Consider the following 72,089-nt stretch of genomic DNA (forward strand, 5'->3'; position numbering starts at 1 on the left):
ATGAAACACCCACGAGTACCAGGCACTTTTCCATTGCTGCTCTGTGCAAAAAGAATATTAATAACGTTATTAATAAAGGTGGGAAGACTGCAATAAAATGTCTCTGTGCTTAAAACAAAGGAGCATCTTGAGGAACTCAGCAGATTTTCTGGTTTATGCAGGTTTGATAACACAAATATGATTAAAATGTTCTCTGCTAGTAGATTAGAAATGCCAATTTATGTAACAGAAACTGCCTAAAGTGTAGGCACATTTGTTCAAAGAGATTGCGTTCCCAGTTGGTTACCGAACACTTGCTTCATTGCCCCAAACCCCTTCTCACTTAAGCTGCTGCAAATCAGAATGGAGTAAATGCTGTTGTGGTCTTCACCACTGAAAACCTTATGGAGCTAGAAAATATAGGATCTATGGAGAACATAGGTCCCTAGTGCAGAACCAGAGATGTAATCTTGGCACTATGCCAGAAGCTGCACTGCTAAAATCTCAGCTTGATTTGTCCTCTCACCAGCTGCAGATCATGTTGATCCCACAGTACCTTTGAAAACGTGCTCACATGATCTAGTTATAATTGATGACAGGCATAATACATATGCTACACAGTGGATTACAAAACCATTCCAGTATTGAGGACTTATGGAAACAACTGGAACAGTGCTAACATATTCTGACACCTTCATTTGGGGTGAGGGGGTTCACAGTTTTTAAATACTGCAGGTTGCCATCAGGAAAATAACTAAAAGGACATATTAAATTCATGCTTCACAGTCTACACATAGCATTTTATATCTCTCCACAATGCCAGAGGACACATTAGCTCAGGACATCAGAAGGAATTTATTTCACCTTATATGTGCTCTGTATTTTGCCTGGACTGAAAAAAACATTTTAAAAGCCTGAATGGCAGCAGGAAAAGGTTTAGAAAGTGCTTCAGATTTTAGCTTCAGCTGTATACTTTCCCTGAACAGCTGTGTACAGTGAGGAGTGACAAGGCTTCATCTAGGACAAGGACAGCTATCCTCACCTACTATCAACTGGTTTGTAAGAAATTCCATAGAAGAGGTGGGAAAACAGGAGTCAAGCCCAGAAAAAAGGTAATAGTGGGTGCTGCCCAGCAGTAAAATCGCAAAGGAAGAAGAAGAGGTGAAGGAGGGAAAAAAGGGAGTGCTGCTGCTTTCCTGCCTGAAGAGGAAGCCTGTTTTGTAGGACAGACATGCATCTTTCTGACTCGCCCTGATACCTACAAATTGCTTTCCAAATTGCTGACTTTTCTTATTCACTGCTTTACTTTCTTTTCATCCTATTCTTTGTTGTTAGGGCTTCTAAAATCCAGCCACTAAGATTTGTTACTCTGAATATGAGCCTGAATTAGGCACCACTAAGCCTGAATGCTTGAAAATCACTGGAGTCTTATTTATACTGTGCTGTCTTCTCAGTAATAGCTTTTAACACTTGTGGTGCAGAGTGTGTCACAGTTTTAGATCAATTACTGTAAATATATAATTTATCAAGTTCTCTGTATAGGCAATCTTGTATCATATATATATATATATACACACATGAAGCACACAGCAGAAACAGAGGAAAAAGGAGGTGATATGGCTCGTGATCTATTACTGCATCCTATGCATGCTCTTACAGCTGCTCTGCAGATTCTGACTTCAAAGCCACATTCAATCTTTTCTCTTTTCCTCCTCTGAACCATAGTACAACCAGTGCACAAATCCCTCGTGTATTCAAGTCCTAGGGCTCAGAGAGCAGAGGTGTGAGATCAAGACTCAGAAACACACAAGAGAGAATACACTGCTGGCCCCTTTCATCGCTCCTCTCTGCAGAGCAGTCTGTGGGTTACATGTATTTGTTGAATTTCTGCTTGGGTTGTTAAAAACATTCACAATATGGCCTGGCAGAGTCCATCTAGGACTGTGGACCCCTTCAATACTGTCATACAAATAACAGTAAGGACTGACAATCCAGCAGTGTATGTCCAAGGCCAAACTCCTTCAAAGGTGCTTACAGTGAAAGAGGATGAGCCTCTGTAAGTCATGGAATCCAGTTTGTGTTGCAGACTCCCCCGTGTGCTGTGTGCTGACAATACTGCTAGGCTTTGCTGGAGGTCAGTCATAATGCAGTCCCTACCTGGACACTTCGTGCCAATACCTAAGAAAGATGGTTGATAACTCACTGAAGAACAGCAACCTGAAGGCGGGTGCCCTAGAGCAAGACCTATCCCAGCTTAGTGCCTTAGCCATTAAGTTAAAATCAGTTTCTTTGTTTTCTTTCAGATCCCCCTGATCTGAACATGCAGAACAGGCAGAGGCTATCCCAGAGCCTGGTAAGGAAGCCACTAGCTCGAGACATTACATCAAATATCCCAACACCTCAAAGGGCTGAATAAAGCCTAAAGCTCAGCTTTTCCTCTTCATGGGCAAGTGCCTAGTCCCAGTTCTAATGACTCTGTCCTAACAGGTACTATTCCTATGAAACTGAACAGCTTTAACAGGAGAGAACAAGAAACACCAGCAAATGCAAGAGATGGAGAGATTTGAGAGTCTAAGATTCAGGAGACTGCAATTCCAGCCCTCATACCAGATCAAGCATAGCATGGACGTGGTCCCAAAGCCACCTATAGTCCAAGCAATTGCTACTCTGAAATTCAGCCTCAGGAAAATTGCTTCTCACATAGCTTGATTACCAATCCAGAGCTAAAAACTAGCAACCAGAACATCCTAATCCATCTGGCCTTGGAGCACAGCAGGCCATTTGCTCCACAGAGCAAGGGCTAGGTGAAGCTGTTCATGTCCTTTTCTCAGTTCCTCATGAGACCGTTCAAATGAATGAGTAAACATTTGTGGGAGGTTTAAGGCTTTGGATCAGAGAGCCAACAAATCCCACAAGGAGAAAACTAGCCCTTTCAATGACCATCAGGTTCCCCAGTCATCTCAAAATGTCATGAAATGGTACTCACAAAAATAAATGTATGCTAGCAGCTTCTAAACATCGGTTGTGTCCCAAGCTCTGACAGACTGTACCCCAGAGGCCAGGGCCCTCAGTGTGCAGCACTTTCTGAAATGACTTCATGGGCAACATATGAACGTCTCCTAGGGAAAAAAAAAAAAAAAAGATTTCTCAAGAGAAACGTACTGATGCGGGAAGAGTATTTCTGACATCAGTTCAGGGCCATTCAGAAGGAGAATGATAGTGTATAAAAAGGGGGGGATTTTACACTACCACAAAAAATGCAGTACACAGATGAATGAGTGATATTGCTAAAAACAGTACAAAGCTCTGAAGCTCTTAAGGGTAAATGTAACCAAAAACACCTGGGGGAGCTGAAGTTTCAAGTGGGAGCTGGGGAGAAGTGTTCCCGCAAACAGATAAACAGAAGTCTGAAAGATAAGCTATATATGTCTGAGCGACTTACATTTTTAGTCAAGGTTGTCAATCAGGCTGGGTTAAAATACATGTAAAGGCTGTAAACTGCTTCCAGAAATGCCTGAGAGTCCACTGCATATCTTAATAGCTCATCTGATTTAAGGACTAGAGAGCTACCCTTACCCCCTAAACACAGTAAACAATGCAATTCAATGAAATATTAACCGCGTACAAGTCATCTGCAAACATTATGTGTTCAAACTGCTATGATATTCAATGAATTACATGAGTAAGTGACAGCATACACATATGGAATAACAGTGAGCTAAAGGAAGACCCTGAGAATATTCTGAATGTATGGAAGAATAATAAAAAACTGCTTTAGGGACCGTTGCTTGCTGTTCAATATAAACATTGGACTGGTGAATACTTGTTACAAAAGCTGTACACTTGTAGACTTCACCACACTGAACACAAAGGTTCACAGCCACAGAGGAAGCATTAAAATCAACAACACAGAGAAATGTCTTCAAAGTGCGAGAAAGTCTCTTGGATTCTTACAGATTGCCTAATGACTTCATGTGAAGCAAAGCAAGGCACAGGAATTTCTTGCCGTCCACTTCATTGAGGAAGAAACTCTTTCGTATGACTGGGTTCAACATTCGTGGACACAAATATTTTTTTCAGAAGTATTTCTTGTAGGTAAATATGTAGACGGCATGGCAACTTTACAAAATATATAGGTGTGTATGTCTATGCACAGGAACACAAGCTGGAAGAAGAGAGACTGTTTCCTTTCAACATGGCGAAAATAAGAGCCTGACTTGATGCAGATTAATTTCTAAGTAGCACAAAAGCTTCTGGGCAGTGTTAGTTAAATGGCTCTTACTGTGTCATCATGACCAAATTACAAAGCTCTGAAAGCATAAATAGCTTTGCTAACTTGTGTTAACTGAAGACGTTCACAATGCTTCTCCAAGCACTCAAAAATGCAGCAATAGATGCCAGAGAAATTCCATTAAATAACACAAGAATCTGTAGGTACTCAGAGTTAATAATCTACCTTGTCAAAGAAGAAAAGATGCCAGATCTAATACAAAGTGGCAGAGAAAAAGCTTTGCAATAATAGTAAGTTTTTAAGAAAAGATTTGTACATTATAAAATCAGATGGATTGTTATGATCATCTGATCTGACTTCTTGTATACCAAATACCGTCAAACCCAATCCAGTTATCAAGCCCACAACTTCCCAGTGAGCAGTGTAGCTTTCTGAGAGACTTCAGGCTAGATTTAAAAACATCAAGAACAAAGTTCATGATAATTAGTGTTATTTATATTTTTTCTCCTGTCTCTGATTAGCTATGGCATCCTACTATGCTTTTTTTCAATAGATCAAAGGAACTTTTGCTTCTGAGTTCTCTTCTTTGTGTAAGTACTTCTTGACCTTGGCAAAGATAAAATCAAATTTCTGTAACCTCTTCTTGAGAGCAGGTTTTCTAGGACTGATACTATTCTTACAGCATTTTCCTAATTCTGTCCAGGATCTCAACTTCCCTTTGAAGTGTTTCAGTGTTTTGTGAGTTTTGTTAATGCCAGAGAAGAAGAAATAACACCTTCTTATGTATCTACTCGATGTTTCCCTGCTTTCTAATCAAAAGACCATGAGCATTTTTAACAACTGCAGCATCCTGAAAATTCCCTATGAGAAGAGGAAGCACCATTTTTACAGAAGAGTGTTCAGGAAGACACAAGGCCAAGAGCAGGAGGAAATGGCAGTGTGTCGCTCTTTCTGATACAGTGTGCTTGTCTCCTCCTTTTCTCCATTTCTTATCCTCCCTTTTCAAACCCTATAATCTCTCTGAAACATTTGGAAAAGTGTCCAAAGTGCATGCAATTTGGAAAATGGCAGTAGCCTTTCTAATGTAAGGCTGTAACTCAGTGTCATGATCAAGACGGGCTTGTTTTCCTCCCCGATGCTCATATACTTTCTGCCTCTGGATTACTCTGAACATTCCCTTTCCCACACTTACATGCAACTGCATCATATTTAACACTTCTACTAGTAATTTTCTTTCCCTTCTACTGATGTGTAATTTCATCCAAAGGAATTGTCTGTTTTTCTGAAATACCTCTCACATAGAGGTCTTTTTTAATGATCCCCAGCAACTTCCTGAGAGAGACATTCTCCCTTTTTTACTTTTCTGTTATTGTTCTTTTCTGCAATTGCTAGTATCTCTTTTTAACTTGTTGTTTCTTTTCCTCAGTGTTACCCTCTCTTTACTTCAGCTGTTCTTTGCTTTTTCTTTAAACACTTAAGTCTTCAAATTAACTTCGATCTTGGGGGGGGGGGGGGGGCTCCTGGATAATACTGCTTTTTATCTCTGTTGTATGTCTGCACCTTTTTCTCCATTAATCTTCCAAACCTATAAATTACTGCAGAACATATTTCTATTTTCCCCTCACTTCTTCCAGCCACAGAGAATTTACACTGACTTTAGACTTACTACTTTAAATTGCCCAAGACTTTTATCATTCTCAGCTTTTTGAGAAAGGCTGTTAATATTTTAGGGCTATATTTTGACCTCAGAGAAACACCTGTAACTCCAAGTGTCTTCAGCAGGAATCTGTAGGCATCTTTCAGGGACGAGTTTGGCCTTCAGTCCACAAACTAAGTTAAAATGTGTTCCAGTGCACTAAAATGTTGTGTCACATTCTAGGACATGGGGAGCCACATCTTCTTGCAAGTTAGGCCTGTGAAACAGCAGAAGAGCCATTTCCTTAAAAGATAAAAATTCAGGCAAAATCTTATTTGGAATGTCTAGAAATACAAATAAAATATAAATAACAAACACATCAAACTATACAGCATAATTCTTTTATCACTTCGCATTTTAAGAGTGTGGATGAATTTTGGAGTAGTGAGAACATAAAAGAGTTGAATTCTTCAGCCTGGGCTCCATTGGGAGGCAGAAGAACCGCTCACAGCCTTGATCATTTTTGATACATGAAAACATCCTTCTCATCCACAAAGCCCTCCAGTGATTTAAGGTGGGAGAAATATCTCTTGGGTGTGCATACAGCACTCTGTGTTACAGTATCTGAGGGCAGGTCCCACTACAATGCTAGCAGGTATTGAGCATTGATCCGTGCATAATTTCAAACCCCTACCAGATAAATGTTTACGTATGTTTGATTTACTTGTTCTCAGCTGCGTGTTAATGTTCTTCAAAAAAAAGAGGAGGTCACATGGCACTACTAAGAAAAAGGGGAGATAGATAGCTTTTTTTTCTGAGAAGTGCATGGGTTCAGATGGAGCAGTCAGTCAGTCCTCAGACCTCGGAGGCGGTGGTAAAGAGTCCTCATCAGGACCAGAAGGGACAGTACAGAGTTTGCTGCAACACAGAAAGTTTCTGGGTTGGATGAATGTAATCCTGAATGCAAAGACTTGTAGCAGGCAGAGATATTTTTATTGCTAGTCACTTTGAGATTGTGTTACTTAAAAAGCGATCCAAGCTTGTATTTCTAATATAATTCAGCTTTGGAGGCTTAAAGGCTTTTGTTTGGGAGCTCACTAGAGGGAAACTTCTAAGTGGATCCCCTTCAAAGTTCTGGCCAGTTCAAGGTCCCTGCTGGAAAATCTCTCCCTTCACCACTCTACATGTTTTATTAGTGTATGACAGCATGTGAAAGAGGAGCCCCACGTCCAACAAGCTGGAAAAGCCGAGTTAGAGAGAATTTAGGGTCTTGATTCCCTATGCATCAAAGCACTAAGGCACGATGAATGTAGCACGCGGGTTTGCAGCTCACTGACTGCACAGGCATAGGCATGGGCACATGTCCCACATTCAGTTTGCCTCACCGACCTGAGGTCTCAGCTCCTCCTGATCTCTGTAAGAAGTGTTTCTGCTCTGTGATGGCCTCCAAAGCCTGAGAGTCAGGACTATCTCAACTTCTCCATCTGATGACTTCTCCAGGGAAAGAACAGATTCACCAAAAACATTCAGTTTGGGATTTGTAGTGCTCAAGAGCACTCCAGACAGCGGCAGGACTATTTTTCACAATTATCCAGTTACAGACATGGCCTTAATATTAAATTATGTTTTCCTTGAAGAGAAAAACATTGTTTTATGCTAATTGTGACCATAAAACAAAGGGAAGGCACTATAATGTGAGAATGGATTCACATGCAAACATACTTTGAAAATAAAAGTGCTAAATTATGCTTTATGACATTAGCTAACTATGTACAATGCAGTTTTTATAACAATGATACATTGAATTAATACAAATTTTCACAGGCTTGAATGAATTCTGTGCTGAATCAGGAAGGCACTTTGCTATTTTCTAAAAGTAACTGAGCTGCTGGTCTCTTCATTAAGAAGGCAATTAATACTCCCCTGATTTTTTCACACAATTAAAGGATATTCCATACATAAACAAATTCTTTTCATTGATGTAAGGATAATTTTACCCCATGTTTTCTCTATATTCTAAGACAGCTTGAATACAGATTGCTTGAGACAATAACCACATTTCAAGAAAACCTCTAAGCAAGTTTGTACTAGCAAACATCACTTAATCTCCAAATCCATTTACTTTGCGGGGGGGATACACATACTGTTTATCAAATGCCACGGTTCAAGATTATTTCTCTTCACAGTGGACTTCAGAGCTCAGGATATCCATTTCTCTCAATGTTGGAGTGTACATTCTTAGACCAGGCTCAATCTTCATGATGTCAGATAAAAGTTTGTTTTATTCAATTATGATTTGGGATTCAGGAGAGACTGAAAAGAATGCTAGTCATGAGTAAATCCTTTAAATTGTCAGATTATGCTTGTTTTGTTGACATCTTTAATAAATTAGATAGGATATTTACATTTTTCTATACAGAATGGAAACTATTGAATATTTAAGAGATCTGTGTTTGCACCTTACTAAAATTCTATATTAGATAAATAAAGCATAATCACCCATTCCCTGTGCCAAAGCTGACTTTATCGTTACCACATGAAGAGATATTGTACAGGGAAAATAATAGTTTCTTGGCTATACTCCTGGTTCTGTAGTAACATTTCCTAAAAGTAAAATTGATAGCATTTAATTTTAAGAACAAAAGACAGATTAATCATAGTTTGAATGGGACATGAGCTCCTTTGAAATTCTTGCCACAGTTGCTCAGTCCTTGTAAATCAGTCCTTGATTTTTGAAATGTTTATTACTCTCTCCAACCTAGCCACAGGCCCAAAAGAGTTGTTTTTAATAATAACAATAATAATTTCAACACAGTCCCCCTGTTTTCCTCAATGTCTTGTATACTTTTGAACACAAAACAGAAACACAATTAAATTAAAATAATGAATTTTTTTTTTTTTTGCCTCCTTGAGATAACAATTCTATTAGTATAGGAGGAAATAAACCTCAAAAAATACCATTTTGGTATTCAGTTCATAAAAAAATTATTTTAGTCACTAGCTCACTTGGTTTTGTTCATACAGACTTTGAAATCAATTTGAGGAAACAAACATTTATCTATGGTCAGCTGGTAGGGACCAGTTTATATTCACATTGTCCAGACTATCGTACTGTTCTGCTGGCATGGATCAGGTATATCCATGACGTGCATCAGGTGGCACACACAGTGGCACAGGATTTGTTAGCCCATAACCTTTAGCACCTCATTACTAGAAGGCCCTCTGATACGGACCATATGATCTCTCTCTACTCGTCTATTTAACACATGGCATCAGCCTGCTCATATTCCTGCCTGAGGCGACCGCCCTCTCATGCCAGTCTTTGGAGAATATTTACCATATATTACTGAAGCATATTGCCTGCTGCCATTTTTCCAGTCAGTACCTGTTGTTCAGAAAGCCTTGGCATGATGTGGTTTATCCTTCAGAAAAGGGTTCAACTAAATCAGAAAGGGCTTATCAGCATACAAAAAAAGTCCAGGGTGCTGGCTCTGACAGTAGCCACAACCAGATACAACCAGAGAATGTGAGAAATTAACAGCTAGTAGCACTTCTCAAAAATGCTTTCCTCACCTGCAACAAAGGGGACATCATTAGACAAAGCTGATTATATCTAATAACTTTTGATGGATTTTTTTGCTAATGTGTCCAGTTGCTTTTGAAAGCCATTAACATTCACAAGATTCTGTAGCAAGGCATTTCACAGACTAATTACCAACTATTTAAAGAATGCCTGCCTTTTATTTACCTTGGGCCTACCATTTTCCAACTTCATTTCATTCCCGCAAGTCCTTGTATCGAAAGAGACTGTGATCAGTGACTATCTATCTACCCTCTCAGTATGACTTTATCACACAGGCTCCTAAATAGTCTTCCTCACTTATCTCTTTTCCATCTAGAAGAGTCTAGGTCCACTTAGTTCATTCTTATACAGAAGCTGTTAATTGCTGGAGGAATCAAATCTACTACCAGCAAGAAATGGAGGACATCTTTGCTGGGGATGTTTCCCAGCATCTCATGCTTTTGGTCATGGTCACAGCTCTAAGAAGTTCACCTTTCCTTTTTCCTGAGGACTGGAGAAGTAGTTCCTATGTGAGGAAGTACACTGTGACACACAAGTAGGAGGGCAATCACTGGGTGCAGGACTGTCAGTAGAGCAGCACAGTATCACTGAGCATCACTCAGGATCCAGTGGTTGCAGTAATGATGCATCCCACTCTTAGTCACCAGGGAGGTGACCTGGAACAGAAGGGCTGCTGCTGAGCAGAGCATGGCAGTCCTAGCTCTATGCCCCTTGCACATGGGTGGTGAGGTGTAGCAGAATTGGGATGGGGTGGCTCTGGAGCTTGTCTCAGCCTCTTGGTGCTCTGCTCTTGTGTTACAGAGGCATACACAATCAAATCCAACAGGTGTTAAAAATCAGATTTATTCTTCAATAAAAAAGTTAGTTAGAACTCTGATAACATTAGTGAACAACAGGATCAATGATGTAAGGGAAATGAGTAGTACATAGCCGACTTAAGAATTCTTAAAGTTTAGAAATGACGACTCAAAATGCGCATATCACTCACCTAAAAGATGAGGGCTCTCAACCTCGAAGAGTTACCTCAGGCAACGTCCCGACCCAAGGGGAGAGGCCCCGACTGCAGACCCGCTGCTCTGAGGAGGACTGACTCAAAATGTCCTCCGGTGGGGCCCCATTTATACCCTCTTTGAATCTGACCTGTGGTCATTTTAATACCCATTGGCCAAAAGGTCAACAGTTCCGTGTACCTGGTGCGTGTTAGATTGGTCAGTTCGGCTTCCAACCTGCGGCCTCAAGGGTTTGGGTTTTTTCCCTCTCCTCCCTGCCCGGAGAAGCTTTGCTTTCTGTTGGGGCGGGTGCACCTGCCACATCTTGCAGTGCTCATGTCCTGTCCACTAAAGGCTGTTCCCTTGCATGATCTCCGTCCTTTAGGAAGGTGTCATGGGCTCCCTTACATGGCCTACCGAGGTATTATTGCTGGAGGACTCTCTCAGGTAGGAAGAGTGAGACACAGTGCACTGTCTGCAAGGTGCACCCTGTGGAAGGAGTTATTCTCTGTTTCACAACCACATTTTCCTGCCAGCAGATCTACTTGTATTGTTCAAGCAGAAACTGAGATGAAACTAACAAGTCTGTGGTGTGGACATCCAGGACTAGAGTCCTGCAGAGAAACAGAAAGAAAGACAACATGACAGTGAGAATGAGCCAGCCTTGTTTCAAAATGCTACAGAAAATCAGATAGACTGGCAGTTACATGATCTTTAAGGCAAGTATTTGTGTGTGGCAAGAAGGTCTGTCTCCTAAGACCAAAAAGGCATTGACTTCTCCGGTACCCTCACAAGCTCTCTGGCTTCTCCTGGGGAAATGACCACCCATCAGTGAGCACATCTGTGTAGTTCCATTTGCACTTTAATTTTGTCCACCTCCTATCCTGTTTTTACTGCCTCTGCCTTTTATCATGCTCAGGTTTTCAGAATCAGAATAGGAGACAGAAGAGTGCTAAACGCTCTTAACTGCACACACAGGATTAGGGCCACACAACAAAACACAGATCTATGAGCTCATTACAATCCTGTAGGAGGTCATTTGATAATTTTTCTAGTGCGATTACTCTCATTAAATGGGCAATGATTTATCTGTGTGTTTAGATAAGAAGAGTTTTCCCTCCAGTTCCCAAGAATTAATGTGTGGGTGTGCAGGGAAGGAACACTCCCTTAGATGTGGCCAAACAGGAATGTTTCATCAGCTGCATCAGAGCCAGTTACTGTCAAATACTTCTGATGGAGACCTATGCATGTAAAACAGAAATCAAGAGGCTGAATGGCCCCAACAGCCTTCTTGCACTGAGGTTGCTAGCTTAAAGCAAGTTCCAGTCAAGAATAATTGAACTCAGTTCAAATTAGATTGTTGCTCCTTAGCTCTGTGAAATGAGGTAGATTATCACAGTCCGTTTCCCATTAGCCTAACTGTCTGCTTTACTAAAACCACCTGCACAATTGAAACTAATTGGTGCCCTCAATAGCAGTATCAACAGAGAGGATACAATTAAATAGTAACGGATTATGAACTATATCCTCCCCCTAAAGACACGATACCTTTAGACACTGGCAGTGAGCAAGCTCACCTGGCTAGCGCTTGGAGTGGGGCTGCATTTACACCAGTGGGCTGCCAGTCAAGATCCTGTCACAAGCAGAAATGTAAGCTTATGCACAAATGACCATTAATAAGGATATATTTATTCAGCTAGAATATAGTCAGGCCTAGAGCAGTGGAAAACACATACTACTCTATTTGAATTGAAGCGATCAAAGTGATATGAGCCCTAGAGCTATCGAAAGGCCATCAGACACAAATCTCATGAGGGACTCCTAAACTCCCTTTCCTCCCAGGACTCATGCAAAGTCAGTGCAGCAATAAAAAGCAAATGGCATTGACTCACAGAGCAGCATATTTAGAGCCAGCTGAGAATACACTGATACAGTGCTGCTGCTGGTTAAGGGCAACCTCTGACCAAGAACCAGGCTGTTTTCACTAGTGGGTGGGAGCTGCTGGAGTAGAATGGACAGCAGAAGTCTGGTGCGCTTCTGGCAGAAAGAGTTGCTGTTCTAAGCTCTCACTGCTGTCATTACTGAAAAGGATTTATTCTAACAAAAAAATTGCACCTTGGCCCAGGCCTGCTGTTTTCTCATTCTCCTCTTCTCATTGCTCACGAGACTTCTGCCGCTGCCTTCCCACATCGCAGCTCTTCTAGGCAGCACACACATCTCTGCCATACCATCCTCCCTCCATTTGCTGCCTTCCTCAAAAAGGAGTGCTCTCTGATGATTTCAGGATTCCTGCCACTGCCCTCTCACTCTCTTTTCCCTTGAGATACCCCCGCCATCTCCTAACCCTGCTGCTGCCAGCTCAGCTGGTGGCCTAAGTGCTATCAGTGTCCAGGATGCACAAACAACCTTTCAGTAACCAAGACTAGCACTCTCCATTTGATTAGTTTCTTCAGACAACTCTCTCATACATAAAGGTAATGCAACACAAACAATGTGGCATGTGGAGATTGGAGAGGGAAGGTGACTGGGGCCTGCGTGAAGTTTGTACTCTGCTCTCTTTAAAGTACTTGACTCTGGCCAGTTGCATTCATCTTGCTTTCTGCTCCACTGCTCCTCAAAGAGCAGTGGGTATGAATGGCATGAGCATGTCATTCAAGGGCTGGATCTTAAGGAATTGTTTTGTAGACCCATTAAAAAATGCTGTTATTGGCTTTTACAGATATATGAGCACCTGTGCTTCTCTGTTACTCTTTTTAATACGGCAGTTTGCTCTTTGAATTTCTACAGGATGCTTTTTTCTAAGGGCTGTAAAATGGTTAACAGATACCAACAAAGAAAACTTCATACCATGGCTGGGAGGAAGAGAAGTAAAACTTTTCTGCTTGGGTAGCTATTTTTCCCTCACTCCAGGCCAGTTTGAAGTTCAGATCATCAACTCCAGAGCCAGCACTGAATGCCAGGCATCCTTCCCTGCACTCTAACAAATATTAAATGCTTGCTTTAGCTGTACTTAGTGCCTCAAAGGGGTTGATGCTCTGACACAGCAGAGAGAATCATTCACTGTATTGTTCTGCCTAGAAATATGACAGTTCAAAACATACTACTTTGTGCTTCTTCAGATTTTCCTGTGTTCATTCAATAGAGAATTGCTACTCACTGAGAACCTCTGTTCAATAACACAAAATATCTGTGACACAGCTGGAGTGATATCCATCGATGTATCGACATGTAAAAGCCATAAAGTAGTTCAAAGTAAATTGTAGAAAATGTAAAAAACAGCTTCTGATTCCCGATAATGACTATGCAAGACAATGTTTGCTCTCAGAGCTTTGGTTTAAGATGCATCAGATGTGCGTCACTCTCTAGGATGCAGATAAAGGCCAGATTTCTCAGAAGTGGTTAGACTGCACACCTGCTCGTGATGCAACTCTTACAGTCAAATTTTCAGATGATTCATTTAACAAACTGAGCTGCTTTGAAAGTCCAGCCCTGGATGTGGATGATAAATTGATTTTAAATCCCCACTCTTTTTTATAAAAAGGAAAGATTGAGAGAAGAAGCCAAAGGTCAACTGCAAACTGCTTTTCCTTAAAAAAAAAAAACAAAAAACCAACAATTTCTGCACTTCTGAAGAGGTGGTATATTAAGCACCTGTAGACTTTCCCTCACATCCACTCCTTGATTATACTAGGACAGAGAGATTGTTATACTAGTGTGTTTTCTAAAGCATAATTCTGCTCCTAATCATCATGCATTTAAAAAAATTTGAGTAGGAAAAAAATCACCAAAGCCAGAAAAAAACATGTAAAAACGCCTATGTTTGGACATGAAAAATCCCCCACATGAATTAAAAGTGAATGAGTCTACAACTGAATCCTCATCCACCTTTATTTCTTTAGACCTTAACATGATTTCCCTTTCAGCTGACAGTTTCTTTCATCTGCCCTGTAGTGAATGTAGATGGTATCCTTTCAGTGGATCGTTTAGGTGTTAGCAAAGAGATAAACAACGGCATCAGCGATGCAAGTATGAGTCAGCTGTGGCAATGGTCCTGCTATTTGGAATTTTGCATGAGGAATGACTGCTGATTTATTTCTCAAGGGTCATCAAAGATAGAGTCTGCAAACAGTAAGAACTTTCTTACAGCTCTCCATTTCCTGCAGCAGAGCAGAAAGAGACAGCATTCTAGACCCACTGTTCACTTCTTTCTTGAATTTCTTTATAGCGTAAAACCTTCCCTCTACCACGTTTACCAAACTATTTTTCCCCAATCAACAGATGTGTGACTTCAGTCTAATCAGATCAGAATGGTTATGAGCATTCATAATTCAGTAACATTTATTAATATTTCTGTTTTAAAAAGTAAAAAACCTGCTGGAATGACAGGCACATATATACTAGCAAAGTAAAAATGTATTTTTACAAGACTCCTACATTCTTGTTTGTATCTCAGTAAAACATGAACAAAAAGTATTATCTAAAACTAAGAATTAGAGGACTGATTAAGGCAAATACATTTCATTGAAATGTGTCTTTATTTGGGATCTCACTAGGAGATCACACATCACTTTGCAACTATATTTGCAGCTTTTGTGGACTTTTTAACCAAAGAACAAAATCTACATGAAGCTTTCCCCAGCATCCTGATATTCGTGTTTAGTGAATCTATATATAGCGTTATTCAAGTCTATCCTTGACTTTGATTAAATTCCTTGTTTAAGAAAAATGCGCTGAAATCTAGTTGTTCTTTTAAAGAAACCAGGAGACAGTGTAGCAAAAAACCTGATCAACTGTTTCAATTTAAAGAGCATGCAGTAAAACCATTAGAAGATAGAGTTATGTGTCTTTAGAATATATGGTAATAAATAAATTAAATCACCCAGAACAAATAGCACCAGCTGCTTCACAGATAAATATAGAAACTTGGAAATATAAAGAATAAACTACTTCAACATAAAATAGAAAGAAAGAAAACAGTAAGAGGCAGTGAAATGTTGTCTTAGTCTCAAAAGCCTTATGTTTCCCATTTATTTTGTACTGAGTCCATTTACTTTTCTCTCATGCTTTTCCCTCTGTGCACTCAGTGCACACTAAACAGTATAGCATGAACTGTATCATGATGCATTTAAACTTGATGGTGCCTAAGCTTATTTGTGGGTTTTGGAGACAAAGGTTACATTTAGTTTTGGAAAATTCTTTCTCCTTTCCCTTTTCTCTCATTAGCATCTAAAATGTCATTTGTGAATTGGTTTTCCCCCCACTTTATTGGCCATTCTCATGGTAAAAGGAAGAAAGCTGAAGGATAATTAGATTTCGAGTCTGGGTGAGTAATTTTAAGAGCTTTGCAAGTCTGACTCCAGGATATATTTTATGTCAAACTCATCTTTGTTCATCCGGTATAAAAGGCTGCATATTACAAGACAGGACGGCTCAACTTCACAGGGTTATAGACTATAAAAGGCAAGGGGGTGACATATTCAGAGCTTAATTATATCAGCCTTAATTTGAGCTCTATCATCATAAATAAGGGTAAGTCAACATGTTTAAAGTTGACAAAATTGATCTTTTAGTAAGCAAAAGCAATGAATTTTTTAAAAAGATGCCAGTTAACTGAAACTGATAGTAACAAACCCATTTACACCAGGAAATGTACACTTCAACCAAAAAAAAAAAAAACCCCGCCAAAAAGCCTCATCTTCTCAAAACTTACTGTGAAAAGAATAGAGATCTATTTTTTTCACAAGTAAAAAGTTATACAAAAAAACCCCAGATTTTTCTATAAAATGACAGTTAGTAAAGGTCATAATGTTTCCTTAGTAAAATGTTACCATGAAAACCTGGGGGTTAGCATATCTTTGCACTTGCTACAAATAGAAGGTAAAACAGCAGAAAATCAACAATTTTGCCATAGAAAATGGTGGCCCAGAAAAGCAGTGCTTTTCTGAGAAACTTGGTGAAGTGTGCAAAGAGTTACTGCTCATCTAAATTTGGCCATGACACGCAGCTGCCATATTCTCAGGTAGTGAATCAGTTTAAGGCAGACACCTATTAACTGGCTCTCTGAGTTGGAACGACTTGGATATCCTTCCATTTTGCAGTTACACTGATGTAAATGCTTTGACAGTGCTGCAATACTAAGTCACAGACTGTGAGAAGTTGGAGAAAAAGAATTATCTTACTGAAGGTTCAAACTTCTTCCCTGCGGCTTATTCATTTCCTTCACCTGAACTGTACTGTGAGTTCCATGTACAAGCTGCAAAATACTAAATCCCCCTCAACACGCTTCAATTTTCCTGGTTATATTCATCTATACCACCTCAAATATTTTTTCACATTCCTCAAAGCTTTCATTTTTCCTGTACTTATTAACTGCTATGAGGTCTTCAGTCTTTTCTCAGTACTTCTTCAAAACATCTAATACTTTCTACACTCTCTAGACCTTTCATGTCATTCTCATCTTCTAAATTCTCTCAGGTCTTCTAGTAACAAAAAAGCATGATTCACCTCTCTAAACTTTAGCTATGCAAAAGTTCAGCTGTCTAAAGCTGTCACCCTTGAGACACTCTATGCTTGTAGAAACAGGCAGATCCAAAGAGTGTCCGCTCTTAAGACAGGGAGCTTATTTTGACGTGTCAATTAACTTTTAGATGTGTGAAGTTAGGCAAGATGGATACTACTCACAAGGTCTATATCTGACCAGATCCAGCCCTTCACCCTTTTTGCACTCCATATTTGCAATTCCGGTTATAAAATGGGGCTATAAACCACTATAGGGAAAGTTAGATGCCAAAATGTTTACTTCATTTACTTGGAGTATTTTTATGATGCACTTCTTTTGTATAAATAGCTCAACTTTCATTGCCTTGTTTTGCTCCAATATCAGATTACAAATTCATGTCTAATTTGCTGTCCTCTCTCTTCCCCAAGGTCTCTTTTAGCTTTACTGCTCTTTCCATCCCACTTAATATATGTTTTCTAGTTTATTTTCTCCTGCATGCTTTAATTCTCATTTCTGCCAGCTGAAACTCTTTTTACTGTATTGGAGCCCTTAGGACGTTTTTCCTTTTTTCCCTTATGTCCCTTCATAATCTAGTTCATGTCCTTGAGAACACATTAAAAGGACTACATAGCTTGATCCTGTGTCTGAACTAGATTTTCTCCTAATCAAGAAATTATATAGTTTTGGCAAAATACTCAAATGCTGTTGTTGGAAGGTGACGTTTTTGACGGAAATTGTCATCAAAACAATTTTTACTGAAATTCATCACATCTATCACAGGCAAGCAGGGCAGGGCAAAACATTTCTGACCAGTTCTAAATCCCATTTATTTTTCAGCAGCAGACTGGTTTATTTACTGTAATATGCTAAAATTTCTAGTGACAGCTGGAATGTGGGTTTAGACAGCCTTTGCACTGTAAAGTTCATTTTTGCAACAGGGAATAGGAGAAGTTGTTTTCCCCCACTCTGAAGAAGAAAGTTTTAAACCAGAACAGCGAAGAAGATCAGATTCGAGAAAATCTAGTGGGGGAAAAAGCAGAGTTCTTTTTACAGCTTTCATGCTTCCTATCATCATAGTGAAAAGTCTGTTAGTCAAGACTATACCTAAGTTGATAGTCTTTGCCTATCATTTTGGAGTCCTTTGACAAATCTGAACAAGAGGTCAGAATTATTTCCTATTGCATTCACAACTTCGTGGTATTTCATGGGTGAACATTATGAAAAACACCAGGAATTCTGTGAATTGTAATTTTTCATTGTGGTATCACCACACTCTCACAATACACAACACACAGAGGTGAGATCTGCAAATTATGGTGTAACTATTGGCAATGTTGCTGCTTAGCTGTGGACCTCTGATGAACAGACAGTGGATGGTATTTAACACACTATCATCTGCAGTATTTCACAGAAGGGATTTTTTTTTTTTCCTCTTGCCAAATGCCTGCTAGATTTTTTTTTAAAATGTGTTGGCTGTTTCAAATATATCTGAGTTGCAACAAATATTTCTCTAGCTCTTTCAGATTGACATCATCTCTGCTGATGCAAATCACAAGAAACCTATCTGTATAGTCCAGCTGTGAGATCTTACTTTATGCAGGAGGGGTTTTTGTTTGTTTTTTGGCTTTGAGGCTCAAAGCACTGCTAAAGTCAGGTGTCATAGACAAGTGCTATGCAATTTTCTCTTTTCAGCTTTGTCAATAAACTTCATGATTAAGCTGGCCTCCATGGGATCCTTGTTCAAGGCTTCCTAGGAGCAAAAGCTTACCGTTGAGAAACAGTGATTACATTCACTCTTTTCTCCCCTGATGCCTCAGAATCAAAGGCAAAGCTCCCATTTCATATGTCAACCCTCACCTATATAACCCTATAGTGAGGCAGGTAGTATCAATGTGAAGAAAGATGAAGGTGAACATGAAGCAAAAAGTCCGTAAGAAAATGGTTACAGAATTATAAAATTAAAGAACGCATGACTTGTTTGTTTCTGCTCTTAACAGTAAAAAAATGGAATTTAAACATTTTATTTAAAATAAGCAAGATGATTACCTTATTTAAGAGCAAAGAATGGGAGAACTCAGCCAACTCATAGAGGCCAGTTTCTCAAATTTCAGGCAGCCATGAGATAGCTGCCTGGTCTGAAAGGGGTCCGAGAACATCTGTACCATGCACTAAGGGATAAAAAAATCTTCCCAACACCCTATCAGAAAGCCAAGCCTGAACCATGCCCTGGGTAAAAGCAAGAAGAATCGTGCTAATATCACAGGTCCCTACACTTTAGTTGCTAAATAAAACTCAGAGAGTCCTAAGAGAGTTATATACTTACACTGCAAGACTGATGCTAATTTAAATTCAGGAAAGAATTTCCTCCTGAGCTCATACCTGGCAGCTGGTTTTACACTGACAATGTGATCAGGGCACATCAACCAGACATCTGAGGATGTAATGCCATTAAAGGTACAATTTCACCCCATCTATGTCTACTTGCTCACCTCCAAGGTTTCAGAGGACAGTAAATGCAGACCCCAGAAGCCAAATTACAGATTATGATAGGAAACTGATAGCTGGTTTCTAACCAGTGCTGAATAGAAACTCAGCAACATGGATAAGATTGTATAATTTTCTGGCAATACCATTTCTAATGGATCTTTTTGGGAATACTGACACAACATGTACCTGAAAACTGTCACTACAAACTTATGCCCTGGGACAAAATTACTTCCCAGGATCCTATGACAGATCTCGCTCCGTGAAATCTCCTACTTAATTATATGATCCCTTTCCCAAGCATATCACATTACTTTTAAAAGTTTAAATTACTCAATCCCCTCCCCCTTTGTCAGATGGTTCCAGAAATGTACTTCTTGGATGGATAAGGAGCCTTCTTCCAATTTCCCCTCTAAATTTATTCATGGCCAATTTATAATCATTTGATGTTATGCCAATACCATCCTTTAACTTAAATAATAATTCTTCTTCCTTGATATTTACCTCCTTAGTATGTCATTCATTCATTTAATTCATTCAGTTTAAAATAATCTTAATAAATGTGAAAATGTTGTAGCTATAAAATGAAAATGCACTATGATGACCTTTACCAGAGTCTGGCACTAACTTGATTTTATTAAGTATCAGAAATGTTATAACAGGTATTAAAGTGTAGTGACATTCCTACATTATGCAAATCTATCTGGACTCTTTTAAATTCTTTTTGTCTTTCTTCCTGCACCTTTTTCTATACAGTTTAGTTTTACAAATGAGGAAGTTTTAATATTAAGCCCAGATTTTTAGGGAAGCATTTACATATTTGTGTCTGCAAATAAAATATAGGTAAGCATATGTTCAGACAGTTTGGTGGCTTATGTAACTGATCAGTTATTTCTGTAGTCTCTCTTTCAGGTAAGTAATTATCAGAGTTGTCTGAACAAATTAGTTACTTAAAGGTACACACATTTGACACCTACTCAGAAGAGAAATGGAAATCTGGACTATGCAATTAATAAGTCCACCCAAATCTGTCAATGCTATTAATATGTTCAGAAGACTAAATACTCAGCAGCAAACTACTGACTTTCTGCTTTTTGCTTTCCTGTGGTTAGTGCACCTACACTGAAAAAATTTGCATCACCTATACAGTCAGTTCAACATATCACGTCTGACCTGTGCTTTTTGAAACACCAGTACTGTCAAGTTTGCCTATAACAGTGTATAGGAAATAATAGCAGTAAAACAGTTTAGTGAAAAGATCTGTTCCTCTGTCTCAAAAGATAAGAAAACCTGGATTTTATGAGGGTATGAACTGATGAGAAAGATTTAAGATTTTCTTACATATATGATGTCTTTAAGGCCATTGTTTGGCCTTGGAGTCAGAACAGAAATATGCGTTGCCAAGAAATTCTGGCCACACCACAGCTTTTGACTGTGATATTGCTCCGTGTACTGAGAGCAGAATGATATGTATATTAAGACAACAAAACTCATTCATCAACATACATGACTTCTAGGACATCTTCACAGAGTCACAGAATGGTTGAGGTTGGAAGGGACCTCTGGAGGTCATCTGGTCCAACCCCCTGCTCAAGCAGGGCCATTTACAGCAAGCAGGTTGCCCAGGGCCAAGTCCTGATGACTTTTGAATATCTCCAAGGACGGAGACTCCACAAACTCCCTGGGCAACATGTGCCAGTGCTCAGTCACCCTCACAGTAAAAAAGTGTTTCCTGTGTTTCAGTTTGTGCCCATCGCTTCTTGTCCTGATCTTCATCCTCTTGGGCCAAAGCATTCTCTTTGCAGCCTTATGATCTGTAGCAGGTGTGAGGAACAGACACTTGAGACTCTTCTGACTGCTGGTAAAATGCGTGCTCTTCTCCATATGCAAGTTTTCAACTTACTCCATAGGCATGTTTTTCTAGGTTACAGGTGTGAGGCTGAATATGACACTGCACTACCCAGCAGTGTTGCTGGCCACATGCCCTTGGGAATCTACTGAGCTATGTTCATTGTGTCTAGCAGGCATTTTATCTTTCTTCGTATGTAGAACTATTGCTAGACCATCAACCATACACACAAATGGGCCTTGCCACCTTTTAGTGGCAGAGAACATTCATGGAGGAAAAAATAAAGTGTGTTTTGAAATGGAAGAGTTTCATGTAAAGGACAAAAGATTAGCCCTCTAATCCATGTGATCCTCTAGTGAAGTATTGTGGTTTAACCCCAGCCGGAAACTAAGCACCACACAGCTACTCGCTCACTCCCCAGCAGTGGGATGGGGGACAGAATCAGAAGGGTAAAAGTGAGAAAACTTGTGGGTTGAGATAAAGACAGTTTAACAGGTAAAGCAAAAGCCACGCACACAAGCAAAGCAAACCAAGGAATTCATTCACCACTGCCCATGGGCAGGCAGGTGTTCAGCCATCTCCAGGAAAGCAGGGCTCCATCACGCTAAGTAACAGTGACTTGGGAAGACAAATATCATCACTCTGAACGTCCCCCCTTCCTTCTTCTCCCCCCAGCTTTATATGCTGAGCATGACATCATACGGTCTGGAATATCCCTTGGGTCAGTTGGGGTCAGCTGTCCCGGTTGTGTCCCCTCCCAACTCCTTGTGCCCCCCCAGCCTCCTCGCTGGTGGGGTGGGGTGAGGAGCAGAAATCCCTTGGCTCTGGGTAAGCACTGCTCAGCAGTAACCAAAACATCTCTGTGTTATCAACACTGTTTTCAGCACAAATCCAAAACTGTCCTGGTTTCAGCTGGGATAGAGTTAACTGTCTTCCTAGTAGCTGGTACAGTGCTATGTTTTGAGTTCAGTATGTGAAGAATGTTGATAACACTGATGTTTTCAGTTGTTGCTCAGTAGTGTTTAGACTAATGTCAAGGATTTTTCAGCTTCTCATGCCCAGCCAGTGAGAAAGCTGGAGGGGCACAAGAAGTTGGCACAGGATACAGCCAGGGCACCTGACCCAAACTGGCCAACGGTGTATTCCATACCATGTGACGTCCCATCCAGTTTAGGAACGGGGAAGTGGGGGGGGGCAGGGATTCGCCGCTCGGGGACTGGCGGGGTGTCGGTCGGCGGGTGGTGAGCAATTGCACTGTGCATCATTTGTACATTCCAATTCTTTCATTATTGCTGTTGTCATTTTATTAGTGTTATCATTATCATTATTAGTTTCTTCTTTTCTGTTCTATTAAACCGTTCTTATCTCAACCCACGGGTTTTGCTTCTTTTCCCGATTTTCTCCCCCATCCCACTGGGTGGGGGGGGAGTGAGTGAGCGGCTGCATGGTGTTTAGTTGCTGGCTGGGGTTAAACCACGACAAAAACATAGCCCCATACTACCTACTGTGAAGAAAATTAACTCTATCCCAGCCAACACCAGCACACAAAAAAATTATCATTTACTCTAAGTGGCCAAATGGTTAGCCGTATAACATGGTAATGGTGATAAAGGAAATTACTCTGGCATCAGCTGAGTTTTCTGCTTATACATCCCATAGTTTCTCTTCGATAATAGAGAGGAAGTGTGTAACATGCATTTCAGCATAAGGATTGCCCATGTAGTACTGTATTTCCAACAAACCTTTTGTAGACAATCCAAGCCACTATTATTACTCTATTGCAACATGATATTTTCAATTATTAAACGCCAAACTGCAACTTCACAAACATAAATAGGTGATTTTAATCATCAGGTTTTGTTCATAAGTGAGACTATTTATAAAGAGACTATTTATAAATAGATCTGTATTTATTTATTTATTTAGATGGAAAAGTATTATGTGACTTACTTAATAAAAATTACTCAACTAAATCCCATGAAAGCCCTGGGAATAAGACTGTTACATCCTTAACTCCCAAAACAGCAAGTCATTCTGAACTTTAGGAATGCTACATAGTGGCTTAATTAGTCGTGGCTTTGTTCTCAGCTACAAACAAACAATCAGCTCACAGCCCTGAGATTTGTGCAACGTATTATAGTTGCTGTGTATAGACATTCATCCATCCACATTTGGTAACATTCAAAGCACTCTGCAGTATGTTAAAAATTATCTATATTGACTTTCCCTCATTACTCAAGCCATGAGGCGTTCAAGATTTCCAAGATTTCTTGTGAAACAGTGTTGTATTTGCAGCTTTACCATCCTAGAGGGATTTTACCATCATTTGTCTGCATTTACAGCTTTATCATTTCTGCACATAAAAATATTGTCCTTAGTTGTCCTGAGAAATAAATATTTAACTGATGAGATATGCAGTACAGCTCTTTATCCCAGGGAATCCTAAAGTGTTTAATACATTTCTGTGAGTTCTGTGTAACATAATGGATCAGCTTTATTTAGACATAAAATGGCATTGTGGCTTCCCCTGTTTTCCTTCAAGCACAGTAATTCTCAACTTTTTCAATGATCATGATGTCCTTTCTGAAATTCCTTCTCCTCTTCTAACTTTCCAGGGTTAGTTTCTTATTTGCTAGGTGGGAAATAGGAGGTATTTGTTAGCCCATGACACCAACCTTGGAGGAACCCTGGCCCTACTCTGAGAGCTACTCTCTATGAATATCTCAGGGCACATTCCCAATAAGCATTTGTGTAATTGCTCCAGGAGACCATATTATTTATTACTTTTCAAACAAAATGTCAGTTATAATAATCCAGAATATTATCAAGCTGTCATGTTGCAATATACTGTGAAAATAAATATTTTTGTATTACCATCCCTAAGTATTTGAGTGAAGTAATAATACTATCATTTTCTTTGAAATCTCCACAGTATTTATTCTGTTGTGTTATGATTCATATCAAATACGTTACATATAAATTAAACACTTAAATATATTGTTGAAGGGGCTAATATTGCCTTTTGTTTTATCCAGCAAACAAAATCTTTTTGTTGTAGCTTGATAATTCCTTTCTTCAGATGATGCTCTCACATGGGAAGAATGCTTAAAACCTCATCAAGTTCTGAAAATGCACAATGGAAATACTCTTACTGTTTTTGAGGCGGAAAGAGAAGAGGCATCACAAAACAAACCGTCTACACTCTGGAAACATTTTCAGAGCACAGTAAAGCACTCAGGACAAAAAAAGATCCTGATTGTAAATCTTTTCCTTGCCATCAAATCTTTTAGGAGCAAAACTCAACAAAATAACAGAGCCCACAGTCCATTCTCTACCTATGTTAATTTTCTTTTTGCTTCCTTTTGTTTTCCTAGGTTCAAGATGGTTTTGTTCAATATAACTATTCTGTTTATTTACACCTTTTCACATAGTGTTCCAGGTACCCAGAAGTGCACCTACTTTGGCAGGTACTGGCTCTGCCTTTATAACAAATCTTTCAGCTTTCACATCTGTATAGAAAAACTGAAATAACATTTGAGTTGAAGATTTACAATTTGGTCTTTAAATGGTAGATTTTCATTGACCAAATCTCCCTCTAACATGAGCAATCAGTGCAACTCCTGCTGTACTAGTTCATAACTTCAGTTTCCTTCTGGATATTCTCACTGGCATGTACCCTCTTGGCAGGGCATACAAATTAATTCAGCTCTTACAGTCTTTTGCATTGTAATGGAATGCTTGAGCAGGGATATGCTAGATTCTCATCAGATTGCTTTTCATAACTAATGTTATCTAGCTTGAGATGCTAGACAGCCTTTTGGTTTTTGCCAGTGTGTCAACAAAATATGAAATGTCTAGTGCATTGTTGTAGTGTCTTTAGCTGTCCAAGTTTTCTCATAACAAAGTTAGCGGCAAATCCAAACAAGAAAATTATGTCTCCCTCACTTCTGTGTCCACAGTCTCAATTATAATGGCTGCAATTAATGCATTTCCAACTGCTGTCAGCTGCAGTTTTGGCCCTTGAACAGTGACTAGGAGCAGCTCCATCTCTGCTTCCAAATATGCCAGAACTAGCCCTAGGAATATATCACTGTTTCTTTTGCATTTCTTCAGCTGTACCTGAAAGACAATGTCTAATCCTGAAAACTGATATGCTGTGCTATTACAACAATACTTTAAAATAAAAAAAACCACAACAAAAAAAAACATAAAAATAAGAGAGAAGGCTAAAACTGGCCATAGTATGCTGTCATCAATATCTTTTTCTCATTAGAAGCTTCAGCTGTTTATCACATTCATTCTGTATTTTTACATGTTTTAATTCCAGGCTTCTTTATGGCATATGCAAGGTTACAAATAATGCTGCTTTGGCTTTCTCAGTAGTGTTTTAACATACTGCTGAAGTTCAGCTATTGTTCTGACTCTTTTATGAAAAAAAAAAAAAAAAAAAGCCAAAATTTTGTTTTGAAAAGAAAGGCTGAAATGTTTGCTTCTACCTTTATTTTAAAATTTTATTTTCGAGTATAAGAATAACCTCATGCACCAGTGTGGGGCTAACTGGGTGGAAAGCAGCTTTGCATAAAAGGACCTGAGAGTCCTCGTGGACACCAGGTTGAACATGGACCAGCTATGCGTCCTTGTGGTGAAGCAGGCCAGCAGCCTCTTCGGCTGCATGAGGCAGAGCACTGCCAGCAGGTCGAGGGAGGTGATCCTTCCCCTCTACTCATCGCTGGTGAGACACACCTGGGTATTGTGTCCAGTGCTGGGCTCCCCAGTACCAGATAGATAGACATGGACACACTGGAGCGCATTCAGCAAAGGGACACAAGGTGATTAAGGGAATGGAGCATCTCTCATACAAGACAAGGCTGAGAGAGCTGGGACTGTTCAGCCAGGAGAAGAGAAGGCTCAGGGGGATCTTATCAATGTATATAAATACCCGATGGGAGGATATAAAGACGACAGAGCTAGGCTCTTCTTAGTGGTGTCCAGCGACAGGACCAGAGGAAACAGGCACAAATGGAAATACAGAAAATTCCATCTAAACATAAGAAAGAGCTTTTTATTGTCAGGTTGGTCAAACATCAGCACAGGTTGCCCAGAGAGATTTTGGAGTTTCCCCACTTGGAGATATTCAAAAGACATCTGGACATGGCTCTGAGAAACCTTCTGTAGCTGATCCTGCTTTGAGAACAGGGTTTGGACTAGATGGTATCCAGAGGTTCCTGCCGACTTTAGCCATCCTGTGATTCTGTAGTTTATAGCATGCTGAGTATAATACCCATTAACTCCCTGACTCCTAATGAATACTGATTTGTTGCCTGCAATATGAGGACGTGGTGGAAGGCCTGAGGGTAGCAAGACAGGAAGACAGGGAAACGAGTTTGCCATTTTATTCTTGAAACTCCTGAAACTATTAGTTTAAAGAAAATTCTTATTAAAGTATGTTTTGTACAGCACTACATTTTTCTAATTGACAGAGAGTATATAGTGCCAAGTTTGAATAAATTAAGAGAGTAATAAATCTGAATTAAAATCCTCTGGCTTACAACCCAACACAAAGATGTGCATTGCATATATAAGCCTCCACTGAACATTGTATCTTTTTTTCTCATGGAACCATCTTCTGTTTTCTCATGGACATCTTTACCTGGGTATTTCACCACTTTGAATGGCTCTAGAATTGTCACTACATACCAAATACCCAAAGTGCAAATTGAACAAGGCCTTGCAAATAGGCACAGGGATAAGAGCAAGATACAATTTAGTATAATATAAAACTATATGTGAAATAAAGGATCTAATTTAGCAGAAGGGACAAATTCTAGTCTGAATACATCACTGTAACTCTGTGTTATCAATATACTTTCTTCAAATATCTAGATATGTTAAAAAGAATAGAATTTTGTCCTAATATTTCACCTTCAACTGTGTATTCTAGTCTTTCTCTCTGCTTCAGCTACATAAGTTATGGGTTTAGGGGCAAGGGAGACAGTTATTAGACTTTTTTTGTGTGAAAGGGCTAGAGAACAATGAAGCTGTAAGGACAACTTATACAGGAGAGAAAACAGTGTTGGCTTTCTTTGATAAACTTATTTTATGCACTCCCACTACAAATGTAATTACAGTGCATTAGTACACATTACTTTGATTTCTATGGGAAGTTTTTTCGCCAGTTCAAAAGAAAGGTCAAAAAATAAATATTCTACTGCTACTGAGCAAACTTTTTGCCCAGCTCAGTTTCTTGGTCTTCATAAACAAAAATAGCTACTGATTTTCTCCTCCATAATAATATCATATTTCTTATTAATCCCTCTGTAATTTGCTCCATTCAGTCTAGTTTTACAAATGCATTACTTTAATAGCATATTATTCATCATGGAAATATCTGATTATGTTATGCCTTGTATTGGAACATATCATGACATGGCTTTACCTCAGGGATTTTCATTCTCATTACTTCTACACTTCACCAGTTTTTACACTGCGGATGCTCTCATGATCTGAAAGCCTGTCAGTGACAATGGGAATGCAACATAACAGTACCAGAGGCTGGATGGGCTGTAGCAAGACCTGTATCATGTCTCCAATGAAATGAAGTATCCTGAAATTTTGCTTTGTGTTTTTGTAAGGTTTCAACAGCAAGCAGTGTATCTTTTTCATCTCTCTATCTTCCCATGCACTAGGAGACACTATGGTGATTTTTTCTTACCTCTATATTAAGACAACATTTTTGCACTGTAAAGGACTATTAACTACATTTCATAATAATCTTTTCCTAAGCACCATTAGCATAATTAACAGCCTGTTAAGCAAGGCATTAGAGCTTCAGCATCACATAACAAAACGTAAGTCCACAGCTGGTAGGAGACCCTTTCAAGAGAAACACTGCTCAGGAATACAACAGGCAAAACTGTGAAAATCTGTTTGTTCAGTGGTGGAGAACTTACAGCATCCATTACAGAAGAACAAATGTCTGACTTTTACTTAAATTGCTCCAAAAATGTACTTAAATAAATATCATGCTAAGGAGCTGCATTTGCATCAGCTAGAGCTCCATCAAAATTGGTTAATTATTCCTTTAAAGACTACTTCCTTAAAGGACATAATTTTGCTACAATAGCTATATATTGGGTCATTAACTACTCTTCAGCAACAATTATTTGATATTATGGTGAACTATTCAGAGAAACTTTAAAGCAGAGAACAAAGATCTTGCTGGACATTAGGAAGCAGGTAAGGCAAAAGCTATCGTGTCCATCCATCTTGAGATATCTTGAGTAAATAATTTGCTGATAGCTAGTATCCTACAAGTTTCCTTAATATCATTAAAACAAGTGCAGTACCCAACAGCTATAATTCTCATGATGGGTTTGCCATGCAAGTCTTAAGTTTATGAATTTTAATTTCCTCCCCCCCTCATTTTAAAACACTACCACACTGTCATAACATAACAACATTAAAGGAACATAGCTCAAGACTCTTTTTCACATACACCAGTGCCTTTTCTTATTTGTCTGGGGAACGAACTGCTGTTAGACCAAATTAACTCACACGGTGTGACATACCTCAGTCAGCCTTTGCCACAAGAGCTGCCACAACAAAAGTTGCTGTGCCCTACTTAGGAAATCAGCACAGAAACAAGCAGCATAATGGCACCATTATGGGAACATTAATAAACTGTTGACCACTTAGACCATTTTAGAAAAGTCTAGGGGCTACGTGGCTGCCAAATGATTGTCACTATGTCATCACAATGCACTAGAGCAAGACAATCAATATAGCTTTGTAAATTTGAGATGAAGAACTGCACTGTCGATCCTAAGCTTTCCAGTAGACTCAGATCCTAACACTTCTCCTGCAAGATATGAGTTGAAGAAATTATATGTATCAAAAAATACATAATTTTCTTCTAACCATCCTTTACTTTCCCAGTCATTAAACCAATAAATTCCTGTGTCAATCCAAAAGCAAGCTGTTTTACATGAAAACTTTTTCTGTTCCTCTCTTGAACTGTCAAGTTTCTCTGTTGTATGCCTTTCATTTCTTTTAGCCTGGTTAAGCAGTAAGCAAGCACACAAAATTACTACATTGGCTACGGCTTGCTTGTTTGGTCACTCAGCGTATGAGTAACCAGAGGACGAATGTAGAGAACAGCAACAAAATGAAGATGGAAAACTAGAAAATGTCACTTTCCTCTTTTAGTTGCTGAATTTTCTTAGGCAGTCACGTTCTTGGTAACTGAACGCTATCATTTTGCTAAAAGCATGAAAAGGAACAAAAGCATCTTCTGCTTCTAACCTTAGCTCAGACCCCCTTACCCATGTCCTGCACTCCTACTGCTGCTGCCATGGGCTACATACTCATCTACTTTTCCTCCAGAGGCTTTCACCCTTTCTTCATTGCTTGGTAAGGAGCAAAGCTTTAGCTTCCAACCTGCAAGTCCCTCCTCAAGACTCACTTCTGTAACTACTATGGACTCTGCAGGTGTGACAGCATCTAGCACAGCTGAGCAAAATTCTGATCATTGCCCCCAACACCATCACAACAGCAAACCTAACACATCCATGGACTAAGAACGACAACCCAGGAAGCACATGCAGCCAAGACAATACTGTAATTTACCTCAGATTTGTTCTCCAGTATTAAAAAAAAAGCAAGAGAGTTACAGATAAACAGAAAAGCCATCACATTTCAAAGGGAGTCAGAGCACAAGAAAGTTCCCAATAGGCTGCAGAGCAAGGAGCATTTCACATTACTAGGACCATGGATTTGCTAACACCTTTAAGGAAATCATGCAGATCCTAGCTGTACGTGCTCCCTGATGGTTGCAAGCTCATATAAACCTGCATCTTTGTGAGTTAAGCTTCCACTCTCTCCTTGCTCTCAAAAAGCAGGGAGAGATGTTAATACTTAAAGGAATTCAAGGAAGTAAGATTGTCTTCCCCTGTTTCCATGTTTCTTAGCTGGAAAATCCCAAACGTTTGCTACACTTTCAAAAAAACTTCTTCAGGATAGGAATAGAGGATGTGAAGGAATAAAATGTGTGAGGACAGACGATTTTTCTGCTCAAACAACCTGACAACAGATACTGAAACCCCCAGAGGCCGGACCTACTCTCAAGTTTGCTCACATGAACACTACTCAGTTCAGCAAAAGATACTATAATGAGGTGATCTGAGGCACATCTCCTGAGACACAAGGCTATGGAGAAGAAAAGCCTTATGAAGAAGGGAAAACTTAGGATGAAACTTACATTTGGCGGGGGTTTGTTGAGAATGTCTTCTTCCATCCATCTTCCTCATATGCAATTGTAAGTGTTAAAATTAATACACACTACATTCCATCTCCAAGGATAAAAGCCAAACAGGTTATTCAGCCTATATTTTTAGTACAACATAATGAACACACAGTTCTCCACTACCTGCCTTGTAAATAACCACAAAAGCACTCATTTTTCAGATTTTCATCACAAATATTATTGTGTCACTTCAGTCCACCCATCTTCCCCGAAGACAAATAATTTGATCTAACAGGGAAAAGAATTTGAACATAAACCAGAGTTCATGCACACAGGGGAAATCACTAAGGAAACCAAATTTATGATCACTGTATTGTGACTAAATAGCTCTTTGATACATGCTATAGGATGAAATAAATATAGCAGCTAGTTTGTTAACATTTACTGCGCAGGTAAATACAATGTATGTTAAAAAAATTAATCCTTACTGAGGACAAAATATGATTTGCCATTAACATTCAGCAAATCTGTCTGTTGAAGCTGCATTAAAATATTCTTACACATCTCGACCTACAGTGATCTGTCAAAGTGGTCTATAAATCATTATTTGTTGATCATGATACTGTGGCTAGACCTTCCAATTCACTGATGTTATCAGTGACTCAGATTGGGGTCAGCTCCAGAGCAGAAGACTCTTGCTGAAAACAATTCCCAGCTGAACTGGGTAATGCACAAAGACAGTGAGAGGCTTTAATGATCAAAACCAACACCCTGAGCTGCACTTTGAAAAGGCAGCAGGTCATTTAGGGTCTGATATATGAAGAGTAGATGCTGACTGTGCCAAAGAACATAATTTCCGGGCAGGCCCACCCATTGAGATGGCAGCAGCCATCACTCTGCTTCCACAGGACTGGGCTAACACGGAGCAGGACGACTGACCCCCTCACCCCCGGGGACCGCGCAGTTCCCCGGCAGCAACGTACTGCTCCCACAGCCCCGTGCTGCTCTTCTTTGGTCTCTCTTTTCAGCAGGAAAGGAGAGAAGTGATGCCACCTTTGCTCCAGGGGACAATCACAGGCGCTTCCTCTAGTGAGGGAGTGGGCAGGGGGTAAACCCGCTCCTTGTCCCCCACGCAGGTCCCAGAGCAGAGCCTGGCAGCAGCACTGATTTGGGACCACAGCTTGGACATGCACTGCTCTGGCATCGCCATGGGCCACCCCAAACTCTCTGGAAAGTCCTGGAAGAAGGGCTTCGCTATGTCTCTGGGAATTCATGCAGTTGTGTGAAAATTCAGCTTTATCATAACAAAAAAAACCAACCAACCAAAAAAAAATTTTAACTTGGTATCCCTTGTGCTTGTACAGTTCAAATATCAGAAGGCAAAACTGGAATTCAATTTTCAAATGCTTTAACATAGTGTGACTTGTGGAACCCGACTTAGGTTTTTGAACATTTGGGTGTGCACATGGTAGACAACAGAGCAGTGGCTTGGAGTTTGCTGCAGGGAAATTTGTGCTGATATTACTGAAACAGAAAATTCATTTGTGTGCAGGCAGTGCTGGGATGCTGTTAGAAGAAGCCGGGGGCTCTGACAGACCAGTAAGTGTGGCTAAGAGCATTATCACCCCATCTGTCCACCCCCCTTTTCTCTCCAAAGTCAGTGTTCCCGTAGCAGAGGCATCAGAGGCAAACGTACCTGCTGCTCAGCAGAGATCACACTCTCAGCTCATCAACACTTCAAGCCGCAAAGCCACCCGACTGCTGCAGCGACGGTGCGGATCACAGCAGCTTCTGTCACCCTGCTCCAGGGCAGCAGCTCCCAGCAGCATGGGGCAGAGGAGAGCTGAGGGTGGTAACACCTTGGATCACGGCTGCTCAGTCTGACAGAGCCCATCTGTCAAAACCCAAAGTGAGAAAGAGAGATAGATTACACAGGAACTGTGGTTGTATTAAGGGGATATGTAAAGTCACGCTTTCCCAGGAAAAATTATGTAATTAAGTCAGTTACCGTGCTTGGTATTTGTGCACAATATCTGTAGCAGCACATTCAATTAAAATTAAGTAATAGAAAATAAATCTTAGCTGGAGCAATGCCTGGATAAGTGCCCAAGCAGGAAGTACAGTTGTATTGTCTGAACGATTTATGTTTATGAGCAATTCATGAAACAGTTTTTTCTGTTGATTCTGCACTTTTTGCTGATAATTACAGAACATTTTGGGGGTGAGGAGCTGCCACTCTAATTGAAACAAATTTTCCACTCCAAACAAACAGGAGGTAAAAATAACCCTGTATCTTATCAAATTTTTAAGGGGAGAAGAGTTTTTAAAAATTCATTGTCTGTTTCTCATCTATTCTGAGGTTTCTTTTGGTATTATAAGTATGATTTATAATACTTTAACGTGCACATTCTTTGAAGTCCCTACCCATCGCCAGCATGGATGGGAGCAACCCTTGCATAAAACACAGCTTTGACTGTCAATGCACATTTTTAAATAATAGTGGTCTGTGTAATGTAGAGTCTGGCACATGCATTCCAGTTTTTCTACAAGATTTTTACAGAAACCTGGGCAAGCCACATCACCTCTCACTGCTTTATCTGTGAGGACATGGAGGCATGGAAAGTCATTACAGTCCTTCCTTACCTTAGCAGGATACTGAGAGGAGAAGATATGGAGAGTGGGCATATCTTCACATATGGTTATGTCTATAGTAGTAAACTAAACAAAGTGAAGACACAGGCCGAGTGCTGGTCTGCAACTCTCCATTCAGTTAAACTGTTACCACGGTCCCTAACACTGGTTTTGGCTTTGCTGTCTCAAACATTGCCTAGGAAGGTGTCATGGTTTAACCCCAGCCACCAACTCAGCACCACGCAGCCGCTCACTCACTCCCCCCCCAGTTTATATACTGGGCATGACATCACATGGTGTGGAATACCCCTTTGGCCAGTTTGGGTCAGCTGCCCTGGCTGTGTCCCCTCCCAACTTCTTGTGCCCCTCCAGCCTTCTTGCTGGCTGGGCATGAGAAGCTGAAAAATCCTTGGCTTTAGACTAAACACTACTGAGCAACAGCTGAAAACATCAGTGTGTCATCAACATTCTTCTCATACTGAACTCAAAGACATAGCACTGTACCAACTACTAGGAAGACAATTAACTCTATCCCAGCTGAAACCAGGACAGAAGGGCTCAGGACTAGTAAGGGCAGGGACCTCTCTTCACTGGCAGCCTGGGCATAGCAGTCCCATTTTATGGGAGAAGGGGAGCAGGATTCCTTCAGCCTGGACACACATCTTGCAGCACCAACTGGCCTCAAGACTGGAGACCTGCCCCTGTCTGTTTTATTTACTGTATAGACATAGCCTGTAAAAACCTCTGATAAAGGCACATAGCTTCTGGTTACAGACAATATAAAACTAGATTAATGGTAAGAGTCAAGCACATACTGTTGTTTGTCAATTTGACCTGCAATTAGATCCGCACAGACAGTTTCTTGGCTGAACTCTTCCGGACATGAACAATGTTTCGCAAGTACAGCCATAGCCTTTTCGGGGTCTGATTCTGTTGATACATGCTTTTCAAACTATTTTCTGAAAAGACTAGACTCAGGGTCTATGACCTGAAACTCAACAGCATGACCTCCATCTCTCTAGCAATGTATGTGCTGCTGCAAGGACCTCTCCTACTTGTACATTGGTGTAAGTCAGGCAAGACAGACAACTAAGGCGTCCTGCAGAACTGCAATGCAAACACATTGGACTGGGAAACACATGGACTGGGAAACAAATTCTCTAGCAAACATCCAAGAAACAGGCTGTTGGAAGAACTTTTGGTGAAAGATATGGTTGGGTAACAAAGCACTCCCCAAAGAGAAGAAGAGCAAAACTGGTTTAAAAAAATTCCTGATGGAAAATTCTGTCCTACTTAAATCAAAGCACTTTTGCAAGAATGTTTCCATCTGTAGATTTTACAAAAATAGTCTACTTATTCCTTTTCAATATAGCTGAAACATTTCATTTTGAGAAATCGAGAGCATTCTCCTTCACTGCTAGTGATACTGTGTTTTATTGCAGAGTCTCTAAGAACTGACAGGCTGGAAGTTGTCTGAAGACAGCAACTGACTGTCCATTCCTCTGCTTTTTAGATACAATCAATTCAAATAGAGCATCCCTGCAGAGCTTTGTCTAATCTAGCCTCACAAGGCCTTTTTTCATGAGTTTCATCCTGCTTGCCAGTCAAAAAGTTATTCCTAATATCTAACATAAATGTACCTCATCATTTTGGAAATATTCTAGAAAAATGTCATCAGTCAGTCCCCTCCACCTGAATATGTATAGTATAGTAGGACAAATAACATCAAATCAAAGCGTTTGGTCCTTATTGAAACAGAGCACCCATATGTTAAAAAAAAAAAAAAAAAAAAAAAAAAAAATCGACATTTTTCTATTCCCTAAACAATTTTTCAGAACGTTTTTCACAAGCAGGATCACAGTCAGATGTTCATTTCAGTTTGACGCTAATGAATAATCAGAATTTTCTGCAGAATGGCCATCCTCACTCCCAGCTCTGTGTTGTCTCTTCGTGATTAAATGTGCAGGACTACCTCAGTGCACGTCTGCAAATGTAAGCAGAAGCAGTAGGGTGCTTCTTCAGCTTTGTCTCAGCTGAAGACAGCCTTGAGTGAGCTCTCAAGTATGGCACAGGCTGAGCAGGGAATTGAGATCAGAAGGGATGACAAGAAAAGAATGTTACAGAAAATTATTGAAGTATTCTTAAATTGTGAAAATTCTTTTACCATACGAAAGGTAGGGGCAGTGAGAACAGCAGGGAACTCTCTGCAAATAGACCTGAATCTTGGCGTGGGAGATTTGCTATTTACGTGCTTGCAATATAAGATATAGCTGCCTTTTTCTTTTTGAGTATCCACGGGGAGTGCTACATTTCCTAAATTAATGAAAATCAAGAGTTAAGTTAAATGACATAATAAACTCCAGGCATTGATTTTTATGTTCGTAGTCATCTTTATGCAAAGCATTATGTATCATCCTAAATGTCACTCATTCAGTAATACTATTTTAATGCTACTCCTTGGTGATGGCCAGGGAAAAGTTGTCCAGGGCATTCATCGACATGGTCACTATGTCATTTTTTTGTCTACTGTGAAACCTGGCTGTAAGAGATCTCAGATATTGGTTGAGAGAAAAACTGGGAGACAGTTGCTACCAGAGCTGGTTCAGTTGTGTGTGCCCCATTCCTCTGCTCTTCTGCGTGCTCAGGCACAATTCACCTCTAACAATCAAAGGCAAACGGGGAGCTTTGGGGCCAGAATACTAGTAAAGAGTTTTATAACTGGGACCTCTAAACAATGCTGATGGAGCACTGGATGTATCACCACTAGCTCCCAGAGGTGCCTAACGAAACAGTGCATAAAGGGTTTGCAAATGGAGTTTGCAATGAGGGGGGGCCCTGAGCTTTATGTCCCCTTCCCAGCTCCACCCCAGCTCAGCCTAGGCAGGGACTAAGCAGACTCCGAGGGAAGACTGCCATCTACTGAACCACAGCCTTTCGCTGGGCTGCCCACCCAAACACGGCTTGCTCAGCCTGAGAGTCCCATGTGTTCCCACCTGCAGCCTTCCCTGCCCGTGGGAGATGGCCTTTCCCCTCTCTGGTCTTCCTTAAATACAGCGCGAGCAGTCGAAGTCTATCGAAATACCGTCAAGGTACAGAAACAGAAGTCAAATCCCTCGTTTTATAAACTAAATTTTTATTTATATAGCAAGAAAAATAACAGCTAAGCATACCTGTAGTGGTTGGATTGTTCTGGGGGTGATTAACTCAAAGATGTAAACATCCACATCTCTCAGCAGCGCTGTAAAAGAATCATCCTTCTTCATAAAGAATAAGAAATTGATCTATCCTCTTCTAAGACTAGAAAGCATTACATCTGCTGAGCAACATCCCTATTCATCAGAACAGTAACCTGCTGCTACGTTATCTGGGCCACAAGGGTGCTACAGTATTTTTTCATTTCATTATTATAAATTACCTGCTTGGCTATTAACATGCTTCATGTTTAAGGGAGATAGTCACCAGCTCCTAAAGAATCAGAACCAGCCCATTACATAAACTGTCCCAGAGTTCATTTAATTACTGTGGTGCCCAAGTATCTAAATGAAACTTCCTCCTTCAGATATGCCCCATCAACACAGAGTGGAATCAATAAGGCTCATTTGAAGCAATTTACCTACCTTCGTCTATATTCCAGGCAGCGCTTCCATTCATCTGGGTAGTATTAGTTTATCATATGTCTCTGAAGTATTTTCCTGTTGAACTTTCTCATTCCATGCTCATACAGATGAATGAGCAGTGTCAAAATAATTTCAACCTGTTCTATCTTTGCGAGAATTTCAGAGCTGGGGGTGGGAGGTGGGAGTCGTTATCTAGGTCCATGAGGGCCATGGAACAAGGACAGCATCCTTTCTGATTGTCACAGACATACTTTAGTTGGTACTCAGCCTTCAGCCAGATCACCCTAAATAAGAGAAAATGGCAATTTACTGTATCATCCCAACAGTCTTTATGGTCCTTTGCTCAGCCAAGGTAGTTGCCTCCTCAGAGTCTTTGTGCCACCTGAATGATATACAAAGAAAGTATATTGCCTCACTACCTCAAATAACAGTGAGGAATTGGGGAAATGCAGTCGTAACTTGCCCGGGTATCAGTTTGTTATTGTTCAGTTACTTCAGCTCATTCCTTTACTCAGCAATAACAAAATATGCAGGGGATCAGGCAGATGAAATCATCTTTATCAGCAGTTTTAATCTGAAAGAAAGGGGCATCAGGTAATAAAAGAGACAAACTGAAGTTTCTGAGCAGTCTGCTTGACTCACAGAGATCAGAGTGAAGGAGACATCTGTTCCCAAGTGACTATTTAAGAATTAACCTTTAAGGAGGGCATTTGCTAGATTGAAAAGAAATGAGAATTCATTACTTAGAAAGATGTGGCCCGGACTTGTTCCTATTCTCCTGGCAAGGTATTGCTTCCTTAAAGAGGCTTCCTTTGACTTTTAGATGATTAGCTATCATTCGGTAATACCAATACGCTCAAACACACATTTACTAACAAGGGTTGTCACCTGCCTCCAATTCAGGCATCATGGGCTGTCCGACAGACTTAATACAATTCCAGCTGAGCCAAAAGCTCATTTGAATTTCAACAGCCTGTGGCCACATCAAGGAACAAGCAATTTCAGGTTTCTAGGAATTTCTGGACAAGAAGCATGATACAGCTGTATAATTACAGTATAGCAATATGTAAAATATGCAACTAACTGAGTATTTTAAATGATGCTTGCAACTGAAACTGATGCATCCACTTCATATACAGCTTGATTGTCAAGACTTGTATCAATAAGATGGAGTGGAGCAGACAAGAAGATAGCTGCCTCTGTCTATAATAAGAAAGTACAGAAGAATTGTTTCAGTGCCATGGAGACACTGCCAAGAGGGTCCCTTTCCACTGCATTAATGTATGTATAACAATTACAGAGAGGCTTTTTGTTTGCTTGTTCCAGCTGTAGAATGCAATGTGACACTTCTGCTCACACCATTGTGTTCATGTCTACTGCAGAAGATAAAGGCTTTTTGGAAAGAACCCCCAAATTCAGCTAGAAGAAAATCCTGCCTTCATATCTCAAGTAAGCATCTGCATTGTGCAGTGAAGGTTACAGTAATCTGATTTTTTTTTTTTCCCTGTTAAATTTCAAATGAGAAAGCCTACAGTCTTATTTTGGGCCTTTCATTTTTTTTTACTATGAAAAGAGATTTTTGTTTCTTGAACTCCTTCACAAACCCAAGCATGCAAAGCTTTGAATATAGATATGATCAGAATGCACTCAACGGTAGACCCTAGTCTTGTAAAGAAATCAGCGCAAAAACATCCTTGTGCTTGGGGCAAAAACAGGAACCTCATTCAGAGGGAGATTAGCTAAATCTTCTGCTCCTTTGTTTTAGAGAACTGCCTTTTTTTGGACTAGGAAACAAAAGTGAACAAATGCATTTCCAGGACATTACTTTCCTGCAATTTTGTATGGAAGAGGGCAGTGCACCTAGTTTGTGAGATTATCCTTGATCTGTAACAACGAGATGTTTTCTAGGGAAAAATCATCACCCCACAAAAGGTGTGCTTGATTGAGAGATTTAGTGGTAAGAGGAAGAGCCCTCCAGTTCCTATGTTGGAGCTGGGAAGCATAGAAATTCCCACAAACCAAACAGCTATGGGCAAGACAGGCAAGGAAACCTAATCACTTTCCTATATAGAACTTGCTCCGATGACAAAAAGCCAACAATGAATGAAAAGGAAACAAAGGGAAAGTCCATCCTGTGGGATGCTGAATGCCCTTACCTCCATTCAGTTCCCTGGGAGCTAAGGATGTTCAACAGCTTGTGTGTTTCTTCATTTTCACTACAGTTCATGTGTGGAACATTTGAAAAAAGAACACTTCTGCATGCTAGTGCTATCAGCCCAGGACCTTTTCTGGGAATGAGATTCACTTTGAAAAAACAATCACAAAACACCCACTGTTCAACAGTCCCTATACACAGTGGGGTGGACTGAGAACAGCGTGTCAGCTTTAATTTTAAATGTGTCTGACTTCTGTTTTTCATTTCTTATTTTCCTGGCTATTTATATAGAATTCTTTTCATTTTTCTTGTGCTAGTGCCCTGATTTTTAATTTCTTTAATTCTCATTAGGGTACATGAGAGTTGATATAGTCACACCATAATGTCAAGTATTTGCAAATAAATAAGTATTTACGGACTTCAAAAAATTAAATTATGCAAATGTAGTTCAATAAATTGTGAAAAGATATATTATTCTCCAGACTGCATTGTGTGCATCTTCTTTAAAAAAATTCTTTTCGACTGATATTATGAGCTTGATAGAGCATAACACTTTTACTGGAACCGTCACAGTTTAATTATGTAGCACCATATGTATTCCAAGTATTTCTAAACTGGGTAGAATTTGCAATGGAAATTAATATCAAAATAGCTATTTGACCTGTGCAATAGCCAGTTTTCAGAGCTATATAGTAATCCCATCCAGAAAACATCAAAATGTTCTAAAAAAAATAAACAAGACGCCATTTGTGCACATTACGCTGAAAGAAAAGGACCCAGCACATGCAGGGCCAGGCGTCATCTGCCTACAGTCCTTGTTACTCTGAAAGGACGGGGTTGCCTGCAGCCTGCATTGCATCGAGTCCCATAAGAAGATCATTCAGTTTTCACAGGGCAAGAGGAATTTTAACCAGCAGGAATGTGGCTTTTAAAACAGGGGCATTTTAGAAAGAAGTGTGTACTGAGTTCAAAACAGCTTGTCTTCAAGGTACAGGTACGTAATGGTGATGCCAATGCATACCTAGATGGAATGAATTTGGGAAACATTGTGAGTAGAGCATATTTTTTAAATTAGAGACACCAATAAAACCAAGACTACAAAAGGTATTTTTGTTTTGCCTAGAAATCTATGCACACTGCCCATAACCTTCAAAAGATATAGCTACCAGCATTTTTTAAACCAACACATGTGCCTGACTTCAGCCTTAAAGTGGGTATGTTTTCAGAAGAGTAAAGAAGCTGAGAATAGGCAAAGTAACCTCTTACTCTGGAAAATGCAGGCCATTATACATCTCCTCTAAAAATTTAATTACACAAAAAAAGATCTTAGCTAGTCAAAGTCATACAGGAAGTCTGTGCAGGGTGACTCATGCCATACTCTGCATTGTGCTGGCAGAAAACCGAGCTGGTGGAGGCAATGCCTTCCCTGTCTCAGTGCAATGCCCTCATCTGGCAGCTGCGGTGGACTCCGGCCACTCTGAATTCTGGCAGGGGAACAGGGAGGATGTGCCAGGACCTCACTTTGTACAAGCCAGAAAGTGACAGTGAAAGTATTGCAGCAAGAAGCAGTTATGATTTTCTACAGGGCACAGATCCTGTTACCTACCTCTCTTCTCTTGGTACCCACTAGACGTTTCTCCTGGCAGAAGTTGAATATCTCGTATAGCCATGTCCATTTTGATGCAGCTTCTAAAAGGCATACATTAGACATGTATCTATGATAGATTAAAAAAAAGACCTTCATAATCAGATTATGGATGCTGTAATAATCATGGTGCTCAATTATACAACTGTATATAAAATACCTAATGCTCCAAGAAGTGACATTTTTCAACATTAATTTAAGGTTGCTAAAAACAAAGTATACTTCCTGAAACTTCTCTCTATATGTCAGAAAAGTAATGCTGTATTTATAGCAAAGACAATACTTCTATTAACTCTTTCAATCAACTAGGGACTGAGAGAATTGGCAAAACTCTTTTCACTGTTATTTAGTTGGCTGGCTTTTAACCACAGTTCAATTTTACAACAGTGTTTCTCCCCCACCCTTCTTTTATTTGATGTTATTATATCTGTCAATCTTGAACAGGAAGATGCACAGAGAATTAAAAAAGTTGGTGTTTGTCTGATCATTCTGAACCTCGACAGGGTGGCAAGTATGAAGAACTGGGGAGGGCATCTAAGAAAGAAAACATTACAGTTCCGACTGATGGAAGATGATTTATCTGTTAAACCTCACCATGGCAGGTGACTGATCTTTAGTGGTTTGTTACCCTCACTGCACCAAAGACTCTTCCATCCACCAGTCCACAGAAGAAAATATATCCCCATGGCACAGGCACTCAACATAAGGTCAGCTGTCTATGCAGAAGAGTTCACCCAGAAATGCAGGACTATGCATGGACATTACCTGGAGAAGCAGCACATTTTGTCCCTGCCAGCTGTGTTCAGGAGCAATGGCTGACAAAGAGGTAAAGCAGAAAGTTTAAGCTTGTGGTATGAGGTTTACGGGGATTTTTTGGTTCTCATGTGCCATATTTGCAGTGGATTCATAGCAGTGTCAAGGCCTGTTTCTTGGGAATTACCTTGCAGGATAAAGGGTTTGGATAGGCTTTTACAATCGTAAATCATAAAAGGTACAAAAATGGGTGCAGGATTTTCCACTGATTCTTTTTCTGGACTATTGAACCTCCTGAAATGCAGCTGTTTGATCAGCTGTTTTAGTCTGTACACTTCTGGAAATAACATGGGAAAGCATTTTACATTTTTACATAGCAGTGATTGTAGGAGAAAATGTTGACCTTTTTCCCCCAAAATGATATGCAGGGTGGGATTCATCTCACCTGGTTTTAGCCATCTCCAATTTAGGCATTGACTTAACCAGCAGAAAGACCGAAGAAGCTTCAGACAGAGATTCTTCCATCCTAAAATAATTGGCAAAGATGACTAGTGCAGGGTGAGGTGATTTTCCCTATTAGGAGCACAAGTGGGAGGTAGGAGGATTTATATTCTGTTTTAATGTTTTCATAAGGTACAAATCTTCACCATAAAAACTATTAAGAGAGGCCAGCTGGAAACATTCCCACTTAATATTTTAATATGGATTTCCCCAAGAGGAAATGTTTCACCATGGCTTAAGAAATTTGAAAAATGCTTGTCTGAAAAGAAACATTAGGAAGAAAAAAGTGATTTTGCAATGTATTCCAATAACACTATTGTTAAGTAATGGGATAAAAAGCTTGACTGCACACACACACAAAGGAGCAGAGAGGCACAAAGGTAGGAGGGGCAGCTCAAATTACACCCTGCCCCACCTCATCCCAGGTCCACCCCAGCCGTCTCACCCTCAAATCCCATCTCCCCATCCATGAAGGAGCCCAGGGGCTCAAGGCAGGTGGAGGAGCCCCAATATCGCGGTCAGAGAAACAGCCCCTGCCCGGCCCCTGCAGGACTGCCCCAGGAGAGCCTCAGCACCCTGGGCTGGGGACACCCATCTCCACGGGGTGGTGGGAGCTGCTCTCCAGGTCACCTTTCACACTGGGGGGGCCACTGCCTAGGGGCATGGGACACACCGTGGGATACAGAGGAAGAGCATTTCAGCATAGCACAGGACTGATTACGGGATGTTTAGGGCAGGAACCAGAGGCAGGGAAAGGGAAGGATCAAGGTGATTTGGGGAGGAACATGCACAGGAAGGTAGAGGAGTGAGGGGATAAAAGGGATCGGTCATGTATGAACCCGGTCAGCATGCTTGTCTGGCCATGACCAGCACCTGATTAGTGCAATCTGTCCTCTTGCTAAACATCTTTCTAACTCCTTTCCTGGGTGAGGGACTCTCGGGGAGGCGGGGGCCGTGTGTGCGGGTGTCTCTGGGAGCCAGGTGGGAGGGAGAGGAGAGTGATGACCCAGACCAGCTCCTGCATGGACTGTGTGACTAAGCCGATTTACAGGAGGGGTGCACAGTGCGTGTGTGTGAGTGTCACTGCGTGTGTGTAAGAGGGTCTGTACCACCTGCTGGAGCGAGGCTGCAGCCTTGGGGGCTCATATGTCCAAGTGCCAGAAACTGGGGAGGCTGGGACCCAGGGACAGCTACTGTGTGTCAGAGCCTTGCTTCTGGAGAGTTCCACATTGCACATATGTATATATTTCCACCAGCAGACCTCCGTCCTGCTCATCCAGAGAGGGGAGCAGGATGAGGAAACAGAATTAACATTTTCATTTTTATTCAAACAAGATATTTCAACTGACTCAAACAAACTGTGGAATTTTGCTTTAAAGAATATCTTCACACTGTTTTAAATGGGTTTTTCCTCCTGTTTTGAAGCACAGTATTCCCTATGATACCAAAAATATACTTCTATCTATTGCCTTAAAAAAACTTACTGGTACAGGTTCTAAAAGTATTTGCATCAAGAGTAGAAAATGTCTGAATGCCTTTCTGAAACTACAAGTTTGGGGAGTAATTCAGAAATCACACAGGGGAAATTTTATGGCCTCAGTAACGCAGTAGGACAGGTTAAATGATCATGATGTTCCCTTCTGGCCTTAAAATTTATTAACTTCCTCCCATTTTTCCTGTTGATAGGTTCAGTGATACTTTCCAACTACGCAGCTCTCTGTGGATATTATATGGTAGCTGCATATAATTACTTCCATCTTAGAGCACGAAAACCTGAGATTCAGAGGAGTTAAGTGACACAATCATCATGCAAGAGTGCACTAGAACCCACATTAGACCTTAGATTTATTGAGTGGCCATCCTACATGTAGTCCATCAGCCTCCCAGTCTGACAAGTTAGTTAAGTCCACTGTTCCTTTTTCTCCTCTTCAATAAAATAAGGGCAATAACACCTTCTTATTTCTATTTACCTATAAACTATTGTCAAAGGTGATTTCAGCTCGTGGAATTTCTTCAGCTATTTCTAAGCAAGCTACCTTGGGCAACATTAGCTGTGTAGCTGCAGTAACATGGAGCTCATTGTAGAACAAGCACCTCAGCATTTTAAAAACATATTTTGCATCCTCTGCTGCCATACCTGGTACAATGGCATGAAACCTGTACCAAGTACCTGTACCTGGGTGGCTAGTTTAAAGCCAACAGAGGCATTCAGAGTAGATTCAAGCTATGACTATACACCGTTACAGTGTACAGGTACCCCAAGTGCAGTTGTGAAGATCCACTGCAGTTTTTTTTTATTTCTTGTGCACCTGATATCCATACTCGGAAGCTCGTGGATTCTTCAGGACGTGCGATCTTAACTTGCATATGCACCAATCTTATCTTTGATTGTCATTCTGTGTAAAAGTATTTACATTTTAAATGATGCATACTCATACAACATTTAATACGCATAGCAAATAATTATGACAAACACTCTTCCTAATAAATAGTAGAAAGCAAAAACTCCTTAGAATTTGCAGTTTGAGAAATAAAGTAAATTGGATTTTAATACTTAATTAAGTTGTTAAAAATTGAAGAACACTTTTTACAGCACATTTAAAAAATATATTTCATGTGTAAACTCTCAGAAGCAACTGAAAAAAACGTGGAATGGAAACACCCTGCAGAAGCTCAGGTTTCTCCTCTCCAGCTGAATTCAAGGGCTGATTACAATGAGCTGTTTTCCACATCAGCTCTGTCCCTTTCTCCATTTTACTCAGTGCCTACAGAAGTTTTAGGAAGAGATCATAGGATAATGTACACAGAATTGATAGCACTATGCAGGTGACAATGAGTGCCATAAGCAGTTCTTTCAATCAGCTCTCCCAGCAGCAGCCTGTAAGCAATGCCTGAGCGAAGATGCAGAAATCAAAAGAACTGAGAAAATACACTAAAGAACTTGCCTCCTTCATAGAAAGACCACATACGAAGGGCATCCGCCCCCAGAAAATGCATTCATCACACACACAGCCCTGGACCGTGTGACAAGTAACACAGCTGTAAAAATGTCTTTCCATCCTCCAGATAGGAGATTGCCCATCACTGCTTTGTACATAAACCCCAGGTGCTCTGCAGTCTGCCTCAGTCCTGCCAGGCATCTTAAATCTTGCTAAGTCCCAGACAGCAAACCTACCTACGATCCTTCCTAACCCCACCTAGTCCTTTACACTTGTTAGGTCCATCTCTACTTCATATTAGCTATGCATGCTCAGAAGTGCCTTTTGAGAGGAAATAAGTGTCTGTTACCCAACTGGGAACTTGTATGTAGATGAACAGGCACTTGGCTTCTGTCTAAATCCCCCAGAGAACCCAAATGGTTAGAGGTGGTCAGAGATGTGCTTAACTTTACATCACATCCTAATGACTACTTCCTGCCTAATAATCTATACACAACAGCATTTACCATATCCCTTTTCAGGTGTCTCTTTTCCAAGGTCAAAAATGCTAGGTTAGTTATCTCTTCTTCTACAGAAATCATTCTCTAGCTCTAGTTATTTTTTCTGAGGGGTTTGGGGGATTATTTTTTTTTTTTACCTGCTTCAGATTATATACTCTGCTAATGTTATTCTGAGACCTTTCTAGTATATACTTGTACATTTTCTACGGACAGAAAAAGGGACACATAGTGATTTCAATAATCACAGCAAATACAAAACCAAATAACATCCCTTGCTTTTAGGTTTTTTTCTCTTGCTTTGATTTCTCTTATTTATTTCTTTTCTTATTTGTGCTCTTGTTTTTCTTTCTAGTCCATGATCATTAGCTTCTACTGGAGTGTGCTGATCTGTAAGGGGGATATATTTTGCAGTTCTCAGATACAGAACTTATGCCATAAGAGGCAAGCAATTGTCTTCTTTCACCCAGAAGAGACAAAGTACAAAATACATGTGCTTGACTTAAGCTTCTCTGGGAAAAATACTTTCACACACATCCAACTACATTAATCTAGTTACTGGTCTTACAAACCACAGACAGAAAAAGCATGAGATTTGCTATTATTTCCATTCTTAAGTATATGATGTGCTTAATTTATGGAGATGTGGCACTCAGATGTATGAGAGAAGGAGAAAAATCCAAGCTGGAGGAAGGGGAAAGAGGATTCTGGGTTGTTAATACAGTATTTAAAGAGTTATATATATTCCAGTTTTTTTCCTTTCAATGAAGCAAGCTTGGGCTTTGCAAATTAATGTTTCTGTGAAGGATTTCACGAGGAGAGAGAATTAATGTGGAAGAATTTTGCATTTAAACCAGGGTTTTGTTACTTGTACCAACATACGAGTTGATGGCAAATTAGACCAAAGTTCTGCATAGAAGTTTTTCTGAGGCAGCAGGGAGAGGAATGGCACAAAGGATTTTGGCAAGTCCTCGTTGCCTGGGAAGACAGATAGCACACCCATCTGACAGAATTAGTACATGTTTCTTAGCATAGAAACTTCAGGTGCCTTTTGTGGCCAGGTTTTTTGCCAGTTCTCTCCTCCTTTACCCACAGGGGGGGAAAAATCTTCAGTATTAACGTATTTGTTGAATGAGGCACATAATTCTGCCTTTCACTGTACTCCATTTCTCATAAGGCACATAAACTATTCTCAGAGTTCCCAGCTGAATGCAGCTCTGAGCTTGTGGAAAGGATTACAGAATTTTATTTGAATAAAAGCTAGTAGTTGCGTTTTGTGCCCGGTACGATTACTGAAATCACAATGTGTTCCTTTTTATGTATGGAGTAGATTTATACCAGCATATACAGTAAAAGCTTTCTCTGCCATTGGCAGAGAAGAATATCAGCTGGAGCATCTCCTAAGGCCACACAGTTGAAGTACACCTGTTATTACATGTTGTAGTCTTCCTCCACTGCCATAAAACACAAGGTCTACATTTTTGCATGTGCATAAACTAATGATAGATGATCATATTCCAAATTACTGTTGTGGAAGCCAAGCCCCAGGCACCAACTCATTTTCATGCAAGCATGTCAAAATGAGATAACATCCTTGAGCCAAAATGGGATAAAATGACCCTTGAAAACACTAATAATTCTGACTTAATCAATGATTATTGCTCTTTTTAAATGGAATTTAAAATTTGTGCAGTGGCTTTGGTTTTCACTTTTTGTTAAATCATCACTGCTTTTGCCAGTATGGAAAATCTGCCACATTGCACTAACACTTCAGGTGCATAAGTACAGTTTAAAAATCAGGAAAGTGTATCTTTAACATGAGGATGGGAACTAGTTGTTCTTTTGCTGTAATATCTGGGGAAGCTGAAGGCAATTCACATTTTTGTGTGTCATCTTAATAGTTGCAACTGAACTAATCATCCTTCTCCTAGCCTTTTTTCCAAGGCTATATAAAACCCCTGAGTGTGACACCAGCCCAGCAGAATTCAAGTGAAGATGGAACTGAGAGATGAGATTCATGGAAGAATCATTTATTTCAGAAATTATAGTTTGGTAGGGTGGATTTAACTTAGGAGGACATTCCACAAGAAGATATTTCTATAGAAACCTCTCTCTTGCCATGCCTTTTAATTAAATCTGAAGCCTTGCATGGCTGTAATCAATGTACACAAAGTAAGCAAGCAGGCAGCTGCAGATACAACTGAGGGAAATAAAGGATGTCATGGGTTTCTAAACAAAGATGTGACAGATTTACTGGAGGGAGAAGAAAATAGAAAGAGCGGAAAGAAAGATTACAACCCAACAGGATTCTCTGATTTTACATTCTTCTTCTACTTCCATTCTGCTAGAACATGGGATGGATGCCAGAGATGCATCAAACTGTCCAAGTATAATTTAAGTAGTCAGGGAACAGATGTTCACAACAGTTTCTGGTCAGTGCAGGGATTTTATTAGCTGCCCACAAGCTTCTACCCACTGTGAAAACTGTATTTCTTGAAGATGCACTATATCAGATTATAACAAATTACGTGTATTCTGTAAGGTTGAATGACCCTAATCAGCTACCAATGTAATACAATATCTCCTCCCTTCCTCTTATCGTCCCTTTTTCCAAGACTGGGTAGAAGTTACTTACACTGGCCAATATTATAATATGGGTTTCAAATGCTCAAATACTTTAGGAGTTTGACTTTGAAAGTTAGCGACTTCCTACAGCGTGAACAGGTGGGAGAATGCTGGAAACTGAAGGTGAGCAACAGTTCTCCTTCCCTTCTCCCTTGTACGTGCAGCAAAGGTCACTACTCTAATCCACCTCTTTTACACTTTCAGAGGAAGAAGACAGCGTGCCAGCTCCAGAAATCTGCCAAAACTTTTTTCCTTTTTTATTTTTTCCACAAAAAGTAAGAAAATGGTAATTTCTCTAAGCTGATCATCAAAGTATATTGGTTCTTTTCATTTAAGAAGAAAAGGTAACCCAAGACATTGATGGGATTTGAACATATCAGGATTTACATACAGAACCCAATATATTGACATGAATGGAACTGGTAACAGAAAGAAGAAATTACTGAAACCTAGAAAAGGGTGACTGGAAAAATGCCAGTCAATGAATCAAATATATGACTTCAGCAGCATAAAACATTTACTGTGCATTAGGGATAAGCTTACACAGCAACAACTGTAGCCCACATATACACACTTTTGCTAGCTTTATGTAGGTCAGCACCAGTGGAATAGCTGTATCTTAGTGGACCTTTGTATCTGAAGTTTTTCCCAACTTCCCTGGAGCCCACACCAAGAATGTGCTATCACAGCAGCATTGCCAGCAGAATCCAAGAAAGGCAATTTTAAGCTAGCTGAGGTTCCTCTAAACATGCTGTAGTACAATTGTAGCAGAATTCAAGTCTCCATCATCATAATATACTTGGTGTGTTTGGGGGTATATTTGACTTGTTTGTTTTCAACAGGTTGTTAAAGAAGGTTTCTGGAGTAGGTCAGGCAGAACTTCTGGAAGAAGACAAAAGATTGCACATTTTCTTGGAGAGCTTTTGTGCATATTCAGGAAGAAAAGGCTCAAGACACTGTATGCTATGACAAATGAAAGAATCAGAGTACAGAGAGACTTCAGAGGCAATGGAAAGGAATTTCCTAAGACCAAAGGGGACTCACTCAGCAATTTTTTATAAGCTAGCATTACAGTGTTAACTGCAGTAAAGCTTAGAAGCAAGAACTCATTGCCTGGGACACAGTGGGCAGGGTAAGAGCTGTATGTAAAATTATTATTTTTCTTGTTTTCAACTTCCAGTCTGTGCTCCCTATTTGCTTAGAGCTTTATTTCAAAAAAGTGAAGTTCCATTCAAACAAAACAAAAGTTTACTGATTTTGAAAACTTCCTGGTCTCTTGGGAGAGCTGTTGTGGAGCCAATATGAGTATATTGACCTCACAGCTGTGGCCTGCTTGTAGCACCATCTCGGCTACCCAAGAAAAAACAAACAAGTTAAGACTAATGGCCTACCTAGGCAAATAACACTTCTCTGTAGAGTAGCCAGGAATACTTATTGCAGTAGAGGTGAAAATATTTCTTTCCCTCTTTCACTTCTCTTTAGTATTCCACAGTATTTTCAAGCTATGAAAAAAATTGCATATTAGAAAACTTTGCAATTCTTATATATCCTTCACTGTAGTAGAGAAAAAGGTTGCACACTTGTTCCTTAAATGCTTATCAAATTGTATACTAATGGAAGTTCTCTTTTATAAGTCTGCTATTTTGAACAGAAGGACAATATCATGTTGCCTTATGACATGAGGGTCCATGTGGTACGTATCTTCATTCACATCTAGGAGATCTCTTAAAATAGTCTTGAAACAAGTGTTCTAGCTGGTTTTCCAAGCACTGTCATATCACACTAGACCTCTGTGAAGAAACAGAATAAGCATGGTAAATAAAGCTTCCTCTATTTTACCACTGTCATGAAAGCAACAATGAGAAACTCTCATTTTTCTTTGCTTAAACCAAAGTTCCTAAAGTGACTTGGGAAGACAAAATAAGGAATACACTAAGTAGGCTTTTTTTTTCTTTTGTTCCACAGAAACAAAAAAAATCTTCAAATATGCTGGCTAGGTAGCTAAGAATAAAAAATTTCAAAAAGAAAAAAAAAGAGAGAGGAACAAAACATTAAGCAGGATCCTTCTTTCCCTGCTTAAAATGCACTAACAATCAGATGTTGTGTAAATGGTTCCACACCATCTGGCAGCTATGAGGAGAAAAACAAAACATCATTTGCAGGTACTGTACTTCTCGCATTTTGAATAATGTACCACAGTGTACTAATTGTCATAACATGCAGCACAATATACAAAGAATTTAAAGTGCAGCATATTCCCTCTCATTCATATTTATGCTACACAGTTCAGGAATGCACTTACGTTGTGTGCAATTACTATTCTGTGTATTGCCTAGCTGTGTAGATTACATGTGATATACGAGAGAGAGAGAGAGAGTAGATTATACAGAAATTACATACTTTCCACAATGCAGCCTTGCACGGCTGGAAGTGTACCATGGATGATAATTACAACAACATTTTCTTCCACCATGCCGATACAGGGAGCCTGTCACAACCTCCTAGTGTGCTCCAGCACTCTCACAGACTGCAGCCTATCCTGCAATGATTTCCACTGAATCCCTACAGATCTGCACAGACAGACATCAGCAAAAGCCAGATTCCTCAGCACTTGGCCACAGCCCAGGTCTAATAAGAATCATCAGATCAGTTTAGGATATGCCATTCTTTGAGACAATCCTGCATCCATTCACCTGATATAGTGATGCTAAACATAGCCCCAGTATACCTGCACCTATATTGTACTTCATTCGGACACAGGAAGATGTGTTTCTCTAATTGCCTTGCATGATTGTGGTGGTCACTGGAAGCACCAGTGTCTGTGGGAATGAGCCAGGAAGGAAGCCACCACAGTCTTCACAGTAGCTCATGCAGAGCCTCATGTCTGCAGCATCTTGGGTTGTTATTTTCAAAGCCAGCCAGAATGGTAGCACAGCCCTCCATTTCTTTTCAAATCTGTGCCTGTTCTTACACAGTTCCACTGGCAGGAATTTAGAGATGGCAGGTAAAGGGCATTGCTCATGATCTAGAAATGGTGACAAGCAGGACCTTTCCAGGACTCCGTCCTGTCATAGTCTTAGAAACTAGACGGTAGCAAATTATTCCTCACAAACTCTTTAAGCAGCTCTCACATTTTTGTAAATCACAGTCTCTATCAGATGTAGTTAATTTGGGAAGAAACTCCTGAAGATTTGTGCCTTCCTGGTTGACTTCCAGTCGACCTCTTTTTCCCTAAGGAAGGCATCATTAAAACTTACCCAGTCAGATGAGTTAGCATGTGTCAGCCAGTCTGGAATAGCTTTCCATACCTATCTTCTCAGCCCACACCAAGGCAATTAGTTATTTTAACCCTCTTTCTCTGAAAGTTTACATTATGGAAATGTCTTGCTCTATCAGTTGGAGAAATGCATATGGTAGCATCTTCCCCAGCAGACTCTTATGCCTTCTGTCATCACAGTTTTTCTCTCATCTTTCTCTCCTCCACCACATCCAAACTTCATGCCTACTCCCACTCTTTCCTCGTCCACTAGGCATCCTACACAGCTATGCCCCCTTCTTCAGTTCAGTAGGGTTTTTCCTTCATTAAGTGTGCATGCTACCAGGAAGACTCAGCCACAGAGTGAAGCTGGCATCTTACAAGGTCCTGCCTCTGCCTTCTGTACATCTTCATTATATTGAGAAATAAATTATCTTGTTAGTTACGTTACTACATTTTAAGTTGACAAGTAAATCTTATTATAAAAGTGTAATGATACAATAAGATATTTTATTCATGCATTTAGCCCTCTCTCTCTGACACTTAATTATATCTACTGCTGCATGGTGATCTGAAACATTAATTTGGCAAATCAACTAAAATCCTCCTGTCATGTTTTAACCCCAGCCGGCAACTAAGTACCACATAGCCGCTCACTCACTTCCCCCCCCACCCAGTGAGATGGAGAGAATCGAAAAAAAATAAAACTCATGGGTTGAGATAAAGACAGTTTAATAGGACAGAAAGGAATAAAATAATAATAATTATTATTATTATAATAATAGTAATAAAATAAAATTACAATAATAATAATAAAATAATTAGAATATACAAAACAAGTGATGCACAATGCAACTGTTCGCCACTCACCGACCGATGCCCAGTTAGTTCCTGAGCAATGATCCCCACCCCCCCTGGCCAAGTCCCCCCAGTTTATATACTGGGCATGACATGACATGGTGTGGAATACCCCTTTGGCCAGTTTGGGTCAGCTCCCCTGGCTCTGTCCCCTCCCAACTTCTTGTGCCCCTCCAGCCTTCTTGCTGGCTGGGCATGAGAAGCTGAAAAATCCTTGACTTAGTGAAACACTGCTTAGCAACAACTGAAAACATCAGTGTGTTATCAACATTCTTCTCATAGTGAATCCAAAACATAGCACTGTACCAGCTACTAGAAAGAAAATTAACTCTCTCCCAGCTGAAATCAGAACATCTCCATAATAGACTGATTTCCTGCCCCTCTCTTAAGGTTCTGGTTTACTATATACTGAAATTACTTTAAATGTGTCCAGTGAACCTTTGAAGAGCTTGATGGGAATAAAAAAAAGAAAGACTGTAAAGGGAGTATTTCATTATGAACTGCATAGAGAATCAAATCTGAACTTGCATATAGGATGAGAAAAGAAGTTTTGCAAAGACAGAAACAGGATCTTCGCTACCATGAGCAACACAGTAGCCGTGTATCTGCTCCACCACAGCGCAATGACCACATAACAAAGAGTGTTACGCTATGGCACAGGGCAACTGACGCTGCTTCTCAGCTTTTTATGGAGCTTTGGCCCAGGGGACCTTCCTTCACATGCAGATGCGCACACAACCATGCACATGCATGTGCACGCTGGCCAGGGAAGTTGTGTGAGCTAGACGCTCCACACCATGGAGCCCTGAGGACCCTCAGGATCCAGCGTATGACATCCAGATTTTTGCTTTCAGGGAACCAGCATCTAGCCTGTGCTCAGGCTTCCTACAGCTCCCCATCACCTCAATGTGGATAGTGCCAGACCTGTTGCAGGTCCTGAAAAGAAAAACCATAGGTTATTCTCCCTGTTATCTAACTGTACGCCCCTTATCTCATTGTAGGAGCTGATGGGGTAGCCAGTGACTGCACAGAGGTCCAGGGCCAGCCATCGTGCAGGTAAATCATGCCTGGAGTCCACTTGGGCAGTAGAAGACCCACATGATGCTCCCCAAGAACTCTAGCAGGTTGACTCCACCAGAGCCCTGAAGGTATTCCAGCATACCTTCCAGCTTGATATTTTTATTGGAGCACTACCTTAAGGGCCATTCATCAGACAGCCATGCCAGGGCCCTACATCTTCCAGCAGCAGCATGTAAAACATGCAAAGCCCTATTGCACAGCTCTTCTCCCACCTGCCCCCCTGCAGAGCTGAACCATCCCAGGCTGCATCCTGAAAGAGGCCAGAAGTGCTTGCAGGTATGAGGGCTACAGAGACAAACCTGCATGGAGTTAGAGTTTGAAGGGGGAGAGAAGTCAATTTAATCTGCAAATCTTAATTTAAAAAATCCTCTGAAATTGAGCAAAAAGAATTATAGTTCCCAAACTACCTATAAATTGTGTTGATGACACTGAGATGATCTCCAAGCAAATAATCTTCTCCCACGCTGAAAACAAGCCTGACCCTGGTAATGCACACTATCAGTAAGGAGGCCACAGACAATATAACAGGGACATTTTCATTTCCATAATGTGAACAAAACAAAGGACACAACTGCATCTCATAAACATGAAAGACATCCACCCTCTTTAACTAATAAAGCTGACAAATTTTCCCACCTAGTGTAAAGGAAAGTGGAAGAAAAGAGGCTGAACCTTTTTCTGTGGTGATAAATAAGGCTAAGAACGGTCCAGTAGAGTTGCTGCACAAAATGTATAAGAGAGCGTAAGGTACTTTGGCACCCAGCTTTCGCTGAACATCGGCTGGAGGTAGATGACTAACTCTCCTGCACTCCTTCAAAAATCCTCCTGAAAATCACACTCACTTCATCACCTCAGTAAAACGTCTTCTGCTTGCATATCACATATCCCATCAAACTTGGGACTTGCCACTTTAAACAGAAGACTTAGTATCAGTAAACATGTCTTTTCTAGCCTGACTCTATTCATCAGTAATAAACTCTGAGTATAAATCTTTTTTACTGCTGTACTTCTCTGTGTCAGAAATTCACATACAGATTTGGTATAAGCAAGTCCAACTTCCTCTGGAAGTTTAGGAGGCAAACTCTGCAATGACAGAACATTGTAAGTTATATGCAACTATAAAAACATTCAAGTGACAAAATATACCTATTTGTTATTCAGGGATAGTATCAAGACAGCAATTCATGCTACGCTTTTCAGAACAACTAAACCTCTATAGCTGGGACAAAACATTCAAAAAATTTCAGATCTCACTAAGACACCAAAGGAAGTGACCAGGTTTTAATAGGAAGTCAGTCTACAAGTTGTCTACTAGGAGCTCAACATTTTCTTAAAGTCCAACTCCAATTCTGATCAACTCTACTGAAGATTTAAAAATTAGCTCATGAACTCCTTTAAAGGTCTGTTCCTTAAGGACAGCATGATAGGAAGACATAAAGACTTTAAATTATACCTCTATTAGCTGTACTTCACCTCTTCTTTTTATTCCTACTATCACTTCTATCCTTACAAATTTAAGTCATTTCCTGTCCTTGCTACACAGGCATGCACAATCAAATCCAACAGGTGTTAAAGCTCAGATTTATTCTTCAGTAAAAAGTTAGTTAGAACTCCGGTAACATTTTGTAAATCACAGGCTCAATGATGTAAAGGGAATTAATACTACACAGCTGACTTAAGAATTCTTAAGATTTAAAATGATGGCTCCAAAATGTACACATCACTCACCTAAAAGCTGAGGGCTCTCTCCCTCGAGGAGTTACCTCAGGTGGTGCCCCAACCCAAGGGGGAGCCCCCGACTGCAGACCCGCTGCTCCGAGGAGGACTGATTCCCACATGTCCTCCGGCGGGACCCCGTTTATACCCTTGTCAAATCTGACCTGTGGTCATTTAATCCCTATTGGCCAAGACGGTCACCTTGGTGTACCTGACACGTCTCAATGGGTGAGTTCAACTTTCAACCTGCAGCCTCTAGGGTTTGGGGTTTTTTCTCTTCTCCCTGCCTGGAGAAGTTTCATTTCCTGTTGGGGGGAGTGTACTGCCACAGCCCTCCACATTCAAAAGCCTGTAAGCCACCATTTCACTCCAATTTCTGGAAAAGATTATATGGAGACAAAAGTAGTCCAAACTCATGACTCGACCCCTATGTGCATACTGCTTAACCATAAGCTTGGGTGCAAGTTTACCATATGGTACTTAGGCCATCTGCAGAAGACATGTACTCTAAGTCACAACTGTTTCCTTCAGTATGCAATACTTAGGCAAAATGCCTAGAAGAGGTGCTGCAATGCTATGGGTGGTTTAGTTTCCCTTTAAGAGTCTAGCTCAGAGGCTTTCTGAAAATCAGCCATCCACTAGCTGGGAATAGGTGTAAATTAGTCTCTCCAGTAGACAGAGATTCTTTCTTCTTTAATTCTGCTTTAAGAAGTATCTTCAACTAGGGACTAAAGGACCCCTCTGAACTTCATATTTCAACTTGAGAAAAATAACTAGTTCAGTTCCTGGTAGTCAAACTATCAACTTAGGCAATTATTAAAGACCAATTAGTTGCAATGCAGTTCTGAAGGAAGTCCTTAAAAACACATACATGAATAGAACTTAGATTCTACCAGTAATAAACAGAAAGTAATCATAATTCTATTTTTAGAGCATTACATAAAACAAGCTTGTTCTGGAATCTGACAGGTTTGAACAACATATGTATGAAAAACACATTTTTGTTTAGTAACCAAGAAACATCATTCAAGAATAATGCAACAGCTCAAAAATATACACCATTATCCTCAGTAATTGGCAAAATCAATACCTTACTGCATGAGCTACAGTATCTGTTCCTGGGGGAACAATAAATTGAATCTACTTGGGAACAGTGGTGAATAGCACCCTAAACTTTCCTAGAACTCCATTTGTCATGTATGATTTACTACTATTTTTTCATTTCATGATGCAAGTGTCACTTGTTGGTCTCATCTTCCTGTAGAAAGCAAATTGTTTTGATGAAGGTCAACTGTATGAATTGGGAAAAAAAGGCAGACTGGTCATGATATTCCAATTAAGTGGAAAACCATCCTACATGAATGCCATGAACAGTATCCTTCCTGATTGCAGAGTATCTTAATGCAGTGACCCCAGAAGGGAAATGCTCTCATCTCTGAGATTTACCTTAGGGATATTAAAATGTAAGTCAGAGTGGAGAAGACTGAATACAAAGCATGTTTCAGCCCTCCTTGCACAGACAAATAGACTTTAAAGAAGACAGCTTTTTATTTGTATTGCCAATTATATTATTATGATAACACCTCGAATTTTCCCTTCCCCTTAACCCTGTCTTACCCCATTAAGAACTCATTGTGTTAAATACTGAAGAAATTGATAGATAGAACCCCCCATGAATTACAGTTCAATTGAAACAAAATGCAAATAGTGAGAAGGAAGGAGTAAGAAGGTTGGAAAAATTCCCCAGTTATTATCTTAGACTACAAACATTACAGAATTTGTTGTTTGTAGGAAAGAGACAAGGAAAGGGCAATGGATAAATGACCTAACTTTGGGAACTCTTTTATATAGGATTGATGACATGGAACAAAGAGCACCATTGTCTGCAGAAGTGCTTAGACAACTAGTGGAAATTGATGCTGTTGTCAAGAATGAGGGGCAATCACAAGAGAAAGTATGAAGGAGTAGCTATGACACCCCTTCAGGACAAAAACCTGTGATGTTCCTTGACTGAGGTTTAAGGTTCAGTTTTTCAGATACTGAAATTACAAGCTGCTTTAAAAGAGAACAAACATACAATCTCCCCTCCAAATTTCTAGGTTTTGTAGGTAAGGAAAGAAATGTAAATGTCTCCTAAGAAATTAATGCCATGGAATCTGTTTGCTTTTGCAGACAGCTCAAAGAGATTCGAACTCCACCACAAGTATCATACACTTCCTCAAAATCCCATTGGATAACATCAGCTTTAGTAAATACAGTGTTCTGGGTGAAGCTAGCACAGATCTGTATTATTCACCTATGTCTAGTATGTAGAGTTGACACATGTGATGTAAATCATTACATTTAATAAGAAGCCTGACAACCCCTGCTCCCCCTCAGCCCCGAAATTCTCTTGAATGGAAAAAGTAGATGTTCTCCCAAATGTCAACCAGTTGTGTCAGTATGGTATTAAATCACTCTCTCTCTCTAATGCCTTCTGCTGCTCAATTTGGTTTGGGTTTGGTTCTCCCTCTTGCTTTGTTTTCCTATGTAAGTAATTGTTTTATTAAACAGAATTGAGCACCACATAGCAATCTCCATCTGAGGTTGAACCACTACTAATTCAACCACAGATCTTTAGATATTTCATATCCTTTAAAAGTGAGCTAAGATGTCTCATCAGAGCAAACAGAATTTGCAAGATGAATTTGAGTGTCCGTGTCAAAAAGAGGTAGCAGTAAAATGGAAGACTGATGCGTACAAAAAAGACTGAAGCAGCTACTCTTTTATATTTTAGTTCAATGCTTAAATCTCTTCTGTACTGAAAGCTGTTAAATCTTTTTCCCTTGATCATGATTTGTGAATGTTTCACTTATTAGTTGAACAGATATTTTTCATAATTCCAGAAGAAACAGAATTGTCCATATGCTATGGTCATGCTGCAGTCTTCTAAGCTGCAATTTATTTTTATTTTTTTATATTCAAGGTATGCTTCTGGGTAACTGTCAGGAAGCAGTGAGGTGTGGGGGTTCAGTCCTGAGCTGAAATGGGGCCCTAGGGCCCTGGGCAGGGGGTGCGGGTGGAGTCCTAGGTCAGGTCAGGGGTACTTGGGGCCCTGATACTAATAATTTCAAAGGCTTTTCTCACCTCAGGAGTAGCATATTATCTGCCACAAGAATGCATGTGAAACTTGCACTGTGTACTTGAGTCATCTTTCATCCTATAGGACATTGTTTCCTCGTCACTCCCTGGGAAAATTAAAATTCATGAAGCCATCTAAGGCATTCTGTTAATGGTTTTGGTCCTTCTCTTTTCCTTTCTCCTTTCTTTCCTCTTGTTTTCCTCCAAACATACATCTCACAGACATGAAGTTTCTGACGAGCTTGGTAGAAGCTGAAATATTAAATTCATTTTGAACTATTCAAAGAAACAGGAAGGATTAAAACCACTCACACCTCCAGGTGAGCTGCTCAACTGCTTAACCTGCATTTGCAAAAGAGAAGAGGAGACAGTGCTGTGAGAGCCAAAATGGTGCATGGAGGCACAGTGACCCATTTCAGCTTTCAGGCAACCACTTTGGCTTTGGTTTCAGTGGTGGCTGCAGTGGGAAAGAGAGGAGAGGAAGGGCACAGCATAAATTGCTGAAGCGATGTGACAAGCCTGTTTGGAAACAAACAGTTAGTGACCGGCTGGCAGAATTAGCAAGAATCAATCATGCAGTAAGTTCCTTGGAAAAAGAAAATGAGAGTAACAAGGGATAAGCTAAACAGTAGCTAAATAATGTGGAGAGGCAGGTCTCAACAGGCTGGTGAGAAGCAGTTGATGGAGAATATTACAGCCACTGAGGCAGAATTATAGCAAGTGTTTAAGCATAGGGGCATCGTCAGAAGGTGGGTCTGAGCTGGGAAAACACTGCCGCTCGAGTGTGGGAATGGCTGTGGTCAGTGCTCGTTCCAGCAGAGCACAGCAAGGGGTTGATCATAGCTGTCTGGAGTCAAGAAGAAATCCGATTAACCCCTGGATGAATAGACTTATATTTTTTATCTACTGTGCCATGTACACACCCACTGCTTTGCAATAGAACATACATAGGTCAATGGAGTTTACAACCTTCGAGGGCAGAAGGACTTTCGTATCTATATTTCTGTGTCTTGACATGACAACTTATTTTTACCTGCCCAATACAACATAATTACATGATCTTATGTCAATGTTTAACGCAGTTATTTCATCCACAATAGTCTCACCTGGTTCAAGAGACAGTAAATCATAAAACTCTTAAAACTGTATGTCCAAAGGATAACTTAACCCATTTATTAGTAAGGAAACAAAAGGAAGATAACATATAACCTAATGGCAAAATACAGACTGCAACTTCTGTTTACTTGCATTAAAAATGTTTAATTGTTTTAATAACAGGCTCACTGGCAAACTTCTAATTTGGATCTATTATCTTCCTCATTAGAATTCCAGTGGCAGGGTGAGCACACAGGCTGCTTATTATACAGGAGTTCATTATCAAAATCTACCATAGATTGATTATCAATAAAGTGTTTTTCATTTCCTTAGAACCCTCATCACAGCGCTCTTTTATTTATTATCTTTCCACTCTCTTTTCTTTATCTAATCAGCCTGTGTTGAATCAGCTGCTAAGCATTCAAGAGCAAATGGTTTCTTCAGCCTCATAACCATTAAAAGTCCATAGGAGCTATCATTCAGACCAAATGTGTTATTGTTCCTCTAAAGATCCAGCTCTCCTTTCATTTTTAAATACCTATGCATCAAGAGTGTAATGATACCAAATGATGACCAAATGCTTTTTCAGATAGATATAGAAAACATGCTTCAAATACAGAGTTTACCCTTCTGATCGAGGAAGCCGGAGTGTGTACATGCACATTGGCACCCTCCTCCTCACTAACCCTGGAGAACAAATGTTGCCTGTGCTGAATTTCTGCTGGGAGACAGCAGGGCCTGAGAAGCGACCCAGGCAAGCTGGAACACACTAACTAAAAGGCCAAGGTTCAGTTGCATGCAGCTGGTCTCTCTGGGTGACTCTCTGATTAACAAGGTTGTGCTAGAAAACAACACGTGGCATCTCAAGTTCCTGCTCATTTGCAATCAGTGAAACTGAATTACTCAAACCTCCTCCGGGGCTGTGATTGGTAGGAAACAAGGGAAAAACATGGGTAATGTTTAAGAACCATCTTTTGTACATGAAAGTTGTCAAAGTTCATATAAATAAATTGCTGAAAGAGGCAGCTCCGGGCACTCTTTTCAGTGGAAAAGAGGGAAAATAATTCTGGAGATTTAAAGGAAGACCACAGAGCATCCTGTGCTACTAAACAGAGCAAACACTACATGCATCATCTATTGGGGCTGAATATACCAGAGGGAACTCAGATGACTGAAAAATTTGACTAGCTCTGACAAAGTTCATTTATGTGACAAGCTAGTTACATCCTTTGAGTCTTAGTACTAGTAGGTGGAGATAAAATAAGAGTTATCTACCTCCCCCTACAAGCTAGAGGGAAAAACCTACTTTCTGATCTATGATTTCCATCCCAGCTATTTTTATTTACCTGAAGTGTAATACAGCGTACAGTACAACATTACTCAGAGCTTTTGTATTTTGATCTTACAAGTGATGAGAGTTTAATGACTCAACTGATTTAACCGATAATGGTCCATAAACTGCCCAAAGCACACCACAGTAAGAGCCATAAACTGACTGCAGGTCCTCGGTCATTTTGGGAAGAAGATTTCAAGGGGCTCTCAGATGAACTCTCTGAAGTTTCCCAGCTGGCCCACAGGATGCTGTGATGGCTGGTTTCCTGGGACTCTGCTGTGCCAAGTGGGCCACTCTTGGCTGGTGGAAGCCGATGGCTTGCTGGCTGGAGACTGTGGCATAGGGGAGGGAGCCTTCTCTCGACGGCTGACGCAGATGTTGCTCAGTTTCGACTTGTGAGTGAAGTTTCAAATTGGATGGGATGGTGCTACCAGAAAGCTGGCTCCAAACAGGATAGTCACCTCGTAACTGGAACAGCATGGTCATACGTCTGATACCCTGCTGGAGTTTTTACTGCTCTGTTTGAAAACAACAGTTCATGTGTTTTACCCAAAAGAAGGCACCTACATATCCCATTCTTAAGCATTTTTTTATGTCTGTGGGAAAGAAAAAGCTGTAAAGACTATAGAGTACCTAAAAAATGCAAGAGAAGTATGTTTGGAAGTGGTACTGTATCTATTCATGGTATTTATTTAAGAAAAGTTCTTTGGCAAGTGGCATCTTGATGATTGTCTCATCCCAAAGGCAGGAATTTTAAGAAGACAAAACTATTGTCTAACTAAAAGCTACCTAAAACTTTCTATCTAAAGCTGTCTTCTTAAGGCTATCTTTCTAAAGTGACAGTCCCGGCCTCACCACCGAGCTTTACCAGAACTGACCCTACAGCCCTGTCCTGTGTGTTTTCCTGCTGTAGATCTACAGAAATAACTTTCCTATCCATCTGGCAAGTTGCTCTTGTTCTTCTATCTTGGACCATGAATCCAGACAGAATGGGTGAGACACTCGAATTATTTAATGTTCTTAAGAAACATATAAAAGAGTCACATATAAACATAAAAACAGAGAGGAAGGATCCTGTTTCAGAGAAGGTGCATAAAATGAAATACTTTTTTTTTCAGTTGTTTTGTTTATATTTAGATAAACCAGGGAGTTTTTTGTAAGCAGATGTTTTTTCAGCATTGAAAAAGGTTTCTCATATAATATGCAAATAGCCTACACAATATTTTTTAGCCAAAATGTTGGTAAAATTTAACCAGCATTAAATACACGTGCACAAAAAGACCATAGGTAGTCTATACTAGCTGAAATAAGAACTGTAAACTACATAAACTAAAGCCTAAGGGCTCAAACTGATCAATGCTGGAGGCCAAGGAGGATTTATATCCCCTTATATAATATTGTATTCCTGTCTAGGTATCCTGTGAGCTTTTTCTGCCCTCTTTGACAAGCTAGTAGGCTTGATGAATCATTGTTTGTTTTCTGATTTGGCAATTCCCATGTTCTTATAAAGAAAATAACATATGACAAGGTCAAGAATATGAACACAATTATAAAAGAAGCTTGACAGATCTGATAAAAATTCTGGGGTATAAAGGGAAAAAAGTAAATAAGGAGTTTGAGAATGGACATTAGTGTGGAGAGTAGGAATGCAAGCAGAAATAGACGGCTCCAGTCCTAGAAAGGCACAGCAGTCAGTTATTTGTCAACAACAGGAAAAAAGAGGGGAGAAGTAGGCATTGTTACCTGGTAGCAATCTAAGCCATGACCGGTAAGGCATAAGAAGTTTGTTGTTTTTTTTTTTAAAGTCCAAATTTAAATTAAAAAAAAAAAGAGGAACCAAATTCTGAGCTGGCATAAAAGAAAATAAATCAACATTGATGCCAGCCCACCTACAGGGTGTGCTCCCTGCAAGGATCTGGTCTGGATACACCTCAATCAGTGTTCAAAACTGTGTTCAAGCCAAGGGCGCAGGGTTCGTCAGGAAAAGAAAGATGGGGATGAGTACATTCAGAATGAAGAAAAACAATAAGAAACAGCATGTCAGGTTTCAGGTAAGCAAAGCAAAGAAAGTCTTCTTGAATGAAAAGCAATTTACAAGTGAGCAGAAGGAAAAAATAAGATGATCTAAGGAACGTCAAGTCTTTGGAATAAGAGGGGAAAGTTCAATAAAAATTAAATGGGTTTGGTACAGATTACACAAAATATAAAAGGATTTGGGCTGACAGTGAGAGATGGGTGTACAAGAACAGGATGTAGAAGAGAAAGAAGAGCTGAGGTGGAAAGAGATGGTATTGCAGTCCAGGTGCTGGGGTGGGACTGTGATGAATAGCATCTGTTTAATTTTCTGGTTTGCAGTTAGTGTTTTTTATGTTCCTTTGAAAAATCAATGGCTGGGCAGCAGGTAGGAAGACTGCTTGTTTGCCTTGCCTTGACAACTGGGCTTTGGCAAAAGAGCAATATTTTACAGGCAGCAACTGAACTTGCACAGTGGGAAAAAGGTGCAGGAGAGCAGAGCTGGGCAGCTGGGAAGGGACAGGCTTAGCAGGCAGGAGCTGCTAAGGCACAGAAACAGGCAGAGGGGAGCAGAAAACAAACATGTAATCCAGAGCTAAAGAAAAGAGAATTTTCTGAGGTACCTGGTGTGATGGTGGAAGTTGATCCAAACCAGAAAGCTACTGAAATTTGCTAGACGGAGAACAGGGCTGGAGAGAAAAACCTGCCCAGGCCTGTACAGGAGGTAGAAGGTGTACAGTCTTCTATTTTCAGCTCTTTTTGAGTTTCTCACTTCAAAAAAATACTTACTGTTCTAATCTGTTCCAATAAAAAATATTGTTAGAAGTTCAACATAATCTGGTATTTTTTTTGCAGTAGCTGCTTTAAGAAAAAGAGGCAGACAGCAGCTTCTCTTCTTTCTGGCAGATTCTGGCTACTACTGTCACAGGGTGAGGACATTTTCAGTTCAATTTCTAGTCCCAGCACAGACTTTTTAGGTGATCTTGTGGAATGGTCTTTTCATTTCTGCTTTGGTCCCAAGTTTCTGATATATAGACGATATGTAGTCAGTGTATGACAATAAACCCTTGCTTAGTTCTGGAAGTTGTACACATCTGGATAAGGAGTAAGAAACTACCCTTGCGTGTCCCTTAAGAATTTGTCCAGTTTGTCTCATTTGACACTGCTGCAAAAGCTTTTCTGTTAATGAAGTACAAAGTCCTAGCTTTTAGGTGTAGTATAGTACAATATTAGCACTAGTGTAGGTATGCAAAATAGAAAAGATTAAACAAATTAAAGAAAGGAAAGGAGGATATCCGCAGTTTAGTAAACCTAATAGTTTAGACAGCTGTAGTTATTACGTATGTCTGTACCCCACAGTAAGTGGCTGGGACTCTTTCGTTAGAATCACAATTCTGAATTCACTCCAAAACATGGCAAAAAGCTTTTGTAACACAACAACATCAGAAACCTCCAGGGAGCTTTTTAGATCAATCAGAAGAATTCATCCTTGAACGGAACTGGGGTCTAATCCTTAGCTAGGTAGTCTACACTAACTCAGTCTTAATTCAGCGACCGTGGAGCTGCTTTGCAGCATTGCCCTTATCTATGTTTTCTCTAAAGAATAACAGCCTAATTTTCCACAGTTTATTCAGGTGAGTAGTCCCACTGATTTCAGCAGGAATGCATGGGAAAATGAAGTGCCTCAGAAACCAGGATTAAATTTTAAGAAGGGGAAGGGAGCACTGGAGATGGAGTGGCTGTAGCTATGTTGTTTCTGCAGTTGGAAGTGATGATTCCTGCAGGCACATGACCCTGGCAGCAATGAAAGCGGGGGGGGACCGATATCTGTCATGAGCTTACCGAGGCCTCGTGTTTTTCCCATTCTGAAAATCCAAAGGAAGACCTGCTGCTTTCTTCAGGCTCTTGCATAAGAAGACCACTGAGCTTTGCTCTGAGCTGTAAGTTATGTGGGGATTCCATTCCTTTTAGCAGAAAGAGAGAAAAAAAACTTAATTCCTAATCCCTCTAAATGATAACCAGCTACCGCCAGCATGCATGTCCTGGTTTACGACCTGTTGCACTAGAAGACACCTAACCTCGAGGCTGGAGGTTTGTCTCTGAGAATGCCTCTCTGGTCAAATGCAAAGGGTACATGACTGAATCATGATGTGGTTGTATTATTATAGCCTGAACTATGAAATGTAACCTTCATTTGCAGGAGCACAGCAAAGTAATGCACTTTCTCAAAAGTCAACAAATATACTCATGAGCTAGTGATCACAACAGTGATACCTACGGTTAAGCTGATAACTGGTACTGAGGTGAGCAAAAACACAGGATGCTGACACATCGTGGTGTGATTTAGCCAGCCGTGGAGGTGAAAAAACTAGAGGTTGTTTTGTGTGTTCAAACACAGTGTGGACACTTCTTAACCTATATCTTTGTAGTAGAGTTCAGCCTGTTCAGTAACAAAACCACTTAAGAAAAGAAGAAAGCTGTTATTTATTTCATGAGATCCTCGTGTAATGCCATTGCTTAGATGTCTCCAGCTCTGTTTTGGTGTGGATGTTGTTTAGGAAAGAATTCTGATAAGTAGGCTGAAGAAATGCAGCAGATTAGTATGTTAAGAAAAGTGGCATATTAAATTCTGTGTACATTGCATTAGCAGCCACTGTCTTTGTATTACCAGGCAATGCCGTTTCTGCTTTGTGATTTTTTTAGTTGAGCAGTTATAAACACAGGGAGTAAAATTTTTAAAAGGTGCACCTGTATTGCACCAATAAAACAGGCAATTTTGTGCCTAACAGGCCATACAAATGCACTCTCATGCTCTTGAGGATTTTCTGAGCACAAACATTATTATGGACCTAACTGAGATTGAAGTAACAAATGGTACAGCCTGAAGCCATGGTTATCTATTTATAATAATAATCTTTCTCTCTTGAAAGCTGTAGCCAACCTGTGACATGATTTCAAGGTAAAATTAAAGAAATGTGTTTCTTCAAATGGAGTTTGGGTCGATGCAGTCAGAGTTGGCTGGCTAAAGGCTAGTCTAAATCCTCTACTGCAGTCTGAATTTCCAGGGAACTACCATACTTTGAACCCAAGACCTGTGCAGCTGGAGAATGGAATAAAGAGGCTATAATAAATTGTGTTACTCTATTAAGAGCTAAGAATCTATCAAGATGCTGCAGCAAGTGCCTTACTTTTTTAATTATGTAAGATACCATCTTTAAACATAGAGAAAGACTTTGTTCATGATTTGTCCTTCCGCCATAAAAATGTGCAGTATTTCTGGAATTCCAAGGTACATTATTCTTAATGAGCCATTTCAGGCCACAAGTTCACAAGTGCTTTAAGCTGGCATTTGCCCACATTGCCACCAAGAAAAACATCCTGCCCGCTTCCTGCACTTCTCCTGCCTGCTGTTGTGCTTCTTCACCTGGTCACAAAGCTACAGGCAGCTGAGTGGCAGACTGTGACAGGGAACTGATACAAGCTAAATCTGAACTGGGAGTGGGAGAGGGGACAAAAGGCTCACTGCACTATTGCACGAGAAATTTAAGCACAAGGGTGAAGGCAATGAACTAGCAAGGTCAGGCAGAAGCTGCTGAGGAAGGGCGTACTGCAAGGCTGCTTCTCTGAGCACCAGTGCCAGCTCATGGCATTATGGCATGCAATTATACTGCTCTCACCAAGAGACACTCAGCACCCTCCTCCTTCCCTTCACCTCTGAGAAATCTTCAAACACTGAGAGGAGCAGGCTGGACACAGCCCTAACCATGTAAATATGTGCCTCAAGCATTTCTTAAATAATTCATGGATACTCCCCAAATTACAAAGAAACTGTAATATACATCCCTCAGAGCTTTCTTTTGCACACTGAAAACAAGCCTATTTGCTTTAGAGCTGTCCAAGCAAAACATCAATTGTTTGTTGTTAGATTCATGTTAACTCTGTCCTAGAAACTTCTTTTCTGCTGTCCTGCAAGAGTAACTGGGAAATTATAATGCAACTTTGGTCTAGTCTAAGAGCTGTGTGCAGTGTGGGCATGGCCTATGTTGCATCCTGTGCTTCCATAGAGAAAGCAATTCTACATCTTGAATTACGGTCTGTTCAGAAAAGGTACAACATGAATGCTCTGTGGACAATATTCAACACTTTGTCTCCCATCCCAGCACATCAGAACAAGAGCTTGGCTAAGGAATAGTACATCTAAGGAGGCAAAGCACGATTTCTGATTACTGTTTTGATAGATGTTCTATTTTACATGATTTTTTACATGGAGATGAGTTCAGAAAAGAGCATCTCATTCTTCTATGAGATGAAATAGCATTGGTAGGAAATATTCATCAAAAGCTCATAGGTGATGAGATGCCTGTTTTGGAGTGGGTATTACCTAAGGAGAAAGGCCTTTGTTTCTCTAGGAGGGAAGGGGAAAAAAATGTTCAGTGAAATAGAAAACCTGCATCATGATTTCATTACGTCAGGTCAGTGACCCAGTGAGATGGACTAGGACAGTTAGTGCCAGCAAATATTCTGGGTAAACAGGTAAAGGAGGAGGTTACTCACCCGACCAGGCCTTTTAAAAGTGACTGCAGGCATTGTGGATCCTTTTAAGCAGAGTTAAAGATGGCAGATGTCTTTGCTGGTCACATATAGTTAGGCAACTTGTTGCCTGGAAACACATCCCGGTGGTTTAAGCACTATAAAGAGTCAATTAAAAAGCTGTCTTTGTTCCAAATTTTAAGTATTCTCTTGTTTTCAGCTTTTGCCTTCTTTAAGGCAACCGTTCTATATTTTGTAAATTAGCCATAATAGACATTAAACTGATGAAACCCCTTAATGCTTCCCTTAGTAAAAGTAAACAATGGTAGGAATGGGTACTTGAAACAACACAGCTAACTCAGCAGAGGTGTAAAGGAGTGAGCATCCTTTTGTCCATGCTATCTTGATTGACTGAGTAGCAGAAAGATGTGGGATAAAGGAAAGATCACTTTAAAGTGCCCAAGAGGTAAAAGTGGGGAAGATAAAATAGCGGTGGAAAGCTATTAAGGGATCTGGCTGTGGGCAGCACACATGTGTTTGCATAAGGGCTGTCCTTCAGACAGCATTGTCAGCATGCTTGGCCCTTTATAGAACATCAGAGACTCCAAGGCTCAATTTAAAATAAAACCTGATCAAACACTGTATGTAATCTATGCTTACCCTGAAGTGAAGGGAAATGCTCCTGAGGAATGAGCTATATGCTGCTTCTGAATTACAAACACCTCAGCCCGGATCACAAAGAGACAAGGTGCTCAGTCTCACAGCCCCATTTTTAGGAACTTGGCTCCCTATCTGAAGAAGTGCCTCAGGAAAGGATCACAAAATAAACCTGCCAAAGGGGAAGCCGCTTATCTAGCCAAGAGGAGACAGAACAGGTTTTTCCTTTGCTTTCCCTGTTCTCCCTCCTTTCCACCTCCTCCCATCTGGAAGAGCCTGCCTGAGATACTCACTGCCCAGGGGTAAATCCTTCTTCCCCGAAAGCAGCAGGCTTCATCCAGACCTTTCATGCGGTTGCTTAGTTTTTAACTCACCTAGGATGTGGGCCGTTTCATTCCCTTCATCTCTGCATATTTTGAAACACTGCAATTTCAGAACTACCTCACTGGAGGAGACTAAAATGCTGGCCAAGCTGCGGACAGTCTGTCACCCTTGTTGAAGATGGGTCACAGTGCAGCCACGGGTGCAAAACTAACCAAGGCACAAAGAAAGCTCGCAGCAGCAAACCTGGATTGTTACCTTCAACACAAGGGAACATGTTGGGGAGGCGATGTCCTGCATTTCAGATCTCACTGTAAGCATTTTACAACCCAGTTAGCATTTTCCTCAGATACTGCATAATATATCAACAATCCTCAGAAAGGACTGAAACTCAGGATTTTCCTTTTCCCTCTTTCAAGTAAGGATCCCGATTTCTGATCCAGGAACTAGGCTGAGAGCATGTCTAATGCATCAAACATCAGTGCCGAGACAGATGGCACAACATCCACTTTGTGAAACCTGAAAGCACTCAGGTGTAACACAGATGCCAAAATGCTCGATATTGTCAAATATAAGGCATCTGTGAGCATGCACAGAGGCGGTTTCATGTTCCTACAGTATATAGGGTTATGCAGCAGCTGAGTGAAATGCTTTGGGATTTAGGCATCAAATCGTACTTACGTCCTTCGGAGCGATATAGGATTTGATCTTCAAACCCATGAGTGGGATTACTGTTTGATACTTTGTCACCACCCCATCTGGAGCCCGCCATTACGGCTCCCTCTGGGAACTCCCATTTTTAACATGTAGAATCCGCCACTATAAAAGAATTAAGCTCATTTAATTTGCAGGATTAGAAATCAGTCACACAGGACAGCAGTTTGTGGGGAATGGGTATGTGTAGTACAGCTTCCAAAGTAATAGGGAAGCCTACAAACTAGTTGAAATATAGGGAAATTAATTAGTAGCTATTAGCTTATTATCTGGCTTATTACACACTCCAGACTGGAGTCCCAACTGGATACGGGTATTCCCTCACTCAGTACTGCCACATTTTATGCCCCAGACATGGACTCCCTCTTCTGCACACAGGATGAAATGGGTATCTCGGGCTGGAGCTGCTGCAGCAGTGCTGGGAGTGGTAGGGATAGGTCTGCTAGAGAGCAAAAAGGAGATGCTGAAGTGAAACCTGTATCTGAAATACTTTGTGCGTGGAAGTACAACTGCCAAAGGGGGCTCCAATGTCTGAAAACTTTTCTTAGGGTTAGGTACTTACACCAGTCTTGATATACAGACAGTTGTTTCACCTGTGGACTTTTTGCTTGTGTGTTTGTTTGTATTTAATAGGATAAATTCAGGTGGGAAGGGACCTCAGGAGGTCACTAGATCAACCTTCTGCTCAAACCAGTGTCAGCTCATAGGTCAGGCCAGGTTACTCAGGGCTTTACCCAGTTGAGTCTTGAAAACCTACCAGGATGAAGACTGCACAAACTCTCTGGGCAACCCACGCCACTGCTTCACTGTCCTCATGGGGAAAAAGGTTTTCCTTATATCCCACCTGAACCCCTTTTCTTTCAGCTTATGCCTGTTGTCTCTCATCCTCCTTCCATGCCCCGCTGTGCAGGGCCTGGCTCCACCTCCTCGATGCCTCCCTGTAGGCACCTGAGGCGGCTGCTCAGCCCACCAGAAGCTATCCCTGCCCCAGGCTGGACGTCCCCGGATCCCTCTGCCTCTCCTCAGAGGGCAAGCGCTCAAATTCCTCACCATTGTGGTGGCCCTCGGCTAAACTCATTCACGGTTATGAGCCTCTGCCTCGGCTAAACTCATTCACGGTTATGAGCCTCTGCCTGGCACTGGGGACCCAATCCTGCTTCCTCTCTTTTCTAAAATAGCCCCACTGGATGGGGCAAATACCCGGGAAATGGAAAACCATTCTTCAGTGCCTTCTTCCCTTTGTGAAGCCAGCTCCCAAGCCACATCTCAGTGCTCCTAAAAGGGCTTCTAGGTAAGGGGTGCAGTAGGATGGGAAGGTGTGTACTCTGCAGATACACCTGACCCATACAGCTGGTGATGGAAGGTTAATTGAGCCACTGTGCCTGATTTTTATCTCCCAGTAGTTTGGGAAAGGGGAAGAAGGACGAGTCTTTTCCTGCTGCATTTCTTTGTTTTAGCTTGAACAGCTGCTTCATTCAGTTGAGCTTTATCATTTCTCATCCAGTATGATTTTGAAAGTCACAGCTTCTCCGGCTGTTTTGCATGGCTCTAAGCCCTAAGTTTCCGTGTTAAGATGAATTTCATTTTCCAACTATTGATCTTACCTTCTAAATTTTTCATTCGCTCTTTGAAGTTGCAGCCAAATAGAAATGTTCCTGCCACTGACTGTGATTTTCTCACATGAAAATTAGGCTCAGTGTATACTGGTATGTAAAGGTAATGAAATCAGATCATCATCTGAGAAAAATCAAAGCCTTTACCAAGTAACTTTTATGAAATTATTCTCTGTTTTCCTGTACAACAGAGAGCTATAACCTGTATTCCTGGCCTAGGTGTGGCTCTACTCAGATGATAAATATATTCTGATTCCATATAACTTCTTGATGATTCTGTTTACTCTCATAGATGCACTTCCAGCAGATTAATCATTGTTTCCATTCTAGAGAAGATTATTCAGTAATAATCCTTTTGGGTCAGAAAGAAAATCTTACCAGATAGAATTGCTAATGTTTAGGTGAAATATTGCACAGGTCAGAATTATAAATTAATGACACATACACATATCCAAAATGCCTAAAATTCAGCTGAGAATTGTTTGTACATTTACTCTGCTGTGAATGTGGGGAAAGTATTTAGAGTGAGGTGATGATCATTAGTCAACTATTAGATTAAGAGGTAGGAAATGTTGACTTCGTGGACCCGCAGGACTTTTTGTAATTAAATTTTCTCCTGTTTTTAATCAGTGTAACCCTAATTATGAATTCATAAACAAGCTTACTGACCAAACTTCTCCATGCAAATTGTTTCTGTGCACAGGACCTCAGTTGCAGGGAGGAGGTTTGTCATAGAACTGAAGGGATGAGCAAGAGTAAAATAACTTTTCTAGAAAATATTTTTTTTTTAGTTCTATTTTATTGTGCTTAGGACAACTTTTACTTATTGCAGGAAAGCCAGAGTTAGCCAGACTTTCTAGGCATCTAGTCCAAGCTCTGAAGCCTGATCCAGTTCCTCCTGGATCCATCCTGAGACGAATGTTTCAGTGTCCCCGTAGTCAGTGGGGTGCCCTAGAGATCCCAACGCCCCTCCCAGAGAGCAGCTCAGGCAACAGCAGCCCGATGGTGGCAAACGGTCTAGGCACAATAAATGGGGTGCCGTTTGGAGCCTGCCAATATCAGAGCATGGGCGTTGTGGTGTCTGAGGAGTATCTGCCTGCAGGATATGCTCAGCACTTGTAGAGCCTGGTCCACGGTTGTGGGTGGGTGTGTAGTCACCTCGTGTTTCCAGAGCTTGGGAAGCCGGAGCGGTGGCTGCCAGCCCAGCCGGGTGTCAGGGGGGTGACATTTCTGCTCCCGCTCCTCTGCTGGGTGTCCCCACCTGGGCCAGCCACGGGGCAAGGCAGGGACAGGCTCTGCCCTGCGGCTGCACAGTGAGAGCATGCAGCTGGGGCTGAGCTGCTCAGGGGCTGGGGAGCAGGGAGAATAAATCAGACTCTGGTCCCCAGAGTCAGATGGGTGCAGGAGCCATAGAGATGGCACTGCATAAAATTTGTTCGTGTACTCTCAGGGACTTTGCAGCAGGAATGCTGGCTACCCTCTAGCACCCACCGGATTTCAGTTTTCAGTGATCGGTTTTACAGGGAAAGCACTCATATTCCCCAGGGACGGAGAAGAGTATAAAACAAGCAAACAAACAATTATACATCATCTTCATCCGCTGCTAAGCATGTTAATCACTGTAAATGTTAATACAGCTGTTAATCCTCCATTTAATAATGAAAATGCCTGTCGCAAAACCTGCCTGACTTTTATCTGTAAGCTATGACACTACAATGCTCTGGCCATGCTTTGATCTTAGACACAATGGGACTTTGAAAAGCAGCAGACTGTTCATTCGAGCCTCTCAGAAATCTCCTCTCTGATCACAGTGTTTCTGTCTGAACAACCCCACTTTTATGCTGCACTTGCAAACAAAGGTCCTACCTTCTTTCCTCCCCTCTTCACATCTTTTGTGACCTATTTCCCACCAAAACTTTGCTCTTTTCA

Source organism: Harpia harpyja, chromosome 6, assembly GCF_026419915.1.
Source record: "Harpia harpyja isolate bHarHar1 chromosome 6, bHarHar1 primary haplotype, whole genome shotgun sequence".
In the NCBI taxonomy this organism is placed as follows: domain Eukaryota; kingdom Metazoa; phylum Chordata; class Aves; order Accipitriformes; family Accipitridae; genus Harpia; species Harpia harpyja.